This window comes from Vulpes vulpes, chromosome 10 (genome assembly GCF_048418805.1).
Source record: "Vulpes vulpes isolate BD-2025 chromosome 10, VulVul3, whole genome shotgun sequence".
In the NCBI taxonomy this organism is placed as follows: domain Eukaryota; kingdom Metazoa; phylum Chordata; class Mammalia; order Carnivora; family Canidae; genus Vulpes; species Vulpes vulpes.
The window spans coordinates 74,999,261-75,071,349 of NC_132789.1; the positions used below are offsets into that span (position 1 = coordinate 74,999,261).

At 38.1% G+C, this 72,089-nt stretch overlaps 1 long non-coding RNA gene across 1 annotated transcript; it reads right to left on the reverse strand.

The window, feature by feature from the left end:
• Window positions 1-13,176: 13,176 nt before the first annotated feature.
• On the reverse strand, window positions 13,177-36,684 carry LOC112930694 (uncharacterized). The gene is made up of 3 exons (XR_011994917.1): window positions 36,572-36,684; window positions 33,886-33,974; window positions 13,177-17,445 (listed from the first exon to the last, which is right to left on the reverse strand). It is a non-coding gene; the product is annotated as an uncharacterized lncRNA (long non-coding RNA).
• Window positions 36,685-72,089: the final 35,405 nt, after the last annotated feature.

The window sequence follows — 72,089 nt, forward strand, 5'->3', positions numbered from 1 at the left end:
ATGTTTATAGCAGGAGTGTCCACAATAGCTGAACCATGGAAAGAGCCCAGATGTCCACTGACATATATGAATGGATAAAGAAAACATGATATATATATATCATGGATATATGTGTGTATATATATATATATATATATATATATACACACACACACTCGCACACGGACTTCTACTCAGCCATCAATAAAAAGAAATCTTGCCATTCGCAAGGACATGGATAGAACCAGAAGGTATTATGCTAATAAGTCAATCAGAGAAAGACAATTATCATATGATCTCACATATGGAATTCAAGAAACAAAACAGAGGATTATAGGGGAAGGGACGGAAAAATAATACAAGACAAATCAGAGAGGGAGACAAATCATGAGACTCTTAATCCTAGAAAATGGTCGCTGGAGGGGAGCAGAGTGGGAGGCTGAGGCAACTGGGTGATAGGCATTTGGAGGGCACATGATATAATGAGCACTAGGTGTTATATAAGACTGATGAATCACTGACCTCTACCTCTGAAACTAATAATACGTTGTATGTTCATTAATTGAATTTTAATTTTAAAAATAAATGAATAAACCATTTGTAGGTATTTAAAAAAGAGCATGCTATGTTTCACTATCAATTAGCAAAGCTGTCTTTGTGATAATATTTACTGTGGGTGAAAATACAATGAAAGAGGGAGGGACTTTCACATTATCTCTTATAAAAAAATCATTAAAATAATTTTGGAAGAATAAGTAATATGTACCAGCAACCTTGAAAGTATTCTTATTTTTTACCCAACGATTTCATTTCTGATAACAATAATTGCTAATATTTGAGCCAACTATGCTAAATACCTCATATACATTATCTGATAAATAAAACTGAAGAAAATAATCCAAAAATTACCCAAAAAATATTTATAAAGGAAATGGTCATCACAGCATTGCTTAAAATGGTTTAAGTTTTTTAAAAATCAACTAAGGAATGGTTTTACTCATTGTGGTATGTTATGCAACCATTGAAATTATGATTATGAAGGAGGGATAACAGAATTATATATTATCATTTTATTTCCAAAAAAAACACAATTCATAGAATTTTGTGGATAATTTGATTTAGCTATACCCCCCCAAAATTTTTAAAGCAGAGGAGAAAGAATGGAAAGAAATACACCAGAATATTAGCAAGGATTTCCATTGCATGTTTGGGATTATGATAACTTAAAAATTTTTTTACCTTTATACTTTTTAAAACTTTCAATTTTTAAATAAGTCTGTTTTATTATGTTTGCAATTAGGAAAAAATTATAAAATTCTCTAATCAAATATACTTCTCGACAATAGTCTTTCACCATTCACCCCAGACCACTTTTCCAGACTCGTCTTACACAAGCCTCCACACCAAACCATTTTGAATCTGAATTAGGTGCTGTGCTCTTACATACCACTGTGCCTTTCTAAGTAAAAAATTCCCTTTATAATGTTCTTTTTGTCCCATTCCCTCAGTGACTCGTCCTTTGAAACCACCCTCCAATATCTCCTCCTCAAATGAACCTTCCTGTTATGCGGTAAGTTGAGGCTCTTCCTCTGAGAGCTCAATGGTCCTTGGAAACTTCCAGTTCAGCACTCATGCTATTCTATGCTACAATTTGTTGCCTTGTCCACCTTACAGGACTTGGCAATCTTTTCATGGCTCTCTGGCATAGTACTAGCCATGTTTGTTGGATAGATAGATGGGCAGGTGGATGAATATATGGAAGGACATATGGATAATAAAGTTATATTCAGCTTAAAGCCATTCCACAGTTCAGAGACTGGGGAGGACCAAGAGGGTCTTTGAAATAAAAATGAGGGATATACAAAGCATCTAATACCACTTGGTTAAATAATATAAATACCAAGTTCATCAAAATAAAAGGAAATTAAGACACACATTTCTTCCATTACAAAAAAAAAAAAAAATAGGATACTTAAAAAAAAAGCCATGGAAAAAGAACATAAGCACCAAGTTTTCGTATTTGTGAGTTTGAGTTGAAGGTCTAATTGCAGACATTAACTTTTGGGTAGGATTCACAACTTTGCTCTAAGTTTTTTGAGTTTTGAAACTGTTTCAGGGGATCAGCAGAGGCTGATCTTGAAATAACTTCTGACCAGAGCACCGGGAGATAAAGCATTTTCTTGAGTGTGATGCAGACAGCAATACTTTTCATAGTTGCCAAATATTATTTTTCATCAAACCTGCAGAAAAGTTTTCAACCTGCCCTAATTTTTACCAATGAATCTAATAGACCTGGATTAAACTGCAGGGAAGATGAGAACATAAATTTCATTCCTTTCATTCCTTGTAATATTAGGGTTTGTATTCTTTCCAGCTGTAATAACCTCTAGACTTCAACAAAATTGAAAACCTTTAAATAGCCTTTCACAACCTTTCAGTGGAGTAATGAAGTTTTAAGTGCTCACCGGGGATTTTTCAGTTCAGAAAAATCTAAGCAGCAGTAGATATTAAAATCTAATGTTTACCTCAACTCTTTTACAGCCTAATGGGTTTTTCTGACAGTGTAATTTTTAAAAGGTTGAGTTTCATTTATTAATACAGTGTACTCATGCTGGAAACCTTTCTTCTTTAAGGACTCTGATGGGAGTCTTATGGTTAAACCTTGGTTGAAAGCCAGAGAAATCAGCAGGGACAGGGAAAACAGAAACCTGCGAAAGGACTCATGAAGGCTGCCCCAAGCAGGTTGTTTTGGGTTTAGAAAGAGGGGAAAAGTCCTTTCTTTATGACTTAAACACTACAGGAGGTGAGAAAACAAACTCAGGATAGAGAGCCCCCGTGGGCACATAATTATGAGTGTGTGAGTCACTGGAGTTCACACAGTTGCTCACAACCAAAAGGTCTGCCGCAGAAATCAGCTGTTCGCTAAACTGATGGGAGGATACTGTTCTCCAGAACTGCTCTACTGGGGGCGCCAGCGGGAGGGTATATGGAAACCAAGGAGAAATTGCAGGGTGAGCAACAGGCGAACCCACACTTAAGCAGAGAGAGGATGTGATTTGGAAAGATTCCATTTTACATATTGTATGCTGAAACCAGTGTGCAGGGAAAGGCTGAGTGAGTTCCAACCAAGTGGTAATAAAAAAACAAATGCCACTTCTCATATGCATAATGCCTCCATGTAGTTAACGGAGATTTGCAAAATAAGTACACTAGAGTGAAAAGGGGCAGGATTTATTTCCATTGACTATGATGTAGTAAAGCTATTCTCAGGTATATATATCATCTGGTGTGCTATTTTAAATTATGAAATAAAAGTGCCACTTGAGGACGTAATTGAAAATAATATTGTAAAGTAGAGAAACTTGATGGTCATAAAGGATAGATAGTTTAGCATATTCATCATCTTCACATTTTACAAATAGAGATATATGTATATATACGTACACATATATAAGTGTGTGTATATATATATATAGGGTATATATATATATATATATATATATAGGGGGGCAAAATTGGCATCTTGTCCTAATGGATAAGACAATTTTGAAAAACACAGAGCATGCACTTTTATGATAGTATCAGGATTCATTATAGCTACTTATGAGATATTTATAATTTTTTAGAGCACTTTAAAATTCGAATGAGCAAAACAAAGCCAAAATCTCTTATAATCCCAATGGCCATAGATGAAAAATCCAGTACTGGGGATATGATTTTTCAATAGATTCTTTTTTTTCTTAAGATTTTACTTTTTTATTTGAGAAAGAGAGCACAAGAGAGCATGAGTGAGATGAAGGGCAAAGGGAGAAGCAGGGACCCCCATGTGGGGCTAGATCCTGGGACTCTGGGGTCATGACCTGAGCCAAAAACAGACGCTTAACCAACTGAACCATTCAGGTGCCCCTCAGTAGATTCTTTGTAACATTACCTCATGAAGATGTTTTTATATATCCTTTTCTATAACATAATGATTATGTAACATTGTTTTGATTATTCTGCTATAAAATTTTGATAAGGACCCAAACAGGAATCATTTTTAAAAAACTATTTCTCATTTTGTTCAAAAGCTCTTATTTGAATGATTAACATTCATCATTAAATGATGATTAACATTCATCATTAAATGATGTCACCCTGACATCTCAGTCAAGATCTTGTCCTTTTTCAAAATCTGGCTGCTTTGGTGGAGCTCCACTTTGGGCTACCATAAAGTTGACATGTCTCAAAGGAAGCTCATCATTTTTTTCTTCCTTTCAATTTCTCACCTATACCCATTGCAGTTTCTCAGCACTTTACATCTGCTTTTTTTTTTTACTTCTTTTCCTCATCTAGCCTCTGCAATCCATGTGTTACCAAGTATAGTACACTCAGTTCTGAACACCTCCAACAGTGGTGCCTACAGTGACTCTGAGCATCCCCCCCGTCATGCCTCATTTATTGTCATTAACCAACTGATCTCTCCTGTATCTCTTCTCTCCTAATTTCAAGTAATCTTACCTTTTGATGCCTAAATGATTGACTAATTCATTCCATCAGTCACCCAAGTATCTATTGTATGTTGACTATGTGCCAGGCAATGTGACAGACACTTAGAATGTGAAACAAAATCACATCCTTCCTCAAAGATGGTGCAGTCTAGTGGAAGCAATCATATTAACCCAAGAATTATGAAATGATCATTAGGATCAGTAGAACAAGATAAAACAAGAAATACCTAGTCCATTCTGAAAGACTCAGGAAAGATTCCATCTTTCTTAAACATTATTTTTATGTCACATCCATATCAAGAAAATTCCTAACTACATTCTATAGCATAAGGCACAAACCTTTTATTCTGGTTTCATGATTCTATAAAATCCATCTCCAATCTGTCTAAAACCTTTCTCCAACTTCTCCATACAAACCAGCTAATTCCTCTCCCATCTCTGATTCTGTTGTTGATCATGCTCTTTCCTTACCCAGAATACCTTCCCCACTCCCTTCTGGCTCTCCAATCCTAACTATACATCTGGGCCCATCTCTTTCATGAAGACTCTCCAACATGCCAGCCAACACCAATCATCCTCAGGACACTCTGGCCTTCTAAGGCAATTATGATGTTTCCCATTTTGCTTAACTATTTTGTGTGTGTGTCCTACATTCCTAAGTAGACTGTTGGATCCTGAAGAAATGATTTCTTCATGTCTTCAGCATTACAGATGTTATATAATCTAAATGAATACATTTTACCAGAAGAGTAAATTAGTAATTTTATTTTATTTTTTAAAAGATTTCATTTATTTATTCATGAGAGACACACAGAGAGAGGCAGAAACATAGGCAGAGGGGGAAGCAGGCTCCGTGCAGGAAGCCCAATATGAGACTCGACCTTAGGACCCTGGGATCATGCCCTGAGCCAAAGGCAGACACTCAACCGCTGAACCACCCAGGCATCCCATAAATTAGTAATTTCATAAACTATTTAATCATGGTACCTAGCTATTCATTATTCACTTAATTTTTTGTGACTGTATCATAGTGTATATCATTTGTAATGTAACTTATGTACAGTTGTTTGCATACGCACATGTGCACACACACACACAGACTCATTGCGACTCACAGACAGGGGGCATAACTTGAATTCACTGATCATTTGACAAATATAAAAATAAGTGTCTCCTGCAGTGTTAGATACTGCACTAAATATTAGGGAGTCACGGGTGAGCAAGACTACCATGATACCTGCCCTTCCTGGGCACGCAGTCTGTAATGTGATAATGCTCCATCCAGAAATATGAGTGATGCTAAGGAAAAGCATGGTGCTAAGCAGAATCTAACATAATCTAGGAGGTCAGGAAAAGCTTTCCAGAGACAGTGACATTTAAAATATTTCCCAAGGGATAATAGGAGTCAGCAAAGTAATGAGAAAATGGCAGTTGCTGGAGGAAACAGCAAACACAAGGACTGGTGGACAAAATAAGCATGTTATAATTGTGGATCTAGAAAAATTCAATACGACTAGAATATAAAATGAGAATGAAAGATGGAGCTAAGGATGTAGGTGAGGGTCAGATCATATCAAAGACTTTAAGCTTACCCCTAAACATGCTGCAAGATTTGAATGGGCTTTAAAGAAAGTGTATGGCATGAGCAATGTTCAAGAGAAAAAGTGGAGAATAGAATGGAAGAGAGTAAGAGAGGTCAGTTAAAATTAGTTAAGAAGAGGATGCCTGAGTGGCTCAGCATTTGAGCATCTGCCTTTCACTCAGGGCGTGATCCTGGGATCGAGTCCCGCATCAGGCTCCCTGCATGGAGCCTGCTTCTCCCTCTGCCTCTCTCTCTGTGTCTCTCATGAATAACTAAATAAAGTCTCAAAAAACATTATTTAAGAGGCTATTGCTATCATCCATGGGGAAGCTGATGGTAACCTAAAGTAGCCTACTGTGGATGAAATTTAAGTGGAAATTGAAGAACCATATAGGAGAAAGAATGGAGAGAACATGGTATTAGGACAAAAATTACAGTCAGTAACTGGACTTGGAAAACACAAAGAAAGTTTCCAGAATCAGACAGACTCGGATCAAGTTTTGGCTTTTACTGTCTGCGTGACTTGGGCCACATTTTTAGCCCTTTCTAGACCAGTTTGCTTGTTGGCAAAATGTGATTATAGCTGACTCATGGAAAGCTGGGAAAAGGGTGACTCCATTAAAGGCATATAGACTTACTTAACATTCCGAAATCTACTTGACACAGTGTTCAGTGTATAAGAAGTAGTCAGAAATTGTCAGTCCTTTTTCATTCTTCTCTCCTCCACATGTGAACAAACTTTGTTATCAGGACAAGTATGAGTTCTTTAGCAAAATCATACATTCATATGGCCTTTTTTTGGAAATCATTCTGTGGCAGGTATTTAGCTCTGTTTGTGCAATCTACCTGCACGATGGCAGGGGTTTATGCACAATTAAGCAGGTCTAGGGCTATTGACAAATGCATTGGCATAGGCAGGAGAAAAGAATGGGAGAGAGGGGGGAAAGCACAAAGATGGGTTTATGGAAAAATAGCAAAGAAAGAGAAAAATGCTTGGAGTCCAGAGGGTGAATAAAATTTATCACCTAAAGGCTTTCTTCAATTCTGTCATAAATTTATTCAAGAAGAGGATTTGCTTTGGGGAAGATTGAAAATTTGCAAGGGTGCAAGTTTCCAGCAACTTGCAAAGAAAAATATTCTTAGTACAGCTAACTGTTTTATGGCCTAACCCAGATGGAGCATATGTTTATATTTGAAGGGTTATTTCCAGTATTTATTTATCACTCCAGTGAAATGTTAATCCCACATAAATTTTCCAGTTTTAAGTTTCAGATGAGCAATTTAAACCTTGTGACAAAATAGTGAAATTACCCCAGTGACCACATTAATCTTTTATTCCAGTGATGAACTGTGTCTTTCTTTTGGTGAACTTACTGGACTCTGTCACGCTTTGCTTGCTCTTCATGTAGTATAACTTTGAACTTTCCTAACCATACTGGATCCATGCTATTCCAGCGTCCCTTTCAGATCTCCAGCATTCTTTAAAAACCTAGCTTAGCCTGTAAGGTTCAGGTATGCATATGATTTACATCTAGACTCCTCCATTTCCCTTAGACCTGGTGGACACATGACCTAGGATTGTTCAAATAGAGTCTTTCTCAGGACTTCCTTATAAGAAAAGGGGCTTTCATTCCTATGGTATTATAAACTGATAGGACAAGTCAACCACAAAAAGAGTTCCCTGCCTGAAAATGAGGCCAAAGTGAAGAAAGTAAAACAGAGAAATAAAGAGGACAGGACAAGCCCTGATGATATTCTTTGAGCATCTGCATCCAGACACACCTGAATCCACCAACTCCTCCCGTGGTTGAGTTAGGAGAACTAGTAGGGTCCCTTTCTCTTTGCTTCAGCGTCTTGGTATTGGCTTCTTGTCACAATGAAAAAAGTGACCCTGCTTTCATATTCAATAATACCTACATGCTTGTATATTGACAAAAATATTTGTTAAAAGATACCTAGAAATGTTTTATTGGAATTCTATCTGGATCAACCCTTTAGCCCAGTTTTATATTCCATTTTTCTCAGAAATGTCAATTGAACAGAACTTCAAAATAAAGGTGCTTTCATTCAACATTAACCTATGGGCATTTACAAGAGAATATTTATTACTTTGTACATTCAAGATGTTGAGGAAGTGGTGTAGTGTATTAGAAAGAACACACTTTGAAGTTAGTCCTGGAGTAATATCCTATATTGACCACCTAATAGTTGTATGATTTTCCAAAAAATAATAGCTATGCTGAGCCTCCAACCTCTCACTGATAAAAGGGAAGAGGTAATGAGTACATCCTCACTTTGGGGAAGATTAAATGAAGCCACATTTATAAAGTACTAACTCCTTGAGGGGAAGGTATCAGTTTTGTTCACGCTTCCCAGGCCCTAGGACAGAGTCTAGTGTACATTACATGCTTATTAAATATTTGCATCAAACAGAAACGGTCTGGTACCCAGGGAATGTTCAACACACCACAACTAGCACAGTGGTGAAGATAATGCTGATACGCACGGGGGCTAGTGAACTGGTCACTCAAAGGAAAGAAAGTGACCTGGTAACCTTGCAGGGAAATTTTTGAAGATGTTTTCTATCTAAAATGACCTTCTGGGTGACAGGCATTAAGGGGGGCACGTGATGTGATGAGCACTGGGTATTATACTATATGTTAGCAAATTGAATTTAAATTTAAAAAAACTCAAAAAATTAAAAAATGAGAACTACAAATAGGTTAGAAAAAATATAAAAAATAAAATGACCTCCTGACATTATGGAGACTGACAAATGTATGGCTTGCTAGGATATTTCTTTATAACCTGAGAACATAAACAAAAGCCATATTTTTTCATTGATATTAATGAGCAGTGGTAAACATGCACTGAGTACTGTGCCCAATGCTATGAATGCAATGAGAAGCAGCAATCATAAGCATAACGTTAATAGTAACAGCTAGTCTTTCCTGAGTACTTCTTTGTGCTGGGTACTCCTCTGAGTACTTTACATGTAACAGTTCATTCATTTCCATGAAAGTTCTACATATCAACACTACTATTATCCTCACAATTTTACAAATGAGGAAACTGAAGCATAGGGCATTTAGATAAGTTATCCAAGGGCAGACCACCTGCGTGGAGCCAGAATTTGGACCCTGTTGACCTGGCTTCAGGTCCCACCATCTGCTACATGTTCAGATCTTCTTAAAGAGCCCCCAGAATGTGAGACTCAGATTCTAGAGTATGTGGTAAAATGGTACACACACAGTGGCTAATATGCTATGGAGGGATATTTTCTTTGTCCTAAAAATTGAGTAAGACATGGAAAAGTATATTGGAACCCATGCTGAGTTTCCTCCACTTGAAGACAGGGCCACATGTAGAAACAGTGTGAGGTGTTTTCCAGATCACACCCTCTCTGCAAACCCCAGGGCTTGGGTGTTTCTCAACCCAAGTAAGCCCTCTCCAACCAGCTCTGGCCTCCTTGGTCACAGGGGTCTCAGGATCATCCTTTCTTTCTCTCTTTCTCCTTCTCCCCATCACATAGCTTGTGGTTACTGAGTACTTGAACATTCCTGAGAGAAGGATTGGAGACACTAACTCACACAGGTGTGGAGGATTAATTCTCATTCTATGGTCTTTTCCTAAAAGAATGAATCTAATTTCTTCCCACTTAAACTGTGAAATAGTTCTCTATCCTTTCAGACGTCAGCCTCTGCCCCTTTACCTTGCATTCTGCTGGAAGGCCATGCCTTACTGATGCTGCTTTTGAGTGATTTTCCTATTCAAAAGCCACGGCTGCCTGCCAACAATAGAAACCAGTCCAAGGTTCTTAAAGCAGCATCGGGCACCCGGGGCTCCTGCCTCAATCCACCTGCTGGAATGCATCTTCTGCCATGACTGGCCACATGTTTTACTGTTTCCTGTACACATCTGTGTGCTCGAGCCTCTTCACCATTTTGTGGGTTTGTCCCTTTACCTGAAATCTTCCTTCCCTCCTCTCCTTCCCTCAGTTCATTCATTTACATTATTTGAACATTTGCTGTAGGCCTGTGAGTGTCCTAGCCCTGGGAAGGTGGCTTTCATCAAGTGGAACAAGGTCTCTACACTCATGGAGCTTTTATTCTAAGAAATGAAAACAGTAGACAAGTCAACCCAAGAATTTCAGAGAGTGGGAAGTGCTATGAAGATAAGAAAACAGAGTGATGTGGCAGAGAGTGAGTGTGCGCGGGGGTGTCACTGCGTTGGGTGTTCAAGGAAAGCTATTTCTGAGTGGATGACATTTGATCTCAACCTGAATATCAAGAAGGAGCCAGCCATGTGAAGATCAGAGGGTTTGAGAGGGAGAGCTCAGAAAGTACCCCTGAGAGTCAAATATTATCTGCTCTTGAAAGCCTAGTTCAGATGCAGCCTGAGCCTCAAACCTTCTCATATCTTCCCACCTGAATTCCAGCGCATAATGCTTTATCTTCCTTGTAGTGCTTACCCCTTTATACCTTCGATGCTAGCTACTTATGCACGTCTTGCCATCCTACTAAAATTTCCAGGTCTCAAAGATCTACTCTTATTTCTTATCACCTACAATGCTAAGTCCAATATTAGTACAGAAATATTTATCTAAAAATATTAATAAATATAATATTACATAGTATAATAAAATGTACCATACAGTATACATATAATAGATTTTTCTTAAACTTCTATTAATTTCTTTATGTTACAGAAATAGCATTTCTTGAATGAAAGAATGAATGAACAAAGGAGAAAGGTGGAATTTTGCTTCACCTATGGCAGGGATGAGAAAGGCAGATAGATATTAGGGATGCAGAGCCCTGAAGTGTCTCAAAAAGCATCATAAAACCTGTGAATGAGGCTGGGGTTTTTTTCTGGAGGGGGGGGGGTTCTTGGAGAATGGAATTCAATTCCCAGTTGGCCCACTTTGGAGGAGAAAGTCCTAAATACAATTTTTTGGCTGATGATTATTTTAAGTGTCAGTCTTTTGTAGGGCACGTTGAGTTGTTTCCGACTCCAAAGGCATTGGGAAATTTTTTAAAAATCCATGTAGTCTAAAGCCTGGGCATGCTTTGATGAATTTAATCGTATAGAGCTGGAGGTAATTGTAGTACCAGTTTCTTAGTAAAGTTGGTATTCAATGAAAGTGACAAGCCTGACAACTTCATTAACAGCATTGACATTAAGCAACACTGACTGTGTCTAACAGTTAAAGAGGGAAGAAAAAAATTACAATTTTGGTACATTTTAATCAAAGTCTGCTGGTAGCCCATGTCAGATCTCCCCTTGTTTTTTTTTTTTTTTTGTTTTTGTTTTTGTTTTTGTTTTTGTTTTTGTTTTTGTTTTGTGTGTGTGTGTGTGTGTGTGTTGGGGGGGGGGTGGAGGTTGTGTTTTCCAGTATGCTCCTCCTGTACGTGTAGCTGGGGAGATGTTCTTCTCCCAGCCTCTCCTCTGCATAGTAACCAAGGAAGGTTCAGGACGAGATGCTGCATATAGTCCACGATAGATTAACTGTGAGCTCTCTCTCCGGCATGCAACCTGCCACTCGTGGTGTCTGATGGACAGCTGCTAACACCCATTCATCTGCAGCGCGCTCACAGCCAGACAAAGATGCCCCAATGCAGTGTTTATTACCTTTCTAGAACCATGGTTGCTTTCAGATATTTTCCAGTAGGTGAAAGGCCTTTGTTCTTGCCTGAGAAGGAATCCTGAATAGAGAAGTGATTTCACTTCCCCAAATAACCCAAGAAAATAAATGGGAAGAAACAGAGCAGGAAATATACTCTAAGACAGAGGGATGACACACTTTGTGGCATGTGTTAGCAACAAATGCAGCTCAAGGTTTAAAACTATCATTGAATTTGAGTCACAGGCCTTGTTGAAATCATGTCTTTTACAAATGGTGTGACTATAAATTTTCTAAAATACTGTGAGGGGCTTTCCATTTTCTCATTTCTTGTATTTTTTATGTTGATAACAATAACTCATTTAGTAAGAAATCATCATTTTGATGCTTTTCCTTTGAAAAGTCTTTATTCCATACATTGTATTTCTTTTCAATGTTTTGAAAAAGCTATCCCTTGAATGCATTCTCTGGGTATGTGCTTATGTATGGTGTTTAATAAATATCTCTGAAAGGGACCTTGTAAAATAATTTGACCTCCAAAGTTCATTTTCAAAGTTGCCCAAAAAGATTTTTATACAGTTTTAAGTTTTATTCTTTCTTTATTATCCCTTTAAACATGCAGCTTTTTTTTTCCCTCCAACACAGCAGCAACCTTTGACATTGAGCCCTGTCTGAGCCAGATCACATGCCCAAAATTGGTAGTAATGAATCCAATTCTCAGGTAGAGCCAAGCTGTCACCTAATTTCCCTGAGACATGGTGTCAGACTGATAATGCCAATGTGTCCACAATGACATAGTTGAGTCTGTGCTATTGGGATGTGACACAATTTTAGGAATGTCCATGTCAAAAGGACAGTGTTTGGCTTCCATCAAGGCAAGATGTGTTCCTATATATAATATAAATTTTATGTTCAAATAAAACACATGGAAAGAGAATGTCTGTGTGAAATCTCTTTTTGCCTTTGTGCATTTTCTCTCTTACCCTCTGAAAAGTTCCCACAGGACCAGCACTAAGCTTCTCTTCATTAGAACCCAGATTTCAATTTAAATTTTAATTAGAATAGATGACTAGAATACTTACCATTCTCTGTAGTTTCTGCATAGAGCTAATCAGCATCTAGAAGTGTGTCCCATGTTTTCATAAAAAGATTGGGATCTTATTCTGCAAAGATTTACTGTTATCCATAAAATTACTTTATACCCCATCACACCACTATTTCTGTGGATGAGTCATGTTTGGAAGAAAATATTGTTCTTCCATTTATATAGTAACAAAATCCAGCAGAAAACTTGATTTTAAATATGTGTAAAACGTTAATATTTATAAGATTATAGTTTTACTAACAAACATCTCATAAACTCCTGGACTTTGCCCCCAGTATTTCAAGTATAATTTTGAATACTGTATAATTTCTACAAACTAAAAAGAACATGTTAGTCATCATATAATACCCAAACTATTCTATAGCCCAAACTGGTTCCATGTTAATAAATATAGATCTGAGTTATCATTTTTAATGAGTACATAATCAACATCTAAGTTTTTTGCACTTTCAAGTTTACAAAACAATTGCACTTAGTCAGTCATTCATCTGTTCAACAAATATATGTTGAGCTTCTACCCTGGCCCGACTATTCTAGATTGGGAGAGTGGGAGATGAATTTAGCAGTGAATAATCCAAATTTTATCCACTGAAGGAATTGAGCTCAAAATTGTGACACAGTTGATGAGCGGCCAAGCTGTGACTTAAACCTATGGTGTCTCCACTCCAAGGCCAATGTACCAGTAAAAATAGGCAAGGAATACAAGGCTTTTGTCAAGACAGTTCTTCTCCCCTGCATAACTAGTAAAGGACAAATCTACCTTAAAAATCACAACAAGTACTGATAGGAATTCAAATATAAAAGAAAATTAGAATAAAACATGGCTATTCTCTGGCACACTAAATGCTTTGTCATTCATTTTCATTATAAAAGTTATGTCTGCTACTTGTTATGGACTAAGTGTTTCTGTCCCACAGGTAGCATATGTTAAAGCCCTAACCCATGGTGTGATGGTATTTGGTGATAGGACCTTTGGCAGGTAGTTGGGTCTAGGTGAGGTCATGTGGATGGGACCTCAATGATGGGATTATTACCTTCATAAGAGGAAGAGAGACCAGAACTTCCTCTTTAGCTCTTGCTCTCTCCCATCCTTTATCTTCTCCTTGTGAGGACACAGTGAGAAGTGGCTATTTGCAATCCAGAAAGAGAGAGGGCTCTCACCATGAACCAACTATTATTCTTTTTTTACCTATTACCTTGATCTTGGACTTCTCAGCCTCCAAAACTGTAAGAAATAAATGTCTGCTCTTTAAATAACCTAGTCGGGATCCCTGGGTGGCTCAGCGGTTTGGCGCCTGCCTTTGGCCCGGGGCGCGATGCTGGAGACCCGGGATCGAATCCCACGCCGGGCTCCCGGTGCATGGAGCCTGCTTCTCCCTCTGCCTGTGTCTCTGCCTCTCTCTCTCTCTCTGTGACTATCATAAATAAATAAAAATTAAAAAAAAAATTTAAATCACCTAGTCTATGGCACTTTGTTTTAGTGCCTAGGGAGGCTAATACAGTTATAAAAGAGAAGTCAAAATACTGAAAAGAATGAAGAGAGGGTAAAAATCATATAATTTCACCATCCAGATATAAACATTACTGCTCTATCTCAATATATATGCATATTCATTACAATCATTAAAATGTGATCAAACTATACATGTTGTTCTATAATCCAAAAGTATAATAAATAAAGACCTAAGTGTTCATTTTCAATGATTATGTAGCATTCCATTGAGTATATATCATAATGTATTGAACCAATATCCTTTTAATGGACATTTCAATAGTTTCCATTTAAACTCTTATAAACAGCTAAAAATTAACAAACTTGTATAAAGATCTTTACATACTTGTCCATTTGTTGTCTTGGGATAAATTTTTAGGAGTGAATTGATTGGGTAGTGGTGGACACATTTTAATAATCATATATGTTTCAGTTTATAATTTTTACCAACAGTGTATGAGGTGACCATTCCTCATGTTCTTGTCTTTTTTAATCTTCAACAATATTATAAGCAAGGGCAAAATAGTATCTCAATGTTATTATTTTTGTTTCAATTTTTTCTGATTAATAAATTAATATTTATGCATTTAGAGAATTAAGAAAAGTATATAAATTCACAAAGAACAAAATCCATTTAATAAGCCTACATCCAAGAGGTAAACTTATTAACATTTTGCTCTATTATCTTCACATTATTTAAAAAAATTTAAATGCACATAATTTTTCAGTAAAATTGGGATCATACTGTAAATATGCTGTGTTCTTTATTTTTTGAAGTAGAGCTTCTCACTGTAAAGATTTATGTATGCAAATAAAAGTATATAAATGGTAATCAACAAATTTTTACAAAGTAAACACACCCATGTAGCCACTATCCAGGTCGAAAAAAGATTACCAGCCTCTCCCACCCCACCCCAGCAGAAGTCTCCCTTGGGAGACTCCTTGGGCATCTCATTCCTGATTCTCTTAGTCTCCAGGGTTGTGAAACTCTATAATAATGTGCCTTCGTGTATACTTTATCCCATTCTCTGCGATGGACATCCAGTAAGTGTGCACATGTCCTTCAATTCCTGGACATGTTCATCATTATTTCTTTTATAATTTCTTTCTTTACATTTCTATTCTCTCATTTTAGAACTTCTATTAACAAAAAGTTGAGTCTATTAGTTTGTATTTTGTTTTGATTCTTGGGAAATTTGCTGAATTTTATCTCTAATTTTCATTTGTGTTTGCTTTTCTTCTTGGGAGATTTTCTTATCTTCCATCTATTGATCTTTTTTAAATGTTGTGCTAATTTATTTTTAATGTCTAAGAGCTCTTTCTTGTTTTTGTATTTTTGAACAGCATCTCATTTTCATTTATTTGAGGAAATCACTTACAGTTTTTGTTTTTTCACTCCCTGTATTGTCTTTATTTCCTTTAAATCGCCCTTTAGTCTGCTTCTCTGTTTTGATCTCTTTTCTATAGCTAGAGAATTCCCTCAAAATCCAATTATTGACTATCTATTCATATTTAAAAGTGAAGCACTAAAAAGCTAGATATTCATAGGCCAGTTTGATGGTTAGTGGATTTCACTAGGAGGTTACTGGAAGTGGTGTTGGGTGATCCCGTAATGTCAGTATCTAAAGTTTTTTTATTTGGGGGAGATTCTGTTTCCAAAAACAGGACTCCTTCATTATCTTTTCTGGAGGGTACGATCCTTGCAACCAGGATTCTGTAAGCAGAGCGTTGGAAAGTGTTGCTATTCTCACCATCAAATACATATTCACTGGATCTCTGCTCCCAACTCCTCCCTCTGCCAATTCCACTGTGTCTGCATCACTGAAAACTGAGCTTCTGTGGCTAAAAGTTTCCTGACTGGGTAGGAAAAAAGTAGGTAGAGTGAGAGGGTAAATCTGGGGGATCTAAATGATCCTCTTATAACCACTCCTCATATTTTTCAGCCCATTTTTAAGCTCTACTATTAGAGGTAGCTAGTGTCTCCAATTCCTGAGCCTTCCTGGGAATTGGTGACAATGGGTCTTTTCTTTGACATTCTCCCTTGAGAGTGGGAAGGTTTCTGTTTTCTCCGTGCTAATAAATTGGTCCCTGTCTGTCATTTGCTTTCTGTCTTGCAGAATTGCTTACATTCTCAGACGGTGTTGCCTGTCCTCTGCATCTTTGGGGGTTTAAAATCCTTTTTATTCATTTACAGATCTGAAAAATCCATCCTTCGTGGCTCAAGAAGAGATATCCATGGTAATTATGTAGGAATTCTGTCCTCTCCTGCCCCTGAGATGTTAAGGCTATCCTGGCCCTCAAGAACTCACAGGAATTGTATCATTCCAGCCTTTCCACTTGCCCAAGTGATATTGGGCTAATATGAGCTTCAGTTTCTTTATCAATAAAATATGATGATAATTTCTATCTCATAGGGTGTTGTGAGAATTAAATCAAACAATGCACATATAACACATTGGCTATATACAGCTTAACGAATGTTCTAGCAGTTATCATTTTAATTAGTAGTAGTAGTATTGATATCATTATCATGATCAACATGCACATGCACAATAGCAAAATCTACTTGGATTTAACCTCACAACAACTCACTCTAGTGATAGAAACAGGAGAATAAGAACCAAAATCATATTGTCCAGAATATATTGTCATGTTAAATAACTTCATATAAGTCAGCACAGAGACATTTTGTGAAAGTCAGTACAACCAACCTTTTTGTTTTTCATATGACCAAGGGTTTGCAAACATTTTTTTATAATGGGCCAGATAGTAAATACCTTAAGGTTTGTGGAGCATACTTTCTCTGCCATTATAGCGTATAGGCAGCCATGGACAATTCATAAACAAATGGACATGGCTATGTTCCCCAAAATAAATTTTTATTTACAAAAACAGGTGGTGGCCCAATTTGGGTTGAAGGCTATGGCTTACAAACCCTGCATAAGACAAATGTCTTTTGCTGAAAATATTATTAATTGGGCTAATTAACATTATTTCTATATTTAACATCCCAAGTTCTTAATGGCTTAATAAAAATCAATGTGTATTTCTTCAGAGTTTGATAGGCAACTTTCCAGTGATGAATTAGGAAATCCTATCTCATTCCATCTTGTGGTGATCCCATCTCCAGGGTTTTTTAGAGTCCCTTGCTAGATCCCTTGCAGCCAGTCAGTCCTTGAGTGAAAAAAAAAAAGAATGAGAAGGATCATGTCAGACTTCTCATAGCCAGGTCACACTGCAACCCACATTTCATTGGCCAGAATTCACTACCAAAGAGACTGGGAAGTATAAATTCCTATCAAAGTGCCCGGCAAAGAATGAGGAATGATCGGTACCTAAACAGTATATACCAAAACAAACAAACAAAAAATGAATGAAAAAGGACTCACATGCCCTCTTTAAAAAAAAAAAAAAAAAAAAAAAAAAAAAAAAAAAAAACATGATGCCCTCTTTAAAAAAAAAAAAGATGCCCTCTTTAAAAAAAAAAACAAAAAAAAACCATGATGCCCTCTTTAAAAAAAAGAAAAGAAAAAGGACTCACAAGGTTAAAAAAAAAAAAAAAAAAAAAAAGCACAGCCACACACAAAAAACAAGCCATTCAGTGAGCTTTGGCAGCCATATTTTCCTTCCAAAAGATCTTAATCCTTCTTCGGGGATAGCTACATAATTTTTTGGACATAACATAAAATGAAAATGTGAGGCCCCCCTGAACAAAAACCAGGTGAAAAGGGGCACCTGGGTGGTTCAGTTAGTTAAGTGTCTATCTTTAACTCAGGTCATGATCTCAATGTCCTGGAATCGAGCCCCATGTCAGGTTCCCTGCTCAACCGGGAGTCGGCTTGTCCCTCTCCCCACTGCTCATGCTCTCGCTCCCTCCCTCTCTCTCTCTCTCAAATAAATAAAATCTTAAAAAAAAAAAAGGTCAGGTAAAAAGATATTGCTCTCCTTCTGTAGTCACTCTCAAGCTATTATAGTATGTTCTTTATTTGTTACCTACCTCTCATCCTCGGTCATAAGGATACTCACAAGTCAAGGGCACACCTTCCCAGGCACCCAGTATCTATCCATAATTCAGTACATAAGGCCTATTCTGGACCCTGACTCTCCTGGTATCCGCACCAAAGCCCCCCAACCCCACCCCAGGTAGAGGGATCAGCAGTCAAAATCCAGCCTGGGCTAGATGAACCTGTTTGAGCTTAGACTCTAAGCCCCAGCTTTTGCTCCATTGTCATCAGACTTCACTTACAAAACACAAATGCAAAGATGAAATTATTAAGAATCTCAAGATGATAAACACAGAGCATTAAACACCAAGAGTGGGGCTCTAGACAACTGCATTGGTCACAACCCCATGAGGCTAGCCATCCTACCCTTCCAGCTAAATCACTTCCCAGAGGAGGGAAAGATCTAGAAGTGTCCACTTGAAGAAGTTTAGTAAGGAATCATACCCTGAATGTCAACCCCAGAGCCCTCTGCCTGTTCCTGCCCAGCTTTATCCAACCTTCCTCTCTAGAAAAGACATTGCACTGGATTGTAGCAGGAATTTGGCAGAGATTGAATTGGCCTTCAATAGACAGCTCTTAGCTCTGGATTGTCTAAATTATTGCATGGTAAGGACATGCTGGTGGACTCAGTGCTCCAACATTGAATTCTATTGCTTTTCATATGAAATATTTATTCCTATTTTAAAAGTTGTATATATAGGTAGATTTTCTTCTTTTTCTTGAGAGAAAGAGAGAGAGTATGTGTGTGAGTGGCAGGGAGTGACAGAGAGAGAGAGAGAGAATCTGAAGCAGGCTCCATGCTCAACCCAGCATGAAGCACCGCACAGGACTTGATCTCATGACCCTGAGATCATGACCTGAGCTGAAATCAGGAGTCAGATGCTCAACCAACTGAGCCACTCAGGTGCCCTTGTATAGGTAGAGCTCAAGAAGTCAGCCATCCGTTCATTATTTATTCTGTGCTACTAATACTGTGAAAGGCAACGTGAACTGCCTCAACCCTAAGTGAACTGATACTCAACCCTAGGCCCTGAACTGATTTGACACTCAACCCTAGGCCCTGGATTAGCCTTATGGTCTTATGCAAGATGCCACACTTCCATAAACTCCCATTTCATCATCTGTAAAATGGGTTTGATAAAATCCACCTCACAGTATTATGGGGAGTTGAACAAAGAAATAACTCCCTTACAAATCTTGACACATAGTAAGCATTCAAAACATGAAAACCATAATAACTATGCATTAGTGATAAGACGAGTCATTATTATTGAGAGGTGAGGGAAAAACCTTCAGACATAATCCCTACATTGCAAGATTATGAGTTTAGAAGGAAAAAGGAGTTCTAAATAAAAACTGCAAAGCCGGGCATTACACCTGTAGAGTCCCACAGCAGGATGAATCCTGTGTGTTACAAGAGCAACAACAGTGGTGTAGCAATTTCTCATTTGGATCAGAGACACTTGTCAGAGAGTTTTTCCACACTGTTCTTGAATCTGCTGGCTCTAAATGTAAATGCTTCCACATAATTTTCTGTGAAGGAGATGAGCATACAATTGAAATGTATGGCCATTCCTTGGCTTAGAAATTTACAGTGGGGTGATTATGTATGAAATGTGGATGCAAATAAATAATGTGATGCATGTACCCACAGTAAATAATAAAACAGGAAATGGAAGTGGTTTCTGGATATTGCCTTTAGGGCTGCAATTCAGCCAGCATTAGTTATATGCTATAAGATCAATGGGGAAGAGGAAGCATCCTCATAAAATAAACATTTGTCTGCAAATTTTCCAGTTGAAGGAAAGGTTGGCTCTTAGCTCTGCTACCTTCACTGCACATGATGATTGGACATTAGTGAGTCATACAGCCTGGGTCAGTCTAAAATTGTCCCATAATGAAACTGAGATATAATAGGAAGCTATGCCATTTTTGTATTTCCAAAGAAGGAGGCCTCTCATACAGCTGTGCTCCTGTGTTGAAAAGTGACCCTCAAAACAAGAAAATGGCATGGGACAATCTAAGCTCTGAGATTAAAAGAGGCTACAAGACAATCTTGTTTCTGCCTCATAAAAGGATGTTCTCACAGTAGAAATGCCTCTATGGTTACCAGTAATAAGAACAGATCAAATCAGTCAGCTTCCTCTGAACTTTGGGGGTCTTATACATAATTTTAAACATGGGAGCCCTACTTATCTCATCAGGCTGATTTTACTTTTTACTTCAAAAATATCTAACTATTCTTAGAGGGTCCATGTATAAAAATACAGAAGTCTGCTGGGTTCTATCATGTTCTAGCAGAGTACTGGAATTTCATTTAAATTTAGAATATCAGAAAGAACAAAACTTGCAGATCTCTTAGTGAATCACAAGGCCTGCTCTATGTTTGAGAGCACTGTTATATAACATATTTATATTTTACCATTCAGTATGTATGTTTGCCCTATATTGTCCCTAGAAACATGTCTAAACTTGCCTGACTTTTCAGCAAGAGAGGAGGCCATCATATTTAAAATGCACATGCCAAAATTAAATTTGTAAATTTCAGAAATGCACTTCTATGGCTGTATTAGTTTTTTATAGCTGCTATAACAAATCATCATAAATTTAGTGACTTGAAACAACACAAATTTATTAACTTACAGTTCTGAAGGCCAGAAGTCTAAAAGTAGGTCCATGGGCCTACATCCCTTCTGGAGGCTCTTAGGAAGAAGACTTCCTCTTGCTTTTCCTAGTTTCTGGAGGCTGTCTGCATTCTCTGACTCATGGTCCCTTTCCTTCATCTTCAAAACCAGCATGTAGCATCTCCTCTCTTCTCTGACCTCCAGCCTCTTCCTCATATGGATCCTTGTGATTACACCAGGCTCACCTAGATAATCCAGGATAATCTCCCCTCCACAAAATCTTCAATTTCATCACACCTTTGAAGTCTTTTTTACCTTGTAAATTAACATTTTCACAAGTTCTAGGGACCAAAATGGGGACACCGCTGGGGGGGCCATTATTCATCCCACCACAATGGCTGGTATCACCCCAGAGACAGAGCAGAGAAGGGGTTTAGTAAAAATCTGTTGATGATGCACATGATTTAATTATAATTAATTTAATTAAATAGAATTTTAAGAAATTATTGGAAGAACTTCAGCATTTTAGGATTTGGCTTTAATTGGATTGAACACAAGGAATAGGAATGCTCATTTATCATTAGCGCTTGTCATTCACATTCATTCATTTATTCATTCCTTCATTTGCCAAACATGTATTTCATACACAGTGTGTATCAGATCCTATGCCTGGCACTGAAGGCATGAAGACAAAGAAGACACAGAACTGGCCGCAAGGAGCTCACAGTCACCATTGCAAAGAAGCCACTGTTTTCAAGTGTTATAAATACATGGACAATAGAGGATGCTTTTGAAGCAAGTTAGGAGGCAGAGACTTGGGGAAGGAGACTGGGAGAAGAGTAGAAAAAAGTAACTTAATCCTCATACCACCTTATTATGGATATTATCTCCAATACGGGAGGGGAAAAAAACCAACCAAACTAAGTGGGAATTCCAATCTTCCTTCCCTCAAAGATGAAAAGGATTCAATTTGTAACCCTAGGATTTAAAGTTTCTCCTTTTCTTTTCTTTTCTCTTTTAAATCTCTCATATCCTACGGCAGCTTGGAGCTTCTCCTGCTCCGGGTGCCCAAGTCCCAGCTGCTTCTCCTATGCCTGTGTCCAGTCTCAGAGCTCCCAACCTCTTGTGATTTTGTCCTCCCCACTTCTTCCTCAAGTGCCTTCATCTCCCAGGCCGACAAGGATGATAGGCCCTCTGTTGTCCTGCTGTGTAGTCACAGACTCCCAAGGGAAGACAGAAAAGGAGGTTTTCTTCACCATCAATGCTACCCTCACCCCCCATGTCCTCCATACAGGGGCAGGGAATTCCCAAAGGGTCAAGTGCTCTCCAACTCTAATAGACCACTAAGAAGAAATCTGACTTTTTCATTAAACTCAACATGTTTTCAGTATATTTGGAACAACTTGTGTGTGTGAATCTACTTTTTCAACTGTTACATTTTAGAAATCTGAATTCAGATCAAATATTTCACATAAGCACTGCTTAGCACAAGCACTCAGAAAGTAAATGTTCTCACCGAGTTTAAATTTTAGTTGAGGCAGAAATAACAAGGATTGGTGAGGATGTGGAGCAAAAGGAACCTCGTGTACTGTTGGTGGAAATGCAGACTAGTGCAACCACTGTGGAAAACAGTGTGGAGGTTCCTCAAAAAATTGAAAATAGAACTACCATATGACCCAGTAATTCTACTATTGGATATTTACCCAAAGAAAATAAAACACCAGTTTGAAAGGATATATGCACCCCTACATTTATTGCAGAATTATTTTCCGCAGCCAATGCATGGAAGCAGCCTAAGTGTCCATTGATGAGTAGATAAACATGATGTGGGCATATACAGTGGAATATTATTCAGCCATTAAAAAAAATCTTGCCATTTGCAACAACATGGATGGAGCAAGAGTGTAAAATACTAAGTGAAGTAAGTCAGTCAGAAAAACACAAACACCATATGATTTCACTCAAATGTGGGATTTTAGAAACAAATGAACGAAGAGAGAAAAACAAACTCTTTAAAGAATAGATGGCTACCAGAGGGGAGGTGAGTGGAAGGATGGATGAAACAGGTGAAGGGGATTAAGAGCACACTTTTCTTGATGAGCCCTGAGAAATGTATAAAATTGTTGAATCATTATATGTACACCTGAAACTAATATAATACTGCATGCTAATTATACTTGAATAAAAAAATTTTAGTTGAGGCATATGAGTAATAAACAATAATCATAAAAACATGATAAACATAAAAACAAAAAATTGGTACACTAGAAATTGATAAGTACTATAAAAAAATTTTAAAGAAACATTTTGGAAAAATAAGATTATTCACCTTGAAGTGTGTGTTGAGATTACGCAATTAATAAGTAGTAGAGCTCAACCTCTTTTCATTACACCGTGCTGCCCTAATTAAGACAGATTATAAAAGTATTATGTATTAATGGTAATATATGAGGGCTTTTAAGTTATAATCATGTTTCTTGAATACATATTCCAAATAACTTGGGACTATACATTCCTTGGAAATCCAAGGAATACATTCGTTGGAAATTTGACAAATTTCAAATCTATTCGGGTAGAAATTTTGGATTTTCCCCCATTTTTAAATGTATATACATTTCACTGTAGAAAGCTCAAGTTTTCTTTACTGGGAAAGCATGGGATAAATGAGATACTCAGAAGACCTGAGTTCTAGGCTTAGGTCCTCCATGAATTCCATACGGGATCTTGGACAAATCATGGTGCCTCAGCATGGCAGGTGAACGTTGAAATAAGGGAGACCTCTGCACTTAACAAAAGGTCTAGAGAAAGTGGCAACAGTCTACTAAGGCTCATATGAACTTGAATATTCAATTTAGGAACACATCATTACACATATGTTAACCATGTGTTTTCTAAAGTTGTCATGAAAACGTCGAAAGGGAGAATTCTAATTTGATCACCTGGTGGAGCCTATGTGCAAGGGACTATACTCTGTACCCTTTACAGGTGGCTATCTTGCTTATTTTTGCTATTAAGTCCCATTATTTACTGTAGAGGCTTATTAATATTATGCTTTTTGAAGGTCAAACAAAAGCACTGAATATTATTGCTCTAAATCACAGTGCTTCTCTGATGGTGAATACTTACATCAATGCTCTATGATTACTCCTGTGACATGTTTGCCCAGGATTACTGTGACCTCCCTAGGCTCCTTTATTCCAAGCTGCAGGTCTTTTCATTTATCCCAGCTGGAAACTCTTTCTATTAACTAGGTTTCTCTTTGAATTCCACCCACTAGTTAGTGTAAGAAGGACCAAAGCCAGTGGAGTATTTCAAGAAATATCTTACCACTGTCCGAGAGAATAAATCCTGCTGCCCTCCTTGAGTTAGCTGCTACCCTCTATGTCTCTCAAGCTCTCAAGGTTTTATCTTTTTCCATCTGAGAATTAAACTAAAAAAAACAAAAACAAAAACAAAACATCAATTTCCTCCTCCCTTTTGTCCTCTGTTTTGGGACTATGGTCACTTCCTTATTTCTTACCAACTGAATTTTTTGGAATCAGCCCAGCAAATGGACATGAGGCTTCAATGCAGAAATAAAATTGGCTGAATTAGTGAGTCTATTTGGTTCCAACAGAGTCTCTTGAATTTTGGCTGGGCCTCATCCAGCCTGGAGCTTTCTTACTAGTACTGACCCAGCAGGATCCAGAACTATTTTCAATGTCTGCTCTCATTTCAAGAACCTCACACAAAATGGGCATTATTTTCACGTCCCATGTTAGAGTTCCAGCGACATCTACAGTCCTTGACCCAAACCAAGACGACTAATCCAGAGAGGTTCTTTGAGGTTAGGTGGAACAGAGAAAAATTCCTATTATACTCTCACTCCTGGTTGATTATAAGGAGGGATGAAGATCCATCCTGATGGAGTTGCCACTAGTCACACATGGTTATCAAGCACTTGAAATATGGTTAGTGTCTCCAGGGAGCTGAAATTTTAATTTTTATTTGAAAGATTCTATACCATCAACTGTTAATTTTATGAAATCTAAACACAGATCAAATATTTCCAATGATAATTTAGTGTCCAAGTTGTGATGTGCTGCAAGTGTAGAAGACACCCCAGATTTGAAACAGTAACAAAAAACATAAAGCAGCTCATTAATAATTCTATGATTTCAGATTGTAATCACATTTTTTAATAAATCAGGTTAAAGAAAATATCTTATTTATATTAATTATATCTGTTTTCTCTTTAATTTTTCAACACGGCCAGTAAAAATTTTAAGTTATATTTGCATCTAACATTCAATCAGTCGTCACTACTCTAGATCAACCTTGGGAGTAGAATAAATACTATCTAGTCCACAATGTTAAGATTGTGTTGGGGGAAGTAGCTTCTGTTAATCACTTTCCATATTCCAGAATTTACTCTAGCTTCTTTACCTGTGTCTTATTGTTTAATAACCATGACAACCCTATAATGGAGAGGTAACAGACACTTTGGAAGATTAAGCCTGTCACCCCCTAAAATCACACATGTGGGAAGTGACAGGCCTAGATTTAGGCAGAGTTCTGTCTTAAAAAGCAGTAATAATGATATTTTTAACAAAACTCGCAATGTGCTTTCATAGAAGTTTTTTTGTATCTTTTCTCATTAATCATAAATGTGATCTTATGCATTATATCTACCTCACCAAGAGGATGGGAGTCTGAACCAAGACAATGAATGAGTGTGAAATGCTACAAGTGGTATCTAGTACATGTGAATTACTATTATTTTTCAGATGGGAAAATTGCAGTGTTACCTTTGTCTGATTCCACAAGTAAACTATTTCCACTTTATCATGCTGCCTCCCATTTCAGGATACTTGTGACACAAATTACCATAAATTTGCATGCAGTCTTTCCAGTTCAGTGTTAGGGTTGTTTGTTCTGTTTTGTTTTTTGACTTACGAATTATATATACTACTCTTTTTCTTTTCCCTTAACCTTTCTGGTCATTTCATATGTGTGGCCAGTGCCCTGTCACATATTAATCCCTAAATTAATCTTCAGTCAAAACCATTTCCCTTTAAAGTAACATATGGAGAATTGATGCCTTTTATCCCCAATTTCGTATCATCTACAAAAAGGAACAGCCCAGAAATGAATGCTTACTAATTTACAGCTAAATTTAGCACAGGTAGGCAGTTAAAAAAAAAAAAAAAAAAGAATTTCAAAAAACAAAAACCTCCCAGTGACTTTCAATCCTGTCTTTCAAATAGACTAAAATGAAGAGGTACAAAACAGGAGCTAATGATAGTAGTTCTCATTACATGGCCTCAACCATGGTAACTACAGACACCAAACACACCCTGCTAGCATGTCTAGAAAGCCCTGTTGAAATTGCCAAGGAGAAAAACAGACATTTGATGGTCCTTTATCAATCACAGGTGAACCCATTTCAGTAATATCAACAAAGAAGCCTTAGTGGGTAACCTATACCTGAATAGGGAATGGCAAAATCACTAATTCTGGTTGATTTTATATTTTTACAATGTATAAAGTGCATCCACACACTTCATCTTCTCTGAGCCCTTCGGCCTCACTGGGAGAATGTGTGTCCAACCTCCTATCTGCTGTGATAGAATGTAAACCCCATGACAGCAGGAATGATCTCTCTATTCTTGGCTGTGTCCCCAGCACCTAGCCCAATGCCTGGCCATACAGAAAGTGTGCAAGAAACAGCAGACTGTTGAGTTGTGTGGATGACCTAGAAAGACCAAGAGGCCACATGAGCCCCCAGGGACATGGCAAATCACAGGCAAAGCTAAACCAGAACTCAGGGCTGTGTTCACCACCCCCTTGCCAGAAGCTGCTTTCCCGCCGATAAATGATGGGCAGGTTTCTTTTATTTAGGAGATGTGTTCAGCAGCCCCCTAATCTTCGAGTCTGGTGTTACAAGTGGATGGAAATGAGGTTTCAGAGACATCAAACCAAAGTAAAGACCACAGGGAGTGAGTCGATCTGAGCCAATTAGAGTTGACAGGTGAGGAACCTAATTGTGAAGGCCTGTGGCTTCACACCACTCAGGGTGTGGTTCACGGTCCCTTTTGTTGTGCAGTGAAAATGTGACATGGTTGGAAAACCACATTCGAGCATGTATTCACCTGTCTCCACATGGAATGAGTGCCCAAACTGAACATTTGCATTCAGCTTAAAAAAAAATAAAGGAAAAAAATAATAAAGGAAAGGGGTACAGAATAGCGGTCTGGACCCTGGTCACACACAATCCCACCCCACCCCACACTTGTAGGGTACATGTAGTCACTGCCTCACCATGAGAGCCAGGATGGACTTACCCAAAAGGAAGGTTAAACCCCAGGAAGCCAGGAAAAGCATGAATATCTAATTCACTTCGATTTGGTATGATGCTAAGTAAAACCCAGCGAGGACCATGCACTGGGCTGGGTACAGGATGATAGGTAACTAAGATGAGTTTCCTTTTCTCAAGGAGCTTCACTCTATTACATGGGGGAGACAGCCACAAACAAATAATAGGTTCATAAGACAGTTTTTTTTACATGTAATTCTAAAAGCTTAGTTTCCTAGGGCTGCTATAACAAATGATCACAAACTGGCTGTCTTAAAACAACAGAAATTCATTTTCTCACAGTTCTGTAGGTTGGAAGTCTGAAATCAAGGTGTCGGTAGGGAACTGCTCTTCCCAGGGACTCTAGGGGAGAATGCTTGCTTGCCTCTCCCAGGGTCTGGGTGCTCCCCATGCTCCTTGGCTGGTGGCTACATAACACCGGTCTCTGCCTCCCTCTTCGAATGGCCTTTTCTCCTCATTGTCTCCCCTCTGTGTGTCTTGTCTAGGGACACTTGTCATTGGATTTAGTGCCTACTCAGAAATAAACTTATTTCAAGATTCTTAACTGAATTACATCTGCAAAGACTTTTTTTCCCTCGAATTGGGTCACATTCACAAGTTCCAGGATGTGGAGAGTTTCCAGGAATTGGCCCACCATTCAACCCACTACCTGTAATAGACGTGAAACCCACTACTGGAATCGACAATAATGATATTGTCTAGAAAACCTACCTAGGGGAGGTACACTCAAGTTGCATATGAAATGTTCTATAGAAAATGTAGGAGTTATATAATGGGGCAGTAGGCTGCCATATTAGGCAGGAGGTTAGCAGGAGCTAAAGATGCAGTGGGTGAGCATAAAACAACAGTAAGCAGCTCAGTGTGTCTAGAGGGTAATGTAAGTAAAGAAGAGCAGCAAAAGACAAGGCTGGAAACTGAGGCAGTGGCCAAACCATGAAGGATTCATATGCCATGCCATGGAGCTTGAGCTGTTGGTTGCTAGTTCTTAGCTGATATGCCCTGGCACTCTGGTGGGTTGCCAGTTCGTCAAATGTTGGAGTGGCTATTCTCTAGCCATACTGAACTTCCAACTCTTAATGCTAGACACACTCATTCTCACCTCTGGGACTTACTACTTGCTCTTTTCTCTACCAGGAATGTTGAGTAGTATTATTCTCATTTCATAAATAAGGAGAACGAATGGATGTGGAATCAGGACACAACTCCAGGTGTTCTGCCTCCAAAAGCACTTATTTGTCCAAAATACTACATTATTTACCCCAAATAGAATGATCGAGGGATACCTGGTAGGCCTTCTACCTGCATGCTACATTTGAAAGCAGCAAAAAAGTAGCAAATACTCCAAATAATAGTGACTTAAACAGGAGGCACTTATTTTTCTCCCTCAAGTAAATGAGGTGAGTTGTCTGGGGCTAGCATGGTGACTGTACTGTCTAAGTCCTCTGTAAAAAAACTAAATAAATACAGTGCTCTGGAAACCAAGTTCCTCCCACTCCCTGGAATGTGGTCCTGTCCTCACATATAAGGTGGCTGCTAGAAATCTTGCCATCAGAGATCTCTGTTCTAAGCATAAGGGTGGATAAAAGGACAAACAATAGAAAAAGGGTGCCAACCAGATGATATTGAAGGCATGTTCCTGAAAGCTAACTCAGGACACTTCTATGTCCATAATGGGCAGGAATGCCCACTTCTCCTAGAGCTCCTGCCTGAAGTAGCAGGAGTCAGGAGGAATCGTGTGCTCCAGATGCCTCCACTCCTGCCTTCCCCATGCCACCACTCACCACTCCTTGGCAGGAGTATAGAAGGGGCCCCCGAAATTTGTGTTCTCTGCCCTTTCCTCTGCACGCAGGACCTCACCATCACTGTCTGCTCTGTCATTATCAAAGTGTGCCTGTTGCCCCATTGACATCAGTCACCACAAGAACCCTTGACTCCCAGGCTAGACTTCATTCCCAGGACTCTAATTCCCACTCAAATCTATGAATAGTGAGGCAACACTCATCTCTTCTTCCATGCTCTATCCCCTTATTTTGCTTCATTTTTCTATATAGCACTTTTCATTGCATGACATAATATATTTCTAACTTGTCTATTTCCTCCTGGTAGATTATAAACTCAACTTAGGTGGGAGAGAGGGTTTATCGGAACTATCATTTTATTCACTGTTATGTCCCTAGAACCCAGACTACAGTAGGTGCTCAATAACCATTTGTTGAATAAATGAATGAATTTCATGGGTCATGACCTATACATGTGGCAAGACCTGCAAGGAAAGCTGGGAAATGTCTTTATGCAAGTGATCACACGCCTCACTAAAAACTGGGAAGAGGGGAGTATAGATATCAGGGGACAATCAACATCCTCTGACATAGAGGGCACCTACTAAGTGATCTCATGTAAACCTTATAAATATATTTACTTTCATTAAAATACAACTGTAATGACAGTTGGAAAATATCTGCCTGAAAGATAGAATGGAGGATATGCGACTTAGGAGTTTTGGTGACAGGAAGCCCCATCTGAAGAAACAAAAATAAGTATATACATATGTCATGAGACTTTACTGTGCATATGAGCAAACTGATGCTCAAGGAAATGGAGTAACTTATTCTGGGACACAAAATCCATTAAGTGCCAAAATGAGGGCCCAAACTTTCAGTTTTGTGCTCTCCCAGGTATGCCAATGCCATGAAATCTTTGTCATACTGTTGTGTTGTTGTTGATTTTCCACAGATGGAGACAAGCAAGGCAGGAGAGATGAATATATGTGTGGTCAGAAAATCCATATCCTTCAGACAGAGCTCAGGAGTAAGAGGTGAAGACAGCTCAGGAGAAACAAGAAGCCAGGGAATTCTGAATTCATGAACTAATGTGTTTTTAAAATACTCTATCATGATTGTTGGAGTCTAGCTAGTTCTAGATATCTTTCTGTTTATCTAGTAACTTATTTGCTGTATTATTTACTTACTTAATATTGCATATGGGCATTCAAATATAACCTTTTCAACTGGAATCAGAGGTAAATTTCCAGGTTCATTTGTGGTAGTAGATTGCTCTATACATTGCCGAAAATGAATTAAAGTTTTTTTTTTAAGTCATCTTTTTCTTTTCCCCAGTTCCCCTTATAAGATCTAAGTGTTGTAGCATGTTGACAATTTTGCTGGTGATGTGTAAGATCAGAAGATGAACAGAAGATGTTTCTCCTCTTCAGATGTTGAGTCTAAAGAGGTGCTGACAAGCAGGAGGGTTTTTTTTTTTTGTTTTTTTTTTTTTAAAAGGCTGACACATTTTTGGCAAGCCACTTGACATGTGGGACCATTATTATTTTAGAAAGCAAGATGGCTTCTTGTGACAGACAGTTCTCTCTACCCACCCCTCCACCACATACTCGCAGAAGACCACTACCTTGGCCAAGGTTTGGCAGCCAACTAATAAGAAAAAAAAAAAAATGAGTCCTAGAACTGCTGTGTCTTCATGCTGTGGTTGTAAATAGGAAGTGAGGGGAAACCATCTTTCCAACACCGGCATCTGATCCCATTTCATTAAGGAAGTGGGACTTGGATTTTTTCCCTACCAGAGCCTCTACTCCACTGCAATTCCTCCTTTACTAGTTTTCACCTGCCTACCTTGTGGTCTGTGAGCATAGGAACCGATTCTGTCTTTTCACCTAGACATTTCTAAAACTCCTATATTGCCTGGTGCATAATTGATATTCAATATTATTGAATTTAATCAGTCTGGCTATCACAGCTTAAAAGGAAGGTGTGAGGTGAAGTAAGTGGGAGCATGGAGAGGATTAACAAAAAAGATCAGCATAGAGGAAAATCATTAAATAAAAAAACAGATGAAATTTGAATATCTGTCTACAAAAATTTTGGTCTTCATGATCAGTTTATTAACTAATTTTATTTTCAAGGCATAGATACACTTCTTTAGGACTCAAACAACATAAGGCATCTAAACATGTTACGTTACTCTCGTTAATGATGGCATTGATTTGGGTCACTGTCATTCTGAGCTTCACATGAGATAAAAAGAAGCATAAGTTGGTTGTCATAGAAATTAGGAAATGATTCATATTCTTAAAGAAGCTTGATTGGAATTTGGAAGTGACTTACAATTCAATGTATTTTTAGTTGATGTTGAAGCCAAACTCAAAATGAAATCTTCTATCAGTTAATTAAGTGTGTAGTAGAGTTCCCAATTAGATTTCATCAAAAGAATTGCTGTGATGAAATAATGGTATTCTATTTAACACATTTCCTCCAAATTTCTTCCCATACCCCCATCCTACTCCAGATTTCCTAAGCCCCCAATCAGAGCCAAAAAAAACCCCACAAACCAACAAAACAATCTTTATGAGTAGATGGAAGGCCCATAATTTATTTATTTATTTATTTTTAAATTTAAATTCAAGTTAGTCAACGTATAGTGTATTATTAGTTTCAGGGTTAGAATTTAGTGATCCGTAATTTCTCGTCTTACTTCTTGTAGGGCACTAGAGGTCCTTTTTAGAAAGTGATATTGAGAAAGAGAAGGTGTTAAATCCTTCAATTATGTGGGTTCACCCTATCAGTGTTACAATCTTGAAATTCTAAGTGATAAGTGGCATGAAAGTTGAGCAACTTAATATTTAGATTTATATTTATACATATATATACACACACACATTATGAAGATTTATATTTCTATAAATATCATGCTAAGGGGGAAAAATGTCAGAAAGATCTAGTGTAAAACTTATAAATATTTTTACCTTCACTGAAATGAAACTAAAGAAGGCAAAGAGACTATCCTTTATTAGGTGTTATAATTTATATAAAGAGACTATCCTTTATTAGGTGTTATAATTATCTCTGCCCTTAGTTTGTATTTACAATTTCTTCTTCACTAAATACTTCTCAGTATAATAACAGCTAATATCTATTAAACTCTTACTATGCTTTGGGTGCCATGTTAGGTGTTTATGTACATTTGGCATTTAATTGTCCCAACAACCCTAGGGATAGCTACTCTCCTGATCTTTATTTTACCCATTCAGAAATTCAGCATAGAGAGATTAATTGACCTGCCAAGTGGCAAACTCTTATCTCAAACTCCAAAGCCCTCATCAGCTCCTTTAGTTTTAAGTACACTTGTAAATGTGTGGCCTGGTTACAGGTAATATACATAATAAAGACCTTTTGTCTCTTTTTTCAGTGACCATTCCATTCCTGATTTTATGACTGAGTGTCCTTCTGGCTAGACCCACCTCTGTCTCTTTCCCCCATCTGTTGTCCTTGCCCTGGGTAACATTTTTGAAGGTCAGTTTTACCTACTTATAACTTTCTGGTGAAAAAAAAAAAAAGCTCAGTTCCTTCTCCATCATCTATTTTGCTTCTTTTTCCCATCTCCACTAGAAAAAAATATCCCCCAAAGAAAAATTCATAACATCCGTACACAAGAACAAGAAGAAAGAATTCTCTCATTTGTCCAAAAGTATACCAACTCACTCTGTGAACAGCTGGGATCAGAGAAGATAAAATAAGGGAAGGGAGAACAAATGGGTAGGAAATATCAGAAAGGGAGACAGAACATAAAGGTTCCTAACTCTGGGAAATGAACTGGGGGTGGTGGAAGTCGAGGGGGCAGGGGGTGAGGGTGAATGGGTGACGGGCACTGAGGGGGGCACTTGACGGGATGAGCACTGGGCGTTATTCTGTATGTTGGCAAATTGAACACCAATAAAAAATAAATTTATTATTAAAAAAAAATAGGGGAATCTGAGTTGCACACTGAATGACTGTATGTGACCTTCATGAAAAAGGAAGCCTACCTATGAACTTATGCTAGTTCTTATTTTGAATTAAGTAAGTTTTCAAATTCTGTGGACTGGGAAAAAAGAAAGAGAAAGAGAGAAAAAAAGGAAAGAAAGAAGAAAGAAGAAAGAAAAAGAAAGAAAGAAAGAAAGAAAGATAAAGAAAGAAAGAAAGAAAGAAAGAAAGAAAGAAAGAAAGAAAGAAAAGAAAGGAAATAAAACCAGCCAGCCATAAGCAATGAGATAACCTTTCTTAAGAGATGCCTCAAAAGAGTATAAAATCAATCAGTACAATGAGAAGCACTCAGAAATGCAACTACTTTCCCAAAGCCTATTTGACTGTGACAGATCTCAACTAGACTTGATAGAAGCAGGACAGACAACTTTTACTCTCTGACCATGGTGGACATAAAGATTAAGAGGAATTAATCTCTAACTAATCCTTCCCTAAACTTTGTTTAGAGATAAACTGAGGCACATTTAAAAATTTAAGAGTTTATTTAAGCAAAAATCTACTGGAATGGGACAACACCAAACTGGAAGTGGTGAGGGGCACCGCATAGCCAGGAGCTAGGGAGCAAGACTTAACCAGAACAGGTGCAGAAGAAATTCAAGGAAATTATCCAAGTGGCTGTGGCTTAAAGACTGGTTGGCTGTTTGTGATTCATTGTTCTTAGGTTTTGATTTCATAACCTTGAGGCATTTACAGGCTTAGGTTTTGGATTGCTTACAGCAGCCAATCCAGCATTAGAACCACAACAGTCTAACAGCCTCCATTGTTTAATTAATTGAACAGCACATAGCAGAAATCACATTTTTGGAGAAATAACTCACCTTGCTGACCCAGCAAATTGAGCTAGAGGAATCTGAAGAGAGTGGGAATGGATTGGGAGGAAATCACACCTGCGTCAATTCTAGCCAACCTGGAAAAAACATTCTATCATATTTCAAAAGATCTCACAAAAGGCACTCTTTCTTCCAGTTTTAAAACTCTTGCAAACAGTAATGGTGACTTCTAGCCAATTGAATACCTCCGTATGGTAATTTTCATAGACACTTTATATTAAAAAATATTTTTTAGCGTAAATGAGGACAGAGAACAATGTATCTCCATTCTCTTAGTTAAAATTCTTTCTAAAATAGAAAATCTTAAATTTAATTTTCCTTAATTTTTCTCTCCTTCAAGCTGAACACCCCAAACCCATTTAGTTTTTTGCTCTTGGTTCTTTTGCTTTGTGTATTGGGACAAGTGCATCTGAAAGCAAAATTTAGATTTAAATGCCTTAGGTTGAAGTGCTTTCACTAAAATGTTCTCCATTTCAGAAAACACTTTTGGCTTTTATTTACATTTGAACACCATTGTAAATTAGGTATTTTTTTCCCTAAAATGACTTAAAACTTTTGCATTACATAATGCAGATCACTTGATTACTCAATCCAATATAATAAAAATAAGCTTCCCACAAAAGCAGCCTTAAAGAAGCTTTCCTAGACTCTGACTATAAAAAAGTCCATTTGCCTATTTTGTCTGCCATTGCTGAATGAGGAAAAGATATAAATGTCATTGAGAGACAGATTATTTATTATATTTTCCCATCTGCTTACTACATTGGTTATTTGAGTCTTTTCTAGGTGTAAAATGCTTCATATTAATAAATTCAAATGATGTCTGTTGTCTTGTACAAACACAGATGCCATTTTTGCAGCTTGAACTTGTTTAAGTCCACAAAATAAAATAATAAACAATAAAAACATGAATTTTGAATTGACAGAAAAACTGTGGTAAGAACGAAAAGCCCATGTTTAGATTTTATACATTTGTCTCTTACTCAACTGTACAATATTTCACCTTATCCCTAATCTCCACTACATAAAGCACTAAAAGAATTTGGGTGGGTGGTGATGATATCAACTGTAATATTGTTTACATTTTCTATCAGTCCTTATAACAATGATTTCAATCATAGAGGACCAGATTCAGAGCCATGGTGAAATTTGTTTTTCGTTTTGTTTTTTTCCCCATTGGTGTTTATTAAACTTGAAACAAACTAGAGCATTGGTACACAGGCCAATCAGTCATCTGTCTATTCTCAGTCTTCTGTCTCATGATGATCAAAACAAAGATTCCACCAGAAAATGAGAAGCTGGGTTGGACCAATCAGCATAGCCTAAAAGATACTTTGAGGACACAGGTCTCAGCTTTTGTTTTCAAAGCAATATATAGTAATAATACTTTAATATGACTGCAGGGAAGCCTTAATATCAGACACTGGCCTGGCTTGGGAGACTAGCTTGGAGCAGTCCTCTTCCTATTTCTACAAGATTCATATTTCACACATTCTAGCTCATTTACCAGACCCATATCCAGCAGCCAGAAATGGGAAGCATACTATAAGACTGCCCTTTTTTTCTCTGAGTGTGATTTTTGTACATTTAGAACCACAGTGTTATCATTTTTGCCTCCTGGAAGATAAATTGATGATGATGATGATGATGATGATGATGACAATGACGATGTACATTTATTGAGCACTCACCATATGCCAAGCATCGGACTAAGAACTTTTTATCATTTAGTCTCTATGACAGTCCTATGGGATAGATGTTATTCTTAGTATCTCTATTTGGCAGATGAGGAGAAACAGAAGCTAAAAATCCTCAGCCTTCACTGAAATCCTACCCCTATTAAATCAGAGTCAGACCTGCAACCCAGATGTGGCTGAGTCTAGAAAGTGCACTCCTAACCACTGTGCTGTATTGATTTTAACTATTAAAGGAGTATAAGATCACTGGATCTAAAGTTCAAGGGCACTTTTGTGTTTGTTTCATTTGAGACTCCTCTATCACTTCTTTTGATACCACTGACCAAAGCATTGGATAAAGTCAAAGCCTCTATGGTTGCTGATCTCTTTGGAGTTATGTGTTTTGAAATTAAAGGAAAGATAAATCCTAGTTGTCTCTTGGGTTTACTATAGAACTTGATAGTCATCAACCTTTCTGCCAGGATATTTATCATCTTGGCAACTCTAGAGGAGGAGATGATTTTGTCTTCGACAAATAAGATTTTCCTCAAAGGTATATATGAGGTAAACATTGAATGTCCCCAGTATCATTGAGATCTATTTCAGCACAGCTGGGCTTATGTAAGGAAGCACAGAAGAGTTGAGACATTATCTTCTACACTGGCTGAGGCTCTGAACAAAATGGGAGCCCCCTCTCACATCCAAAGCCCACACTCAATGCCCAGATGTTCACAACACTCTCTACTGCAGGCCCCATAAACACAGAGCACTCTCTCCTGTAGCCTTCATCAACTTTGTCACCTTGGAAATATAATTTGTATTGTATCCTCTCAGAATTCTACTTCATATTACTGAATTCCAAATTTCAGGCATGAATAGAATCATAAACACATTTCTCCAGTATCTTCTTGTTGCAGATAAAATATCCAAAATTTAGACACAGACCCTAGGACACCTAGTTGGTGAGTGGCAAGGGTGGGGAAAATGCTATCCCTTACCTGTTACTCTCAGTCCTGCAATCTTTGCCCTCCACCATGTCACCATGCTGTTAGCCAGTTAATCTGCCATGTAGGTCTCTGTGAAGATCACTCTTCTTCCTTCCAATTGCCTTCTTCATTTCAGCAGGGGATGGTTTTAGAGACAAGAGTAATGAATAATTTTAGTGATTTAAGGAGCTCCAGGCCTAGGCAGTTCAATTAGATAGAGGGCCTTCTGGCAAACAACACTTATATTCATTGTTGAGACACATTCATCACACTTTTCTTTGGTTAGGCCCAACCCAAACTTCAGAAAGCTCTTGGAAAGCCACAGCTCATCATAGGATGAATTATAAAGTAGAAAGCAGGGCCTGTGAGAAGAAAGTGTACAGAATTTAGTATTATTCAGCCTGAAAAAGAAAAAACAGCAACAAAGAAAGCTACATGCAGAATTTCCTTCTGATCAAGGGGATTTATAATACAGAAAGAAAGTGAGTTGTTTTTCATGGTTAAGACACACAAAAATTGGGCCTAAAGTGTAGCAAGATAAATGAGTGGCCCTATTAAGTGTGAAAGTGGCCAGTCAGGTGGACTTTAGAGGCCTTCTATAGCACTCCCACAGGGAGGAGTGTGACCTGCGCCGTGCAGGTAGTCATCTTAGGAGAGGTATTGAAGAACAATATATGTCTGTCTCAGTCAAGCCAGGCTATGCTCAAGACAGAGGCATACACAAAGTCTTGAGTTTCCTCACAATCAGATTACCTAGAGGTGATTTTGTTTGCTTTAGAACTACTGAGAAATTTTGAGGAATTTTGAGGAATCACCTACCACAAGCAAGCTTCTAACATGTGGGCAATGAACCCTCTATTGTCATTGACAAAAGGATCAAATTTCATTTCATCTGAAAAAGAGCATTCAATTTTGGACCATAATAGGGTTAAAACTGCTCTCTGCAAACAGGTTTCTAAATCAGTTTCTTTACTAGCATAATGGGATAAGATCTGCAATTCTCCTTTTTGAATTACTCTGTCTGTACTTTGAGAAGCACAAAGTCAATCTTCATTGCTACCAAAATCTGAAGGTTAAGTTTCCAGGCAAGAAGGGAGGTGGTTCTGGAGCCATGATCAGTCAGTGTTGTCAACCTGCCAGAAGTAACTTATCACAGCACAGGGATTGGACATTTTAGTTTGAAGCTTTCTTTTTTCTCACTCCTGAGAATCTGACATTCAGTCACTTTTTTTCTTAATTCATTGGAAGAAAGATGCAGTGGAAGAGATTTATGATCTCCAGACAATAAGATGCCTTTTTTCACACCATCATTGTTGATTTCTTGTACATGAGCCTTACCAGCATTTTTTTCCATGTCCTTCTGAAAACTCATAACTGTTCGAGGCAAATAGTGAGGGTTTTGGGAACACACATAAATCACCAATTTATATATTTTTTAAATTGAGAGATAAACTCTATTTTCAAGGTAGAAGAAAGTTCTTTCTTAATTCCAAAAGTGAAATAGCCTTAGTTGGTGCTATTTTTATCATCATTTTGATTTTCAGATGAAAGTCATCTTTTCAACACCTGCTCCCATATAGGTGAGTTCCAGGTGAGTGGCAAAGTAAGTTATCCTCTTTAGCAAAGCTCCTTGCATACATGGGTGGAGTGGGTAGGGCAGCATAGGCAATTAGACTTAATGGATCTTGTGTTCAACAAGATTCTTTTTTCCTAAAAATCCCAAACTAACAAGCCTGAACCCTGTTGAGTGAGTTATATTGGCAGTGGAGGAGAGTACAGAGAAAGAGATTGAATAAGGTAGATTCCACTTGAAAGACAATTCTAAGCACAAAAGAGGTAAATCCATATTCATCTTTTTGATACAAGTAGTTGTCTTCCACTGAATGTCTCCCATAATTAAGAATAAAACCAGTGGCCTAGTTGATTATATTCTCCAAAATTTACCTGATTTTTTTTCTTTTTACTACGTATTAATCTACTCAGGCTGCCATTACCAAATTTTCCACAAACTAAATGATTTAAGTAAAAGAAATTTTCTTACTGTTTTGGAGGTTGGAAGTCTCAGATGAGGGTGTCAGTGTGGTTGGGTTCTGGTGAGAACCTTCTTCATGGCTTGCAGACTGCTGCCTTCTGGAGGTGCGCCCACTTGGCCTTTTCTTGGTGTGTCATGGCGGGGAAGAGAGAGAACAAGCTTCCGTGTTTTTTTCTTCAAAGAGCACTGACCCTATCTTGAAGCTCCCACCCTTTTGACCCCACCCAAACCTCCTAAAGGCCCCCTCTCAAAATCCCATTACCTGGGCGGTGGGGGGGGTGGGGGGGTGTTTAAGCCTACCAACACATGAGTTGGGTGGGGAGGGAAACACAGATAGTAACAGACAGTCAAACTAGAATTTCACTAAACTGTGCATCATGCTCAGTAAAAACTGTGCCTGGGCTCATCTTCCTTTTGTGCTCCCAGACTGAGGAATCCTTCAGAAATCCACATCCTCCATCCCTAAAGCTGCATGTTCACTGGTCGTTCTCAGCCACATCTCCATCCATGCAGAAGGCTCTAGCTCTCTTACCCTCCTGTCTTTCCCATCAAACTGACAGTTATCCCCCTAGAGATCAGAAACAGGCCAGTTTGCATGGTCAAAGGGGTAACTGTACCACATTTTCATCATTCTGGTTAAATATGCCTCCTTCTTATTCTTATACAATGCTACCACCTGTCCTATATATCTCTGATCTACTCTTTCTGGTTCACCAAGGACAAGAATCCTCACTGTTCGTAAAGCCTTAGCAGCTTGAAAACTTGATTATAGTTTACATGGATAAAGGACCTTATGACTTACAATGCTTTCATAAACACCAATTAGCATTATCTGCACTTTTATAAGGTGAAGAGACTCACATTACACAGGTTGACCCTTGCCTGAGGACTGAAGTTTAAGTGGTAGATTCAGAACCCAACTCAAGCCTTCCGTGCCACGGGTCCAGGCCCTCTCATTATGCCAGTTATCCATTATAGAGCACCACCACAGTCTCTGCAATTATGGTACAAGAAACCTGCCCAATTATTCTGAAATGCTTTTTTAAACATAAAAACTAGTAAATTTTAATAACTGAAATTATGTAAAGGAATGCATACACACCCATACATATATTTTTTAAAGGATGGAAAACACAAAGTATTCTGTTGACCCCGCCACCCCACACTTCTTTCAATCTCGCTCTTTCTATCCAGCTGCCTGCCTCCACTTCACCCCCGCCCTCCCGAGGAGGGAACATTTATTCTTTTGAGCTCCTCATACATTTCCAGCACTAAACTGTACCCTACATGAGAATCACAGGGTATTTTTCAAGCAATTCACTTTGAAACTGAACAAACTTTCATCCCAAACCTGATGGTGCCATTTAGCCCTCTAACCTTGAGGTTATTAATTTTCCTTTCTTTCCCCATCCGCTAAGCTGAAATAAAAGCAGTGGCCAGGATGAGTGTGGACATTAAATAAGCTAACTCATGGACAGCACTCAGCACGCTATCTGCAATGTAGTAAACATTGCCTGTTGTCATTATTACAATTTCTATTTATTGTTCAAAGATAAGACTTAGTTTTCACTTCAGAAGACTCACAATGTCATAGGGAAATGCAGCAGGCTTAAATAATGCAGATTCCAGGAAGGAGACAGAGCATAGAGAGACAGAGATTCCCCCCCTCACCACCACAGCTCATTTCCTACTAATTCCCCAATGTCCTAACACTCTTGCCCTAACATTTAGCAAAATCCTGACTGATTTAATCCCAAGCATTTTTTTCCCTGAAAAATCAAAATTCCAATGCATGAAAGCATATCTGCAGAAATGGTAAGCATATGGAGTAAAAACTCAAAGCAAAAAAAAAAAAAGTATAACAGTTTAGAACTCCAGCTTGATGTAGTGTTGCAATTCACAGCCTTGTCAGTCTGTTTTATAACACCATTGCTCAAATTTGTGACAAAGTCCCAGCCCCAGAATCCTAGAATGAAGAAATTTGGCATGGGGTAGACTTGTTTACATTTTCTTCTTCCGAATATTTTCATTTAGAAGTTTCATTTAGAAGTTGGTGTTTCTGGTTTAAGCACCCCTGATCACAAATGGGGAGGTAAAAATACCAAATATCAAGGCCAAGTTGGGGCAGAAGTTAAGTTGGGGCCGAGATAATCACCCCAAGCCCCTTCCTCTTCCCTCTCTCTTTCAGAGATGTTCACTAGCAGAGATGTAAAGTGAGCACAACTGGTCTACTGGTATTTTTCTTTATTTATAAAATACTTCTCAGGCCAGAGATTGTTTCATGGGATTCATAATTAATTAATATAGTTCATTAACCCTCATAACAACCCTATGAGGTGGATGCTTTTGTTATTCTCAATTTACAGACACAGAAACTGAGACATAAAGAAATTAAGCGATTCACCCTAGGGTTGAAAGGTAGAAAAAGATGGAGCTTGGATTATATACCCAGGTAGGCTCTGAAATCCATACCTTAGCTATGCTAGTGTTTATTTGTAGGGTACAGGAGGTACTGGTTTTTCACTTTGTGACCACATGCCATTTATGAAAGTGGTGATAGGCTGCCTGGGTGGCTCCGAGGTTGAGCATCTGCCTTTGGTTCAGGGTGTAATCCTGGGGTCCTGGGATCGAGTCCCACATCGGGCTCCCCACAGGGAGCCTGCTTCGCCCTCGGTCGGTATCTCTGCCTCTCTCTCTGTGTGTCTTTCATGAATTCTAATGAAATAGATGGTCCTAATTTTTATTAGGTTTGTGATTTATGATCTTAAATTAAAGTCTTATGGATACAGGAGGGAGCAGGGAGCACCAAATATTGAACATATGGCTCCTTTTTAAAACAATTTAAATTGGACTTTTATGTAATTTTTCATTTCACACTCAAATTGCAGAGCCAAATTCTACTTTAAACCAGATGACAAGTGGACAGATACTACAGTTAAGTTTTTTGTTTTTTCTTTTTCTTTTCTTTTTTTTACATTAGTTAGAGAGGAAAGTGGTCTATTCATTTAGTGCCTTCCTTCTTCTGTTCCCATGAAATACTTACTGTGCCTTGATTCAATTCAGTAATTAAGAGGCTTGACATTCTGTTACATACTGGAAAATATGCCCACTGCCTGGGCAGCCACTACCCCTTAGTACGTACTCAAAAAACACTTGACAATAAAAGGTCCCAGAGATTCAAAGATGAATTTGATTCTTCCTCCTGTGGTTTCTGATCTAGTAAGAGTCAGTCCTGCAAACAGCTAACATACAACATGATAGGTTTTGAGGACAGTGTACACACGTGAGCACTGTATTTGACTAACATGTGCTAGTAATATTGAAAAGACAAGTCCTTCCGAGAAAACAGCTGTGTTATTTTTCTTTCTTCAACTTTATCAGATTTTTTAAGTTGTAAGAGTTTAAGTTGTAAGATTTTGTAAAAAAACAAACAATGCACAGGTGTATTTATAAAAGGTGTGACAATCTCCCCTGTTCCCTATGTTTAATTTCAGCATCCTGAAGTATTTTTAAGAATAGAAATTAAATATTCCTCAATATATGATTTATTTTTTTTCTAATTCTAAAAGGGGGGTATGATACACATATCACTGGAGTTCCACAAAATACTATGTGTACACCTCCAGATCAATAAATAGATGTGACACTTAAAATGCATAATGTTGCATATACTGAATATATCATAATGTATTCAATGATAAATTATGGGTAGGTAATCAGATTAGGGCCTTTATTTTGCTTTTGTTTTCTATTTTGTTTTTGTCTTTAAAACACCCCCATATATCTATCCTTAGCTACAAGCGCTGCTCATTTATTTGTTCATTTTAGTGAGCTTTATTGAAGCACAGTTTATATCCAAAGAAATCCTCCCATTTTAAGTGCACAGTTTGGTATGTTCTAACAATCATGCATATAAAATATATATCATCAGGTAAATACCAAAACAAGCGAAGGATAGAACACATCTATCATTCTCCAAAAGCTCCTTTATGCCTTTCTGCATTCCTTTCTCTATCCACTGATCTGTTATTATGGCTATAGTTGGTGCCATTTCTAAAATTCAGATAAATAAAAGCATATAGCTATAGTTTTTGTGTATGGCTTCTTACACTAAGCTTTTAGAAATCTAAACCGGATTTTTTTTAATGCTCTCCTAATCTGTTGGCCTGACTTTTCATGGCCTTAGCAGGTTTTGAAGAGCAGAAGTTTATAATTTTGAAGAAATACAATTTATTAATTTTTCTTGTATGGTTTCTGCTCTTTGTTTCTTATCCAACAAATCTTTGCCTAAAACAAAGTCACAAACATCTTTTTTTTGAAGACTTGGAGTTTTAGCTTTTATATTTAGACATATTTCAAGTTAGTTTTTATGTGTGATGTAAGAGTCGAGTTTTATTTTTTCAATTATATGGTATCCATTTATTATAAAGCAATTTATTGAGAAGACTATCTTTTCTGCACTGAATTGCTAAGGAACTTTTGTCAAAAATCAATTGAATATGTATATATGTCTCTACTTCTGGACTCCACTTAATGAAGACTTCTAGGTATAGAGTTTATTTTGTGGGAACATTTTAAATATGAATATCATTTCTTTAATAGATATTGAATAGATATTGGATTTTTCTGGCTATTTCTTTTCCTCCTTAGGACAACTTGGTAGTTTGTCTTTCTCAAGGAATTTGTCCATTTTATTAAGTTATCAAATTTATTGGCATGAAGTTCTTCATAATATTTTGTTATTCTTTAATATTTATACAATCTATAGTGATAATCACAATTTAATTCTTGAGGTAATTGTGTCTTCTCTCTTTTTGCCAAGATTAGTCTACAGTTTTATCAATAATATTGATTATTTTCCAAGAACTAGCTATTGGTTTTACTTATTTTCTCTATTATTTATCTCATTTCTACTTCTGTCTTTATTTCTGTACTTTATTGTTTTCTTTCCTTTGCTTACCTTGGGTTACTTTGTGTATGTGGATGTGTTTTTCAGTTTCTTATGGTAAAACTTCAGATAATTTCTTGAGACCGTTAGTAATCTTTTCTAATGTAAATGATCTGTTTTATAAATTTCACACAGATTTTGATAACTGCATCTCTTGAATTTTGATATTTTGTATTTTCATTTCCCTTTGATTTAAAATATGCTCTACCTTCTCTTATTTTTTAACCAGGTATTTAGAAGTATGCTATTTAACTTCCAAGCTTTTAGTGATCTTCATGCTATTTTTCTATTTTTGATTTCTAATTTAATTAATTTTATCAAGGCTATATTCTATTATTTCAATCCTTTTAAATTTACTGAAGAGTTGTTTTATGGTACAGAATGGCATTTTGCTTTTTTCTTTTTTAACAGAATTGATCCTAACTTGCAATTGTTATATTAGAATATGCTTGTTTTTTTCTTTTTTCTTTTTTTTTTTTTTTAAATTTTTTTTATTTATTTATGATAGTCACAGAGAGAGAGAGAGAGGCAGAGACACAGGCGGAGGGAGAAGCAGGCTCCATGCACCAGGAGCCTGATGTGGGATTTGATCCCGGGTCTCCAGGATCACGCCCTGGGCCAAAGACAGGCGCCAAACCGCTGCGCCACCCAGGGATCCCTGCTTGTTTTTTTCTGTAATAGATACTGCCTAGTTATTTTCTATAAAAACAGAACAATTTATACTGCCATTTTCCCATATTGTCTTTATTGTAAGATCTTATCAAGCTACCCTATTTTTCCCATATATTTGGTGAAAAATAGTATTTTTTGTTTGTTTAGCATCTCCCAGGCAACACATGATGTTAAAATATTTCTCCTAATTATGTTGTCCACATACATTTTTTCTTTTATGACTTGCCTATTAATATTCTTTGTCCAGTGCTTAATTTTAAATATATAATTTTTCAAGGATGTTCTTGACTCGTTTGAATTGGTAGTATTATTTATGGAAATGATACATTTTTACCCTTTTAAGAATTTTTATTTAAATTAAATTAATTAACATGATGTATCATTGGTTTCAGAGGTAGAGGTCAGTGATTCATCAGTCTTATATAACACCTAGTGCTCATTATATTACATGCCCTCTTTAATGTCCATCATCCAGTTACCCGTCCCCAACCTTCCAGTGACCCTCAGTTTGTTTCCTATGGTTAAGAGTCTCTTATGATTTGTCTCCCTCTCTGATTTCATCTTGTTTTATTCTTCCCTCTCTTCCCATATGATCCTCTGTTCTGTTTCTTAAATTCCACATATGAGTGAGACCATATGATAATTGTTCTCTGTTTGGCTTATTTCACTTAGTGTAATACCCTCTAGTTCTATCCATGTCCTTGCAAATGGCAAGATTTCATTTTTTGATGGCTGAGTAGTATTCCATTGTACATCTACACCACGTCTTCTTCATCCATTCATCTGTCAATAGACACCTGGGCTCTTTCCACAGTTTGATTATTGTGGACATTCCTGCTATAAACTTTGGGGTGCAGGTGCCCCTTCAGATCATTACATTTGTATATTTGGGGTAAATACCTAGTGGTGCAATTGCTGGGTTGTAGGGTAGCTCTATTTTCAACTGTTTGAGGAACCTCCATACTGTTTTCCAGAGTGGCTGCACCCATTAACATTCCCACTAACAGTGTAAGAGGGTTCCCCCTTCACCCCATCCTCACAACATCTGTTCTTTCCTGACTTGTTAATTTTAGCCATTCTCACTGGTGTGAGGTGATATCTCATTGTGGTTTTGATTTGTATTTCCCTGATGCCGAGTGTTGTTGAACATTTTTTCATGTGTCTTTTGGCCATGTGTATGTCTTCTTGGAGAAATGTCTGTTCACATCTTCTGCCCATTTCTTGATTGGATTATTTGCTCTTTGGGTGTTGAGTTCGATATGTTCTTTATAGATTTTGTATACTAGCCCTTTATCTGATGTGTCATTTGCAAATATCTTCTCTGATTTTGTTGGTTGTCTTTTGGTTTTGTCATCTATTCCCTTTGCTGTGCAAAAGCTTTGTATCTTGATGAAGTCCCAATAGGTTATTTTGCCTGTTTCCCTTGTTTTTGGAGACATGTCTAGCAAGAAGTTGCTGTGGCCGAGGTCAAAAAGGTTGCTGCCTCTGCTCTCCTTTAGGATTTTGTTGGATTCCTGTCTCACATTTAGGTCTTTCATTCATTTTGAGTCTATTTTTGTGTGTAGTGTGAGGAAAGGATCCAGTGTCATTCTTCTGCATGTGGCTATCCAATTTTCCCAGCACCATTTGTTGAAGAGACTGTCTTTTTTCTATTGGATATTCCTTACTGCTTTGTTGAGATTAGTTGACCATAGAGTTGAGGGTCCACTTCTGGGTTCTCTGTTCTGTTCCATTGCTCTATGTGTCTGGTTTTGTGACAGTACCTTACTGTCTTGATGGTTACAGCTTTGTAAGAAAGCTTGAAGTCCAGAGTTGTGATGCCGCCAGCTTTGGTTTTCATTTTCAGCATTCCTTTGGCTATTTGGGGTCTTCTCTGGTTCCAGACCAATTTTAGGATTATTTGTTCCAACTATGTGAAATAAGTTGATGGGATTTTGATAGGGATTGCATTGAATATATAGATTGCTCTAGGTAGCATAAACATTTTAACAATGTTTGTTCTTGCAATCCATGAGCATGGAACGTTTTTGCATTTCTTTGTGTCTTCCTCGATATCTTTCATAAGTGTTCTATAGTCTTCTGAGTACAGACCTTTTGCCTCTTTGGTTAGGTTTATTACTAGGTATCTTAGGGTTTTGGGTGCAATTGTAAATGGAATTGACTCCTTAATTCCTCTTTCTTCTATCTCATTGTTAGTGTGCAGAAATGCAACTGATTTCTGTGCATTGATTTTATATCCTACCATGTTGCTGAATTCCTGTATGAGTTCTAGCAACTTGGGGGGTTTCCATATAGAGTATCATGTGACTGCAAAGAGTGAGAGTTTTGACTTCTTGCTGATTCAGATGCCCTTTATTTCTTTTTTTGTCTGATTGCTGAGGCTAGGACTTCTAGTACTATGTTGAACAGCAGTGGTGAGGGTGCCATGTTCCTGACCTTGAGAGAAAAGCTGTCAGTTTTTCTCATTGAGAATAATATTCACTGTGGGCTTTTCATATATGGTGTTTATGATATCAAGGTATGTTCCCACTACCCCTACACTGTGAAGAGTTTTAATCAAGAAAGGATGCTGTACTTTGTCAAATGCTTTTTCTGCATCTATTGAGAGGATCATATGTTTCTTGTCCTTTCTTTTATTAATGTGGTGTTTCACATTGATTGATTTGTAGATGTTGAACCTCCCTTGCAGCCCAGGAATAAATCCCACTTGGTCGTGGTGAACAATCCTTTTCATGTGCTATTGGATCCTATTGGCTAGTATATCAGTGAGAATTTTGGCATCCATATTCCTCAGCGATATTGACCCGTAATTCTCCTTTTTGGTGGGGTCTTTGTCTGGTTTTGGGATCAAGGTAATGTTGGCCTCATAGAAAGAGTTTGGAAGTTTTCCTTCCATTTCTATTTTTTGAAACAGCTTCAGAAGAATAAGTGTTAATTCTTCTTTAAATGTTTGGTAGAATTCCCCTGGGAGGCCATCTGGCCCTGGACTCTGGTTTGTTGGGAAATTTTTGGGTTTTTTATTTTGTTTTTTTTTTTTTAATTTTTATATATTTATGATAGTCACACAGAGAGAGAGAGAGAGAGGCAGAGACACAGGCAGAGGGAGAAGCAGGCTCCATGCACCGGGAGCCTGACGTGGGATTTGATCCCGGGTCTCCAGGATCGCGCCCTTGGCCAAAGGCAGGCACCAAACCACTGCGCCACCCAGGGATCCCTGTTGGGAAGTTTTTGATTACTGCTTTATTTCCTTGCTGGTTATGGGTTTGTTCAGATTTTCTGTTTCTTCCTGTTTCAGTTTTGGTAGCTTATACGTCTCTAGGAATGCATCCGTTTCTTCCAAATTGCCTAATTTGTTGGCATATATTTGCTCATAATATGTTCTTATAATTGTATTTTTTTTGGTGTTGATTGTGATCTCTCCTCTTTTATTCATGATTTTATTTATTTGGGTCCTTTCTCTTTGCTTTTGATAAATCTGGCCAGGGGTTTATCAGTCTTATTCTTTCAGAGAACCAGCACTTAGTTTTGTTGATCTATTCTACTGTTCTTTTGGTTTCTACTTCATTGATTTGTGCTCTAATCTTTACTATTTTTCTCCTCCTCATGGGATTAGGCTTTATCTGCTGTTCTTTTTCCAGCCCATTTAGGTTAAAGGTTAAGTTGTATATTTGAGAAATTTCTTATTTTTTGAGAAAGGCTTTAATCGCTACATACTTCCCTCTTAGGACCACCTTTGCTGCATCCCAAAGGTTTTGAACAGTTGTACTTTCATTTTCATTTGTTTCTATGAAATTTTTTAATTCTTTAATATCCTGGTTGACCCATTCATTTTTTAGTAGGATGCTCTTTAGCCTCCATGTATTTGAGTTCTTTCCAAATTTCCTCTTGTGATTGAGTTCCAGTTTCAAAGCATATAGTCTGAAAATATACAGGGAATGATTCCAATCTTTTGGTATTGGTTGGGACCTGATGTATGACCCAGTATGTCACCTATTCTGCAGAATGTTCTATGTGCACTCCAGAAGAATGTGTATTCTGTTACTTTAGATAGAATGTTCTGAATATAACTATTAAGTCCATCTGGTCCAGTGTGTCATTCAAAGCCCTAGTGTCATTGTTGATCTTTTGCTTAGATGATCTGTCCATTGCAGTGAGTGGGTAAAGACTCCTACTATTATTGCATTATTATTGATGTGTTTCTTTAGTTTTGTTATTAATTGGCTTACATAATAGGCTGCTCCCACATTAGGGGAATAAATGTTTACAATTGTTAGATCTTCTTTTTGGATAGACCCTTATGATATAGTGTCCATCATTTCTTATTACAGTCTTTGGTTTAAAATCTAATTTGTCTGATGTAAGGACTGCCATCTCAGCTTTTTTTTTTTTTTTTTTTTGATGTTCATTAGCTTGATAAATGGTTTTCCACCACCTCACTTTAAATCTGGAGGTGTCTCTGGGTCTAAAATGAGTCTCTTGCAGATAGCATATCAATAGGTCTTGCTTTTTAATCCAATCTGATACCCTCTGTCTTTTGATTGGACATTTAGCTCATCTATATTCAGAGTAACTATTGAAAGATATGATTTTAGTCCATTGTATTACCTGTAAAGTCACTGTTTCTGTATATTGTCTCTGTTCCTTTCAGGTCTATGTTACTTTTGAGCTCTCTCTTCACTTAAAGGATCCCTTTTTAATATTTCTTGTAGTGCTGGTTTGGTGATCACAAATTCTTTTAGTTTCTGTTTGTCCTGGAAGCTCTTTATCTCTCCTATTTTTTTTTTTAAATTTTTTTTTTAATTTTATTTATTTATGATAGGCACACAGTGAGAGAGAGAGAAGCAGAGATATAGGCAGAGGGAGAAGCAGGCTCCATGCACCGGGAGCCCGACGTGGGATTCGATCCCGGGTCTCCAGGATCGCGCCCCGGGCCAAAGGCAGGCGCCAAACCGCTGCGCCACCCAGGGATCCCTATCTCTCCTATTTTTAATGAGATCCTAACTGGATAAAATATTCTGTATATTTTTCTCATTTAGCACCTTAAATATATCATGCCAGTTCTTTCTGGCCTGCCAGGTCTCTGTGGATATGTCTGCTGCCAGTCTAATATTTATACCCTCGTAGGTTACAGACCTCTTGTCCTGAGCTGCTTTCAGGATATTCTCTTTGTTTCTTAGATTTGCAGTCTTCACTATTATATATGTTGAGGTGTTGACCTATATTTATTGATTTTGAGGGGGTTCTCTGTGCCTCCTGAACTTGGATGCCTATTTCCTTCCCTAGATTAGGGAAGTTCTCTGCTATAATTTGCTTCAATATACCTTCTGCCCCCCTACTTCCTCTTCTGGGATCCCAATTACTCCCATATTGTTTCACTTTATGGTATCACTTATTTCTCAAATTCTACCCTGTTGGTCACTAGTTGTTTATCTCTTTTTTTCTAGTTTCTTTATTCTTCATCATTTTGTCTTCTAGATCACTAATTCTCTCTTCTTCCTATTTATCCTAGCAGTTAGAGCCCCCATTTTTATTGCATTTCATTAATAACCCTTTTAATTTTGATTTGATTAGATTTTAGTCCTTTTATTTCTCCAGAAAGGGATTTTCTAGTATCTGCTATGTTTTTTTTCAAGCCCCTCTAATTGTTATCCTGAACTCTAGTTCCAACATCTTACTTATTTCTATACTGATTAGGTCCCTGGCAGTCAGTATTGCCTCTTATTCTCTTTTTTGAGGTGAGTTTTCTGTCTTGTCATTCTACCCAGAGAAGAATAGATAAACAAGGGAACAAAATACTAAAATGGCAGCAACAATTCTAGAGAAATGGACACTAAACAAATATCTCGGAAGAGACCCAAAACAAAAAACAAAAATAAATAAGCAAAAAAAGACAATATAATCAAACAGGTGCACAGAATAGAGCAATACCCTGGATCCTGTGTACATTTTGGTCCATTTGTTAGAAAACTGGGTCCCAAAATTGTAATGAAAGAAGAATTTATATGTACAAAAAAATATTAAATACAGTGAAAGGATAGAATGTAATTGTAAAAATGAAAAGACCAAAAAGAAAAAGAAGAAATATAAACAGGAAAGTGAATAGAACAGAGCACTATCCTGAGTGTATTTTGGTTGGTTTGTTAGAAGAAATTATATCTCAAAATTGTAAGGAAGGAAAAACACATATATACAAAAAAATTTAAATACATTTAAAGGATAGAATGTATAGATGAAAATTTAAAGACTTTAACAAAACAGAAAAAAAGAAGAAACAAACAAAAAAGTGAATATGATCAGACGGGTGAAGATAATAGAGCCATACACTAGATTGAGTCTAGGTGTATTTCAATCTGTTAGAAAAAACTGTATCCCAAACTTGTAAAGAAAGAAAAGCTTACGTATATACAAGGTAAAATTAAATACAATGAAAGGTAGACTGTGATTGTAAAAATTAAAATTAAACAAGGTCTTTAAAAAAAGTTGATAAAATAAGAAATTGGCTGAAAAAGGAAAGAGAAAAAATTAAATTGAAAGACTAAAGAATCATGAGGAAAAATAACCCAAACAATGAATTCTATATGCTATATTCCCCTAGTGCTGGAGTTCTGCAGTTCTCAATGTTTGGTAGACTTGGTCTTGGCTGAATGTTCTCGCTGAGCTTCTGTGGGCCTGTTGCACTAATTCTCAGTTGTCTTTGTCCCGGGGTGGGATTGCACCTCCCTCGCCAGGCAGCCAGGCTAAGTCATCCGCTCCAGTTTCTCTCTGTGGTTTTTGTTCCCGGAAGGCTTTCCCACAGCTTTAGAGGATGAGAGTGAAAATGGTGGCCTCCCAACCTGCAGTCCCCAGAGGGGAGAGCTTGGGGCCCTGCTCCTCAGCGTCCCTCAGGGAAAAGCAGTCCATCACTCCTGTCTCCTTGGTTCTGGTGGGCAGTTGGTGCTCACTCGGCCTGTGACTGAGCATTTCCATCTCAGGCAGGCAGCCCCACTGGAGTCCCCAAACCCTGTAGATTCCTCCCACAGGAACCTGCACCATGCCTCCCAAGCGAGGGAGGGGGGTCTCCGAGGGGTTCTGCCAGTTGCTGGGCCCCCGCTCAGGGGAGTGGTCATGCACACTGTGCCCCAGTTCATGCATGGCACCCCTAGCTGAGAGCCCACTCCTGGGCTTGCTGATTGCAGCTGGCTTCCCGGCTCCAATGCCTACAAACTCTGCAGCACTCAGGCACCCTCATTCTTTTCGTGACCCTGGGGATCCTGAGACCATGCTGTCCCACCTTGGATTCCACCCTGCTTGGCAACCTGAGTGCCTTTCAGGAAGGGACATCCCTCTCTGAAGCAAACCTATAAAAGCTACGATTCTGTACTCCACTGCTTGTATCACTTTCTGGTAGCCAGCTCCCTCCTCCCTCAGTTGACTTCCCATATACCCCCTCAGATTTGCTGAGGTCCGCACCTCCAACCTTGCTGAAAGTGGTCACCTTTCTATTTGTAGAATTGCAGCTATTCTTTTCTTAGATCTCTGGTTGAGTTTGCAGATGTTCAGAATGATTTAATAGCTATCTAGCTGAATTCCTGGGACCAGACAAAACTAAGGTCTCCTTGAGGTGAGTTTTTCCTCTGCCATCTTGGACTCCTCCTCCAATACATTTTTACCCTTACTATTTCATATATATATATATATATATATATATATATATATATATATATATAGTGTGTGTGTGTGTGTATGTGTGTGTGTGTGTAATTTACTATTTATAGAATGTCTATAATGGATCAGGTATTTTACATATATTTTTCTTTAATCCTTAAAACAGCCATAAAAAACAAATACATTTATTTATATACCATTATTTTTTTAATGAACTAGACTTTATTTATTTATTTATTTATTTATTTATTTATTTATTTATTTTAGACAGAGAGAGAGAGAGAGAGGCAGAGACACAGGCAGAGGGAGAAACAGGCTCCATGCAGGAAGCCCAATGCGGGACTCGATCCCAGGACTCCAGGATCGCACCCTGGGCCAAAGGCAGGCGCTAAACCACTCAGCCACCCAGGGATCCCCTTATATACCATTATTATGGGACTGGTACTAGTATTTCATCTTTCAAATTGCTACTGGGGAAACTGAACTAGTTGTAGTTACTTGCTGACCATGGGAAGGAAGTGATTTGCAGAGCTGAATTTGAACCCAGGTCTGTCTGTCTCTGTAACCCATGTCCTTATCACTATAACATAGAGCCTTCTAATAAAAAAGGAAGCTCCAAGTGCCAATGGTCTTTTATGTTGTTGCTGCTACTATAATTGTATGATAAGAGAAAATAATGAGACATTTATGTATAGATTTTGAAGTTATTTCAGTTATTTCTACAGTCAAGAAATAAGGTCATGCAGTCTCAAGCATTCAGAGCAAAATTCTATCTTCCCTTCATTGGTCAGAGATCACATCCAGTCTGCCCCATCCATCGTGTGTGTGTGTTCTCTTTCTGTAGACTCAATCTTACTAAATACTATGCCAATTCCTTTCTCTCTTATACTAGCTACAGCTTCAGTGGAAAAATTCCAGAGTTATCTATACAAGGTCAAAAGTCCAAGAGCCTGGGCTGATTCATAAACATTCCATCACAGTTTCCAACCACAGGCCATGATCTGTGCCCATTCAGATGAACCATAGGAGTCAGAGAGTTGAGGAATCCCATTTGGCAGAATGGCTATAAGTAGCCCTTCAAAATGTTTTGCATGCAATCATTATTATCTTAAAATCTGGAAACAGAGGGAGTGAAAGAGATGCTTTCCCATTATCCTTATTATTTTCATAGAAGCATTTTGTGCTGCTTTGTCATTTCATAACACGATGTATTGCAAATGCATCAAGCCACTACTATCACTCTTCCATTATATGATGGCTGCTGACCTCCTCTCATACTGGCATCCTTCTACTACATTCTGTCCCTTCATTAACATGGACTTAGGAAGATATACTGACAGCCTGTCTGGTTGTTTGGGTCTGTCCAGATAATTCATCCTAGTTAAGAATTGTATCTCTCCCCTCACATTCTTGCTACACAATTAAGTTGAATGACGGAAACCAGACTCTAAGTGCTTAATTGTACATCCATGCCAGACACTATTCTAGGCTCTAGGACACAGCAATGATCAAAACAGGATGAAAAATCCCTACTTTCATGGAGTTTATACTCTAGAGGGAAATAAATGTGCCCATTAAAAAGACATATGTCTCCCAGTTCTTTCACCTACAACCTGTACTGTTTGTAAATTACTTAAGCTGGGAGTTACATAAACCCTCAGATTCCTCACCAGGGGAGTGAGTATAACTTGGGTAGTTTTGAAGGTAAATAGATAATATAAAGTATCTTATTTGAAGGGCTTATTATGTGCTAGGCCCTGTGCTAAGTAGGATATTATTATTATTATTATCATTATTACATTTCTACTCACCACTATTTTCAGTGACCTTATATACAGCATTTAAAATTGCATTTTAGTACTCTTAACATAACCAGTTAGAAATCCATAGTCTGGGGGATCCCTGGGTGGCGCAGCGGTTTGGCGCCTGCCTATGGCCCAGGGCGCGATCCTGGAGACCCAGGATCGAATCCCACGTCAGGCTCCCGGTGCATGGAGCCTGCTTCTCCCTCTGCCTGTGTCTCTGCCTCTCTCTCTATCTCTCTGTGACTATCATAAATAAATTTAAAAAAAAAAAAAAAGGAAATAATTCATTAAAAAAAAAAAAAAAAGAAATCCATAGTCTGATTTTCGGTATTATACCTGACAAAATTCTAACCATATCCCCCCATATTATCTCTGCTCAACCACACTGTATTTTCTTTATTTTGTTTAAATTCCTATTAAGTAAAAATGGATCACAGATGTCCTCTCAAACCCAATTTGTTCAGCTCAAAGTTAACTTCCCTCTGCATATAATGTAGGTCCCACAAGAGAAGGATGTTAATATCTTGGGTGATTCATGCAGATGGAAGCAGTCATGAGAATCAACAGAGTTGTGGAAGATCTTGCAGGCAAATAGACAGCTGTATGCAAGGCAAGACAAGATGCTAAGGGACAAATCAGCTCAGAAACATTGACTCTGTCACTTCTATTGCTTGGAGGAAATGAATGGCAGGAAAAGGGACTGATAGTTTTATTTAAAACACTATGTGGGTGGGAGGAGGCAGGGGAGATGTGGAGTGAGCATTCAACTGAATTTAAGAGATCTAGGGTTCTAGTCTTCCCTATGTCCTTAACCTAATGCATGACACTGAAAAAATCACATTCTCCCAGTGCTTGTTTTCTTATCTGTAAAATCAGTCTAGGCCTATCTTAAGGTACGTTACTGCTTCTAAATTGCCGTGTTGATTTCTGCTGCATAGTTATTTTTGAATAAGAAGGCTATAAGAATAGGACTTTTAATGCATAATTTCCTTTCATCAATAATATTCATCAATAACATGGAAAGAATAAGACCCAACTGACAGGATTGCTATGAAGGTCAAGTTGGAAAATATATGTAGAGTACTTAGCATAATGTCTGGGATATTCATATATTACCAATACATGATGTTCCTATACCTTGAAATCTTGAAATCATAGAGTGTGAGCCTGACAATGTATAATGGTCAAATGATCCTGACAAAATATAATGATCAAATAAAAACATTAATATGATCTATCTTTATTTTTTTAAGATTTTATTTATGTATTTGAGAGAGAATGTGTATGTGTGTACGTGTGAAGAGAGGAGCAGATGAGGAGGGAAAGGGACAAGCAAATTCTGTGCAGAGCACAGAACCCCACATCAGCTCCATCCCAGGACCCCAAGATCATGACCTGAGCTGAGTCCAAGAGTGGGGTGCTTAACTGACTGAGCCATCCAGGCTCCCCAAAATGATCCATTGTCTAAATAAACTACCATGGGAGGAGAAAAAAGTAAACAAACATAAGAGCAAATTACAGTCTCTGGGTATGGGGATTATGGATATTTTTGGTTCATCCTTTTATTTGAAAGATAACCTGACTTCTCTTGATATTGAATCCTAGATCTAACGCAAATTGTGTGACTTTAGACAAGTTTTATAACCTCTCTGTAAATGAAAGTGTGAAAAAATTTCCTTACTAAGAAATGAGTTTATTATTGCGAAGCACATATGAAACACTAAGTATTTGTTAATAAATATATTTTCCAAATTTGTAATAATGGACATGTGCACTCCTACAATGGAATGGACTTTCTTTCATAAAGCTGTGCTATTACTCCCAATTTAGTAATTTAGTTAAGTTTTCCCTAAGCATTTTATGTAGACTGACGGGCCCTCTGTGAGGTGGGTACTACTATCATCAGAGGAAACAGGCACTGGAGGGTGACTGTCCTAGTCTCCCCCATCTCAACAAGGCATAGGGGATGGAAATTTGCCCATTCTTATGTGCCTCCCCTAGTTTTCTGGCCTCAGCAGGATAGCATACCATGAATCTCGTTTGCCCAGGGGCTAAGGCTGCTCTGGATGAAATGAGACAAAACTGGACTAGTCCCACCTTTTTCTCTTTCTGGCACCTGCTTTAGGATCCAGTCCACATGCTCCTCTTGCTTGTGCTCTTGTCAAAACAAACTCTCCTTTTAGTTCTCCTGTAGGGCAAAGTGATGGGCTGGCTGATGGTCAAAAGACTCAGTTTGAGTCCTGGCTCTATCTTAAATTCCATGACTGGTTGATTCTTGACAGTCTCAACCTTACATGTAAATCTCAAAAATTCTGAGAATTTTTGTCAAACTGAGAGAAAGTCTCATTAAGACATGGAATGCGGGATGCCTGGGTGCGTGGCTCAGCGGATGGGTGCCTGCCTTTGGCTCAAGTCGTGATCCTGGGATCCAGGATAGAATCCTGCATCGGGCTCCCCGCAGGGAGCCTGCCTCTCCCTCTGCCTATGTTTCTGCCTTTCTCTCTCAGTCTGTGTCTCTCATGAATAAATAAATAAATCTTTAAAACAAATAGCTGAATGCCCTACTAGGAAGACCTCCATTAAGAAAAAAAAAGAAAAGACATGGAATGCATGCTGTCTGGGAAAGGTTAAAGGAGGAGGAAGGTCAAAATTCCAGCATTCACTCTAGTCCATTGTGTTGGATGTGGAAGAGCAAAGATCACTTGGAACTTGCCACCTTTCCCTATGTTCCATCATGCTGCATGGTGTTCTCATAGACCAATAGAGGGAAATGCACTTCTGAGGGTCAAAAAAAAAAAAAGTTCTAAAATTCAAGGTTAGAGTTTTTGACTCTTGATTTTCTGTGGTTGGATGCAATGATTTTCATTAGGCAGAGTCCCCAGCGATTTTTCACCTCAATAAGAGCCTGCAGTAGAATTTTCAGTGTGTTCTGTATATTTCCTACTATCAAAGAATAAGAAGGGAGAAGGAGAAGTCATTTACAGGATGATGTTTGTGTGTTTTCACTTATTCTTAGCATCCAGAATAATCCCAGTTTGAAAGTGCTCAGCCAGAGGACTATCAAATGTAATAATAAAATGCTTGCAGTGTTTCTTTTCTGCTTTTTCAGAAATCGCCCATTCTGACACTATTTAGAGCAACATTAGTGTTTTCAGAAAAATGCTAGTAGGTGGCATGCATATAATTTGGCCTACCACTTTAAAAACTACTCTAACTTACAGCTTAAGACCTGTTAAATTTATGGCATGACTTTTTTTTTTTAAGGAATGAATAAAAAGGCTCACTGGAAAGCTACAAATGTATTTTTACCCTAAGCATTTTAAACTTGAGAAAGAAAAGGAATGCATTTGTTATTTCGACCTTTTACAGACCTATTTGCCTTGCAGGTTGCATTAGCAATTCCTTAACATCTACTAGAATTGCTAGTGTATGAAGAAACCACTTCTCAGTCATTTATTTTTTCTTGATTCTTTATGAAGGAAACCTTCTAATTTTCTGGTTCAAAATATTAGCATTAATTGGCATAAATGTTTTCAGTGTCGTCACCAAGTAAATGTCCACTCAGTATAAGAAGAAGAAGGGCTGCCTTTTATTGAACAACTCACCAGTTATTCTCCAGGAAGAGTTGCATGTATTATTTGTTAAATCATAACAACTGTGTAATGTAGATATTATTATTATTCCCACTTTACAGATAAGAAAATGGAAGGTTCAAGCATCTAAGGTGCTTGATTGAGATGACACAGCCAGCAAGTGACAGAGCCTAAATTAAAAAAACAAGTAGTGTTCTTTCCAATTCACTCTAAGTTACCAGTTCATTTTATAATAAAATAGAAATCTGTGCAGAAAAATATGATTGATTTGGGAGTTTCTGATTTTTAATTGATTCTGCTTTTAAGTTTCTATAGTTAGGGTTAGCAGAGTAGACGGAGATAATTTGGACTTTGAAATCAAGTGGACCTGAGTACAAACCCAGCTCCACCACTAAGCAGATACACAGCTTTGAAGAAGTTACTCAATATCTATAACATCATCTCATAAAGTTGGGAAGATTAAGTAAGGTAATCTCATAAGTACTGAATATGTGCCCTGCACCTGGTATAGGCTTAATAAATGGTATATCTCTTCAGTCTATTTTTAAAAAGAACATGCATTTTAAACTGCCTAAAAATATAAATATTCAAAAGTAGTTGTTTTATGATTTGCTAATGCCACCATTACTGTATTTCTTTTGTTTTGTTCCTTATCGGCAGGAACATAAACCATGTTCTTACAGAGGATTTGCAGGATTTGTAAGAGGAGCTGCTTCCCCTGATGCATGGGCGAGAAGGAGCAATTCTTTTTTACCAACCAGAAAAATACAAGCAACTTTCCTTCCTCAGAAGGAAAAAGTTTCTATTATGTGAAAGCAAATTGAATGCAGGTCCTTCAAGATTTGGCATGGGGTCTAATAGCAAGTGAAACAGAACTGGGATTCAATGTGATTTACCACAGTGATTTTTATACATATCAAAGTGGAAAACTTTTTGGTGTTGGAATGAAAAGGTGAATTGACTGTCCCATTAAGGATCAGTCAGTACTTTTCACAGGTCATTTGAACTGAACCAAAGGGGATATTAACAGGACTTGAAATGCTGATGTCTATAGCTGTAAACAAAATGTGACCAACACCCATAAACATAATGGGATTAGGCAGGAGCTGCTTTGAGAGGTGGACAGAGTTGCTTTTCTACAAGATCATGGAGAGCTATGTGTGGTCAGTCTGGGGAAGAAGTGACAGTTGATTTAACCCAAGGAGTTCATGAGAGAGAAAGCCCAACAGAGCTGAAGAGTGTGCAGACCAAAACCAAAGTGTTCTCTGTAGGGAGGGTTCTCCAAGGAGAAGTCACTGGTCTTACAATGGAAAGGCCCAGGGAAAACCTATTGTGGGCAGAATTTTCTTTGCTTTTTTCCCACTCTATTTTCTGGCCAATTTGCAATGTCCTGGGCCATGGGGTTTTAATCTTCTCCGTTCCATACCTTTTGTCCTAATTAAGTTTTGTAATGGCATCGTTCTCAAGTGTATCCCACTGGAATAGTCCTTCACAGGCAGCTGCCAACTTGAAGAAACTTGGTGATGCCAGGAAGCGAAATCTATCTGCATTCTACTGAGGCATTTATGTATTTATACAATGTCTCTGAAACTGCATAAATACAGTGTTGTTCAGACCAGCTGCTCTGTCCGAATGATGATGATACATAACTCTTCCAAATGACTTACAGGTTATAGAGGACTTTTTCACACAATCAAAGAGGGAGAGTATTCTACGAGGTGTGTACGATATACGGGGTTCTGTGTTGAGCATTTCATTCAACCCATTGCCTAGAAGATACTTGTATCCACATTTTTCATTTGAGAAAACTAAGCCTCAGAGAGGTTCAGCAACCTGTTCAAAGCACACAACTGATAAATGGTAAATTCTGGGCTAGAACCTAGGTCTTGGTAATCTAAACACAGACTGCTATAGTAAGATGAAGTTAGGAAGGAGTGAGAAATATACAGATATTGAAGGCCAGCTAAGGAATTCAGACTTTGGCATTTATTTTATGGGTGAAAGAAAATTATTTAAGGCCATGAGCAAGGAAATGTCATGAGTCTTTGGTGTTACCTCAACCCAACTGTGGGTGCTTTTTTTAAATTTCTCTGTTCATCCTTATCTACATTCCTTCCACTAATTTGTGCTTTTCTATCATATGAGAAAGATTCTCACGTTAACCCCATTTAATAGATGAGAACACGGAGGCTTAGAGAGGTAAGGAGATTGCCCAAGGCCAGGGCCAAGCAGAGATGGGATTAGGATGCGGGTCTCTCTCAACTCACTCTTAATTGCAGTACGTAGCTCCATGTACCTACATATGGTAAGAAGTACTTGAATACATAAGGTCATAGAAAATTTAAGCTTCCTGTAAGCTTCACTGTTAAAAGAGTGCCAAACACTATACATTGCAGATGCAGAATATGCAAAACTACATAAAGACCTATATAACATGAGGAGAACAGCAAAAACCAAGGAATACAAATAACATTTGCAATAACCAAGCTGAAACTGTGGGATGCTAAAGGTCATTGGACTCTTTCAGAAATATCTTAAAAGGAGTGCCTCCATGTGGATGCTGACTAGTCATCATTTTTCTAAGCTAATATCATTGCTGCATGGAATGTCATAAAGTTTGGAAACAAAGAAAACAATTCTATAATCCTCTACAGGAAAAAAAAAAAAGAGTACGTTCAAGGAGAAGTGGATTTTTTTTTCCACTTGTTTTTGCTTTATTATGGCACATTAACTTGATGAAAATTTCCCTGTGGATATGAGGAATTGTTTTGACCCTCTGTACTTGTATGTTTATTTTGATGGTTCTAAATTTAGCAAAGCATTATTGTCATCATTGATCCTAGAGAATTACTCACCTGTTAGTGAGTCAATAGCTGCATGGGTTTATGGTATCATGAGGGATATTGACTGTCAGGTTTATTTACAGTAATTGATGATTTTTTAATTGTCCTCTGTTCCTGTTCCTAAAATAACTAAGCAGTGATGATCACTTCACTGGGTAAAGAAAAGGCTCATAAGTCAGAGAGGAGAGAGCTTCAGGTTGCATGTACTCGAGGAGAAACAGGACATGCCTAGCAAGCCCCTGGAATTATTCAAACCCTGGCAAAAGCCTAAGCAGCTCTCAGGAGCCAAGCAGACCATTCTGTCCCATGAGATGTCCCCTGTCTTTCCTGTGTGAAGTGGTTTACCCCTCCTATAGATCTCCATCCTCACTTACCCTCTTACCACCTTTCACAGTGGGTAAACTTCTTCCCCTGCCCCAATGTCTGACACACAACCATTCATTCAATAAGTATGTCAGTTTACCTAATCATGCGTGAAACTACTTCTTCTGTTATACTGTGAGCTCCTTGAGTATAGGGACAGTGTGCATTTATGGACTTTGTATTCCCAGAGCCTTGGTTTTGCCTGGACCTTCGCATGTCCTCAGAAGAAATTTGCTGAGAGACAGTATGGACAATGGTAAGACTTTGAAGCTAGCCAGCCTCTGTTCAAATCCTGGCTCTGCTACTGATTAGCTCTATAACCTTGGGCAAGTTACTAAGTTCTCTATGCCTCAGTCTCCTTATCTGCAAAATGGGATAGCAGAGAACTTACAAGGTAGTTGTGAGAACCAAATGAACTCCTATATGTAAAGTGCTTTAAACAGAGTAATATTTTTTAATAGTATTTTCTATTTATTTATTCATGATAGTCACACAGAGAGAGAGAGAGAGAGAGAGGCAGAGACACAGACAGAGGGAGAAGCAGGCTCCATGCACCGGGAGCCCGACGTGGGATTCGATCCAGGGTCTCCCGGATCGCGCCCTGGGCCAAAGGCAGGCGTTAAACCGCTGCGCCACCCAGGGATCCCTAAACAGTAATATTAAGACTATTAGTCATGGTAGTTGCCAGTAGGTACAGTAACCAGCAAACCTCAATCTCCGTGGCCCAATAAAATAGAAGATAATTTTTCTAGTGTGGATGGTCAATGCCAGCTGGCTGTTCTCCAGGTAATAATTCTGTGCCCTAAATCCTTTTATCATGTAATGCCATCATCTTTAACTCATGGTATCCAAGATTCCATGGAAGGGGAAGAAAGAGAATAATTATATCTGGAATGATCTTGAGGGCTAGACCTCGTAATGACACACATCACTCTCCTCAGAACCAGTCTTAAGGTCTTGCCTAGGTGTCAATGCACTGGCCAACATAACCTTCATTATGTGCACTGGCACAAAGTGAACCAGTTTAGTGAATGCATAGCCTTCTCTCTGCTACTGGAAAGGGTTCCATAGGTGCCAGCCATTATTTATAAAATTCAAAACTCTAAAATCATACAAATAGATGCATAGAGCTGAGGAGTTTCATTTCAATTGGTTAAGTCCCACTTTATAATTTTAAATTCAATTGTTTTCTGCATATCTCTCCTTACGATCCTAACATCACTCTGCTATACTCGATGCTATCAACTCACCTGGGACCTTTAAACTAGGGATCACAAAGTCCTCCTGAGGCATCAGTGAACAATACAGCAGAGGTGGATGCAGATGACAGAGCTCTGGGGAGTAGTAGCACCAGCTCTGCCAAACATCATGTCAGTAGTTAGCAAGAACACCATCCTGAACTTCTCCTGGTCGTCCAATTTCTCAAGAAGAGTTGGAAATCAAGATTTGAATGTGCAATCTCTCAAATCTAAAATGTTGGCAACTGCTTTTGATGTTTTTAAAACACTGGGTGGGCAAAATACAATTTTCCAACAAAAGGACGGCCCTTTCAAAGAAATGTGAAGGTAATATGTTAAACATATCCCTTCAAAGTAATCTGTTAAGATGATTTGTTGATGACAGTTAAGGGAGATGAAAAGATACAATGTAATATTTGCTTCAATGTGGATGGAACTGGAGGGTATTATGCTGAGTGAAGTAAGTCAATCGGAGAAGGACAATTATCATATGGTCTCATTCATTTGGGGAATATAAAGAATAGTAAAAGGGAATAAAGGGGAAAGGAGAGAAAATGAGTGGAAAATATCAGTGAGGGAGACAGAACATGAGAGACTCCTAACTCTGGGAAACGAACAAGGGGTGGTAGAAAGGGAGGTGGGTGAGGGGTTGGGGTGACTGGGTGACGGGCACTGAGGGGGCACTTAACAGGATGAGGACTGGGTGTTATGCTATATGTTGGCATATCAAACTCCAATAAAAAAATAAATACCAAAAGGGGGGGGGGAGGATGAAAAGATGCTCAAGAAAGTCATGTGAGAACAAGACCAAGAGACACATAAAGAAAGTAGTCAAGGGGTGGAAACTGTTTTTGTTTTTGCATGGAAGCTGGTTTTTAGGGACTACTCCCTCACCAGACCAGAGGATGGGCCTCATTCTGCAAGCTCTGAGTGTGTTCTCCCTAATATTAGGATATGACCCCTTTGATAGGATGGTAGGTAAGTAAGTGTATAGACTCTGGAACCAGTCTACCTACATTTAAAGCCCGGTACTACAACTTAACTGACTGTTGATCCAGTTCCCCCATTTGTAAACTGAGGATACTATTCGTATTCATCTCAAGGCTTATTTGGTGGTTCCCATGAGCTAATAAGTATAAAATACTTAGAACTTACCTCATGTGTATGAAGTGTTCAGTAAGAGTAGCCATTATTATCATTATTACCACTAGCATATGGGCTGAATTTGATCTGGGCCCCTAGTTTGCAATTTCCTCTCTAAACCATGGCAACTGAGATTCAAATCAGAAAGCTCTTAACATGTGGTAAAACCAAGCATTACAGCCCCTGCTTCCTAGGAAATGCCTGGCCCCTCTTGCTCTGCCTTGCCTCACTGTTACTCTTTACTTCCTACTCCATTTCTGCTTGTACTAGACTCTTGACCTCTGTGGGTATATCTCCAATTTTCAAGTCCAGTCTTGTTTTTTGCATTTTCTTGGTTTGAACTTAATTTTCCCTAGATAAGGCTAACCACTCACCAGGACCTCTCATCCCCTGTCTACTACTACTCTTCACTGGCCTGGCCAAGCCAAAACTCCCAGAAGAAAGAAAGCTTGGAGAAGTCAAGCAATTCAACCAAATCAGGTCCTATAGCTACAGCCAGGGATCCCCAAATTTCAGCCCTACTGCACTCAATCTTTATTTTACTGAAGCAGAATTTTGAGTCTCAGGTGATTTTGAAATTAGCTTATGAGAACAAACCACTTAGGTAGGAAGTCAGCCTAATCCCAGGATTATATCTCAACAGGCCTTTGCTGTTCACCGCTCATTACTGAGTTGTGCAAAATTCCCATTAGGTGACAGCACCTTTGTCTCTTTATGACAAATGGCCATACAGTGAAAGATCTAATTTTAGTGAAAGTTAAAAATGCTGCTAGTTAGCTATCAGCAGTAGAAATCAGTGCATCTCAACAAAACTAAGAGGATATTCATAAAGATCTGGAGATTTCATTCAACAACACCAGGGTCCATGCACAGATCTCAGGGTCTATGCACAGTCACAAAATGATGGCCCACTAGCTATATCTGATGATTTGGGGGAGGAGGGAACATATTGTTAAAAGCATTTAGATGCTCTTAAATAGAACATGGATTCTCCAGTGGGCCTAAGTTACCAGCTCTCTTATCTGGAGTATATTGGTTTTCTGGCCTATTATATAGAATAAATGAGTATGAAGACTTCAGTTTCTATCCATAACATTTTGTATTCCATCTTAGAGATGCTTATTAATTGTGCTACCCTATGACTTAAACAACACATAATAGCCATTTGGAAAATTCCAACAAAATGCCTCTTTTCCACAAATCTATAAACTCATTTTAAAAAGTCATGACCCTGGAAGAATGTTGTCTGAGGATCAATGAAACATCTTGTTAGTTCAGATTCAGGCTTACTTCATATGTTTACCCAGCATATGCCTGATAGTGCTAAGAACCTTTCACACACATTTCATTTATTCTTCACAATAATCCAATGTGTTTTAATAATACTATTTCCATTTTACTGCCTTGGAAACTTTGGTCCAAAGAGGGTTAGTTATTTGCCCAATATCACACTGCTGGGAAATGTTGGATTGGGAATTCAGACTTAAATTTGGTGCTCTTCATCATTTCAGGCTGCCTATCACAGGTGTAATTCAGCCCTTGGAGATAATTTTCAAAAAGAAAAAAGTAGCCTAGAAAAGCACCCATCCATTAAAAATGATTCCATTGTCCCTGTATGTACCTTGCCATGACGGTGATGGAGGAGAACCTCAGTTGTTTGAAATATTCAATAACAATTCCTTGGATGGTAGTTCTAATTTTAGCTTTCTGTGGACCGTGTTTCTACAGGCAATGAATAATTTGCATGGCAAGTTTACTTATGAGCAAGACATTAGAGTTGAAACCAAGGACACATAGAATAGTTTATAGGAAAGCTGGGTTTCAGAACTGCATTAAAACTTACTAAAAATTCTACATTTATGGTTCACTATTGATTATATACTTAACCTTTTTATAAGTTTTCAAGTGTCCATTAAATCCTACTTCGACACAATAACCATTGATAGTTCCATAATGATAATGGTAAGACAATGACTTTTTAAAGCTCATTTGAAACTGTATTTTTATTCCTTGTAGTAACCTTTGCCATTCCTTGGCCATTCTCACTCCTGGGTTTCTACGAATATTTAAAAAGTGAGGGAGTCAGGACTCAAGTTTTAATCTCAAGCCATTGACTGTTCTATCCACTACCCTTCTTGGTGCAGTCAACTAATAACCCTTAGTCCATTTTCCCTAATTTTTTGAGGCTTTTTCACTCCTATCTCACTGTCACTCTCTCCAGCACTAATTTATCACAATTCTTGCTGAGTTCTGTAGTTCAGAGCCTTGTCAGATAGTAAATATTTTAGGTTTTGTGGCCCAAGAGACAAGAACAAGAATATTATGTGGGTATTTATCTAACAATGCGGAAAGCTTCTGCCCCATTCCACTCACCCCATTTGCCTATGACTGCCATCTTAGTTTCACCCTCTGTTTCGGTGACCCAGATCTCAGAACACTCCTTCCTCCTGAAAAGCCCAGCCACTTCAGTTTGGGCAGCTGGCCAGAGGTGATTCCACAACTTGGTACCTCGCATTTGCCAAGCATGAGTCCTGAGTGGCAATGAAAGATGGCCACCAAGCTGGATGGGTTGGCATTGGGAGTGGAGGTAGGTACAGTGCAGGGATACACTACACATGCAGCTGAGCAGAGCTAAAGAAAAACACAATCATCTTGGCTGATTTCACTTTAAATCCATAACCTCTCCCTTCAAGTGGCCTTTGGGCTACCTGGCAGCCCCACATTCATTCACTCTCCTAGGTTACTGTTACATGCCTCCTCCTCCTTCCTCCAAGTTCTAATATCTGCTCATTCTCAGTTGATAAACATGTTTCCTATTTTACTGAAAAAAAAATCAGAAGATATGATTCCCACAAGCTCATACCACTACAACTATCCACCCACTCACAGATGTGCTCAGAAAGTTTCTTTTGTCTCCTGAGTATGCTCTGCCCATGTTTCTCCCTAAGGCCAGACTATCCACTTATGTGTGAAATCCCCTCTACTTTGCCAACTCAAAAACATCACTCCAGAAATTGTTTCTGTCTCTGCTGCTTCATCTACTTTTTCTCTTTACTGGGTAATTCTTGCAGATGTACAAGAATGCTGTCATTTGTCTTAGATTCAAAAAGACCTCAAAAAAAAAAAAAAAAAAAAAAAAGACCTCTTACCTCCACATGTCCTAAAGCTACTTCCCCATTTCTCTGTCCTTATTGATTTGTACTAATACATATTGGTAGTTGCTGGCTCCAATTTCTTCTCTTTCTATTTTGCATTCAACCCATTCAAATCAGGCTTTGCCCCCTGCACTCCACCAAAACTATTCTACTCAAGGTCATTGGCTTCTAGGTTGTTGAAGCCAAAGAGCCCAGTGCATATTACTCACCTTACTTCCTCATCTTAATTGAACTTTCAGCAGCATTTGGTACATTTGATCATTCTGTCCTCTTGGAAACTCTTTCATCACTTATGGTCCAGCAGACTACACCTTCCCAGTTTCCTCTCACCTTACTAATGTGTCTTAGTCTTTATTGGTCCTTCACCTACCGAATCTCTAAACTTTTAAGTGTCCAAGAGTCCTTCGACCATTTCTCCACCTATACTCACTTTTTTGGGGATCTGGTCAGACTTACGACTTTAAATCTTATCTTTACACCAATAACATCCAAATTTATATCTCTAGTATAGACCTCTTTCTTGACTTTAGACACGTAAAACCAATTTTCTAATCATTGTCTCTTCTTGGGTTTCTAAAATGTGTCTCAAACTTAACATGTACAAGGAACTTTCATTTCTAACAATAAAATTATCTGGGCACCTTGATAAATTCTATTGCTGAAAAATAACTAAAAGTCCGGAATTTAATTTTTTTCTTAAAAACAATATCAAGGGGTGCCTGGGAGGTACAGTCGGTTAAGCAGCTGACTCTTGGTTTCAGCTGAGGTCATGATCTCAAGGTCAAAAGTTCCAGCCCTGTATTGGGCTCCACACTCAGCATGGAGTCTGCTTAAGACTCTCCCTCTCCCTCTGCCCCTCCACACCCCCTCCCCCACTCTCGTGCTCTCATTCTCTCTCTATAATAAAAAAATAAATAAACAAATAAATAAATAGTTCAAAGACAGAGAAGGCGGGATTTCTGAAAAATTAACAGAGCACTGAAACTTAATATTCAGATACCTTGCCCAGTAGAATAACTATAAAATATAAAGTATAATATTTATGGTTGATATGTTAAATGGAAAAGTTAAAAAAACAAAAACCTAGGCCTGCTGAAGATAAAAAATCTAATAGACAATCTTTTCCCCATAAAACTGAAACCCCCAAAGGCTACATCATCAGTTTATGCATGATAAATCACCTACATATATTAATATATATTATATATAGTATTATAAATACTCTAACTTTGTTCTTGGCTGTCATAGGTTCTTTGCATTTCCATATAAAATTTAGGGTCCACTAGTCAATTTCTACCGAAATAACTGGCTGGATTTTAATTGAGATTCCATTGAATCTATAGATCAACTTGAGGATAGTTGCATCTTAAAAATATTGTTATCCATAAACCTGGCATAATTCTCCATTTAAGACACCATTAATGTCTCTCAGCCATGTTATAATTTTTAAGGTTTCAGTGTAGAAGTTTTAAATATATTAAGTAAATATATTAAGTATTTGATACTTCTAAAATCGAATATAAATGATAATTTTTAGATTTTAATGTTTTAATTGCTCTAATAAAAATGTAATTGATTTTTGTATATTAATCATTTATCCAGTGATTTTGCTGAAATCCCTAGTTTTTGTAATTTGCTTGAACATTCCTTTGGATTTTCTGATCACATTTGCTTTTAACTTTAGTAGTCCTACTAATTTGACATTAGTCTTATGAAGAGTTCATCTCTACTCCAGTTTTTTACTTTTGGTTGCTAGGGAGAAATTAGAATAATGTGATAAAGCAATCTAGATGAAAATGAACATAAAAGATGATTCTATGTGAGGTCTCTTTCTAGGTTTATCTTTCTCACTTCTCATTTAGAATCCACTTCAAGGCTTGAAATCTTCTGGCATATTTAAGAAGAAAGCAGTATTTCCCAATGGCATCTCTGGAAATCATTCTAAAAACTCCTTCATCTATCTTTTCCCTCTACTGTCTATTATTGCTTACCTTCTGAGGACTAGTAGATCCAACCGTATCTTCTAACAAACTTTTCTTTCTTTCATAGAATCAGAAATTACCTAGATGGCAATGTGGATATAATAAAAGACAAAAGTTATAAGATGATTTTCAGGTCTCCCTGAAGAATAACATAGAGAAGTGACAAGAGTCCAAATGTTGGCATTCCAAGACTTGGGTTCAAATCATCTCTCTTCCACTCACTAGATGAGTGACTTGACTAGAACGCCTTTGTAAATCTCATTTTCTGTACCTCATAATGGAGATATTAGTTGCCTCCTCTTAGAGATTCTGTGAAAGTTCAGTAAGACAGCACATATAAAGCACCTAGTCCAAGATCTGTTATGCCAGAGACATTCAAAACATTCTAGTTCCATTGCCAGCCCTATTGTTTTTGAAGTATATCACACTTAACCTTTCCCAAGAAAACTTAAAATGCAAGTCACTGGAAATTATTTTGAAATCATATGAAGTATATCTCATTTTTGGTATTGCTATTTTTAAGCTTGTAACCACACCTCAAAATATTATTAATTTCAGGAAAATTTAAAATTTGAATAATTTGCTATCACCTCAAAGAAAAGTGGTGAAAACAGCTGCTATAAACTCACATATTCCACTTTGTTAGATCCTGATCCTTTACTGCATCCATAAATAGCTCCTTCCTATTCCTTACAGCAGCTCTTTCAGATGGTCTCCATTCTTTTCAGGGCCTTAAGGACATCTCAGCCATGTAATTCTCAGCAGATCTGAAAAACTTAAAGCTAGCAGCCATGAAAATCCCCTAGAACCCCTGCTTCCCCACTTCACTAGTTCTCTGGCTCTTCACTTCTGGCTTATTTTCCTTCTCATTACAAGGATATCTGCCACCCTCCCCCCAACTTCTTTCTAAGAAAATCCCTTCAGCTGTATCCTTTACTTCATATTCTTTATCTCCCCACAAACTTAATCCTTTATTTCTTTCATATTTCACACTTTTGACTTCTTCATCTGAACAAGCTCTTCCCTCCATCTTGCAAACAGACTGAAAGTTTGGTCTTTGCCTCACTTCCCATTCTACATTAGCTCTTTGGGATTCTTTCCTACTCTAGCTACTCTCCTTTCCTGATAACTCTCAAATTCTCAGCTCTGGCTATGATTTCATTCATGAGCTCAAGATCAGTATTTCCTACTACTGTCCACTTGGCATTTGTACCCAGATATTGCACCCTAGCTCAAATTCAAATAGGCCAAAATAGAATGTTATATTCTTCCATCCATCCCCCCTCATTTGAACTGGACTCCAAGGAACACTAGGTCCTTTGTGCTGGGCCAGTAGAAAAGGGATAAATTGGAACTGAGAGTCCTAGAACTACCAGAGTAAACTGAACTATCAGGCCTATCCAAATGTGAAAGGCAAACAGCACTGGAATGACATATACAAGCAAAACTAATATAGTGGGAACAGGGGTCAGCCGGCTGGAACAGTGTAGGGTTTAGGCTGGTAGGAATGAAAGTATTGCTCCTGAGTCATAGCTCTGGTTGGGAATGAAGTTCTAGTCAATGGTTGACGGTACAAGAAAAGAGCTCGAAGTAATAAAAAGCTGGCAAAAGCTTAGGGATTTCCAGTGCCCAGTTCAACAAAAAAGTCAGATCTCACGGTCATTTTCCTTGATCCAATGATAGAATTGGGTGCAAGCTAAACAGTAAGGCTGGTCCAGCAATTCCACTTCTATGTATAGATCTGAAGGAAATAAAGACACTATCTCCAAGAGATAGCTTTGTCTCCATTGCAGCATTATTCACAATGGCCAAGACATAGAAATAACCTAAGTGTCTGCTGATAAATGATACATAAGTTCTGGGGTTCTAATGCAGAGCATGATGACTATAGTTAACAGTGTTGTGTGGTATATTTAAAATTTGTGGGCAGCCCGGGTGGCTCAGCGGTTTAGCACCACCTTCAGCCCAGGGTGTGATCCCGGAGATCCGGAATTGAGTCCCACCTGGGGCTCCCTGCATGGAGCCTGCTTCTCCCTCTGCCTGTGTCTCTGCCTCTCTCTCACTCTCTCTCTCTCTCTGTGTCTCTCATTAATAAATATAAAATAAAATAAAATTTGCTAAAGAGTAGATCTTAAATGTTCTCACCACTAAAAAAAAGTAGCTGTATGAGGTGATGAACATGTATGTTAACTAACCTCACTGTGGTTATTGTTTTACAATACATACGTGTATCAAATCATCACTTTAGCCTTACGTAATTTATCTGTCAATTATATCTCAATAAAGCTGGGAGGGGGTTAAAGGAAGGTTGGCTTGGGTCACAAAAGGAAAAAATACAACAGCTATAAATTAAAGTTCCTTGGATGCCAGCTTTATGAAGTCCAGACTAATGGAGTCAAATATATTCTCTAAACAGATCTTTATTGAGCATTTACTGTGTGCACAACAATATAAGCTAGGGACTGGGAATGTAATTGTGAATAAAAAGAAACTGACAACAAATTGAGTCCTTTCTCTTATAGGCAGTCTGGGGAAAGTTATAAAATAATAAAAAGCTGATTTCAATATGGAGGTGGAGGTAAGATGCCAGGATGGAAAGTATAATGCATTGGGGGCACCTAACCCAGAGTTACAAAATCAGTGAATAAGTAGTGAACATGTGTCATGTTAGCTGCCAGCCCAGCATCTTTGATCTCTTTTTGACTCCTCAGGAAATCTTCACCCTTATGTATCCCTCTTTGCTAAAATAGGACCAAGAAAATTTGCCACCCCAGTCCCTTTTGTTATTAGGGCACAGGTGTGTTCCCTGAGCTACACTGATGAGACTCATTTCAGAGAGATTTTGATTTAGATCTGAGAAAGATGTATACAAAGCTCCCCACCACCCCCCCCCCACACCTGCCACAGAACCATTTGGCCTTCAAGGTACCCAAGCTTTAGCAGGTCAACTGGTCAGAAAGTCAGTTTCCCGAATGAAGTTTCGCATCAATGAGGGCAGCAGGTGCAGTTCCAGTCAAGTCAGATTCCAAAGTCAAGCCGATGCTCCAAAATGTTATGAACCACATAATAACTTTTCTTCTTAAAAACAGATTTGGTTTCTACCACTTGCAACTAGAAAACAAACAAACAAACAAAAACCACCCTAACAAGTATAAAAGGCTTCCGAGGGTAGTGATATCTAAACTGAGATGTGAAAGAGGATGAGGTTGCTGAATGATCTATATGAAAGTTGTTAGAGTAGCAAATCCTAAGATTTATAGGATTTGCTTCATTTATAAGGACAAAGCATTTTTTTCTTTTCTTTTAAATTGTATCTTACATGGGGACGCCTGGGAGGCTCAGCGGTTTAGCGCCTGCCTTGGGCCCAGGGCGTGATCCTGGAGTATCCTGGAGTCCCGGGATCGAGTCCCACATCAGGCTCCCAGCATGGAGCCTGATTCTCCCTCTGCCTGTGTCTCTGCCTCTCTCTCTCTCTGTGTGTGTCTCTCATGAATAAATAAATAAAATCTTTTTTACAAAATTGTATCTTACATGATGGTGGAGGTTAACTAATCTCATTGTGGTAATCATTTCACAGTATACCTAAGGCAGACTATTGTGCTGTACACCTGAAACTCATTCAGTACTGTCTATCAACTACAGCTCAATAACACTGGGAAACAAGAGGACTGGGGATTAGCTAGGGAATGAGGAAGGAAGGTGTTTGCAGCTGAGGGAATGAGGCTCAGGGAAGAGAGAAAGAGAACATGGTATATATAAAGGACTGAAGAAGCTCGGTGTCAGGGGAGATAGCAAGGTATAAGAAAGAAGACCGAACAGGCTGACAGAGGCCTGGCCACGGAGGATCTCACACACCAGATAAAGAAGCCCATGAGCAAATCTGGCTTGGCAAATGAGCAAGGCTGAGGTTATAGTTGAAGACCTCATTGGCAAGCACAAAGAGGCTGGGACTGACTCCGCTATTCTCCTAGTCTTGTTTGCTGCTTCCAGGAACGATGTTTTCCCCAAAGCTCCTTAGCCAAGGTGGAGTCTTATTATCTTCATCACAAAATAGGCAAGAAAAGAAAGAAGAAAGAAAGAAAGAAAGAAAGAAAGAAAGAAAGAAAGAAAGA